The following is a 66063-nucleotide window of genomic DNA, read 5'->3' as shown; positions in this document are numbered from 1 at the left end:
GCCTCGCTGGAAGTCCTCGCGCTACTCTCCCAGCCCGTTGCCGCCCCCTATCGCTCCGTCCTCGCGGTCCCTGCGGCTGGGGCGCAGGGTCCAGGCTGGGCGTTACCTGGGGCCAAGGCGGGGCTCCACCCCCACCGGGTGGCCGGCGCGTCGCTCCAGCTGCAGCCCGGGGTCCCGGTCCAGCTGCGGCACGAGCGCCGCCTGCCGCGGCCCCCCCTTTGGCCCCGCGCAGTGGAACTGTCCGCGGGCTTCACCATTGAGCGCGCGCGCGCGCACGCGCGGGGCCCACGCCGGCTGCGCAGCTTTCACCCCCACTCCCGCGCGCCTATGGAACTACCTGGTTTACACCAAGCGCGCGGGAGCGGGAGGTGGAAGGGGGCGGGACGGGGACAGGCCACGCCCACCCAGAGCCGGGCGGCAAAGGGCCTGCAAGAGCGGAGAGACCGGAGCCTGGCGTTCCAGCTGCCGCTGCTGTCCGCGTAACCTTGGACTAGTGACTGACGCCGTCTCTTCGTCTGTAAAGTTAATACGACTCCGTGGCCGCTCAAAGAGCCTTTGCTTCTCGGAGAGTTTGTCCCTCTGCCCCAGCCTCGGACGGGAGGTAGTGATCCATATATACAAAGAGCACTCTGGAGTCAGCAGAACTTGGTTCTCCCGTTTGGCCCATTTTTTTAGCCTCAGTTTCCTCATATGCGAAATGGGAGCCATAATACCTCCTTGGGGAAGTTGGGAGGCTCCGGTGACAAAAGGAAGCGTATGCCCACACTAGACCAGCCTGGATCAGAGGATGGTTGGACGCCTGCTCAGGCCGGCCTTCCTGCGCCCCCGCGATGCCCCGCATCCTTGGGTGTATGAAGCCGAGCAAGAACTACAACTCCCAGCGTGCCCCACTCTGGCCCTGTCATGCCGTGAGTTGTAGTCCCTGAACACCTCCCCTCCCAGAGCGTGTCCCATGAACCCCCCTTTTCTCAGCCCAGGACTTGGCCCCTCTGCTGATTAGGCCTGCTCCTTTGAGGCTAGCTTATTTTTCACTTCTTAAACTTATTATTTAGAATATACTTTTATTTATTTCAGAGAAGAAAGGAGAGGGACAAAGAGATAGAAACACCAATGATGAAAGAGAATCATCAGTGGGCTGCCTCCTGCATGCCCTCCACTGGGGATTGAGTCTACAAACCCAGCATGTGCCCTGACTGGGAATCCAGTCGTGACCTCATGGTTCATAGATGGATGCTTAACCACTGAGCCACAATGGCAGGGCTTGTCTATATACATATTTAAAAGTCTAAGTGACCAAACGGCTGGTGGACCGGTTGCTATGACGTGCACTGACCACCAGGGGACACTCAACGCACAGGATCTGGCCGAAACTGGCTATCTGACATCCCCCCGAAGGGTCCCGGATTGTGAGAGGGCGCAGGCCAGGCAGAGGGACCCCACTGGTGCATGAATCCATGCACTGGGCCTCTCGTTTATTATAATTATTTTTATATGAGAAAGTTTATTTAGAAAGTCACAGAGTTAGAATAAGTGAGCCATAGAAGAAATGGGCCCAGGAAACAAGTTACAAAGGCAAAAGAAGGGCCCTTGGAGTTTAGGAGGAAGAGAGAGGTGAGGAAAATGCGCCTATGGGGAGAGGGAGGGGAAAGGGCCCCGAGTGCTTCACAGAGAGCTTGGCCAACTTATTTATTTTATTTATTTATTTTTTTTTGAAGAGGTTTTTTTTAAAACATATATTTTTATTGATTTTAGAGCGGAAGAGAGAGAACTAGAAACATCAATGATGAGAGAGAATCTTTGATCGGCTGCCTCCTGCATGCCCCTTATTGGGTATCCAGCCCTCAACCCAGGCATGTGCTCTTGACCCTTGACCGGAATTGAACTCAGGACCTTTCAGTCCACAGGCCGACACTCTATCCACTGAGCAAAACCAGCTACGGCCCAACTTATTTTTTTTTTTTAAAGCTTTCATTTGTTGAGCTTTTACCACAAGCCAGACAATAGTCTAAGTGTTTAACATGAATTAACATAGGTAGTCCTAAAATCTTAACAACCCAGTGTGGGAATATTATTATTACCCCTGTTTTATAGATTTGAAAACTGTCGCATCGTCAGGTGAGGGATCATGCTAGAAAGTGACAAGGCCCAGGATTTCTATTCAGTGGCTAGGAAGGAAGCCTGATGTATATCTGAATTGCTACGTCATGTGCATGCCATTCTATCACTTGCCCTGTGCTAAGTGCTTGGCTGTATTACTTGATTAATCTTTGTAACAGACCCTGGAATGGGTTCTGCTGTAATGCCCATTTGTAGATGCAGGAGAGCCTGCTTTCTACCTCACTCTGGCTCATCCTTCAACAAACATGCATTTTTCTTTTTTTAAAAAATAGAACTACATTAAGGCCTAATTTAGGGTATACTTTATACAGTAAAATGCACAAACCTTATGTATATAGCTTACTGAATTTTTCATAAATGTATATCTCCGTATAACTAAAACTCTGATCAAGAACCAGAACATTTTCTTCACTCTAGAAAGTTCCTTCTTGCCCTCTCCAAGTCCTCCAGACATGACTGTCGATCTGGTTCCTGTCACTGTACATTAGTTTTTATGTGTTTAGGACTTCGTGTCAGTGGAATGGCTGGCTGCGTAAATGCTGCCTTCTTCTGCATGGTATCATGGTTTTGAGATCCAACCTGTTGTATTAGCAGTCTGCCCCCGCCCCCAGACTTATTGCTATATAATTAACATATAACATTGTGCAAGTTTAAGCTGTACAATATAATGATTTGATGCATGTATATATGCAAAATGTATACTATAATAAGATCAGTGAACACATCCTTCACCTACATAATTCCCATTTGTTGTGGTAGTGAGAACATTGAAGCTCTACTCTCATAGCAACTTTCAAATACAATATTGTTAAATTAGTAACGTTGCTGTCCATTAGACTCCTGGAACTTATTCATCTTACAACTGAAAGTTTGTACCCTTTGACCAACATTTCCCCATTTCCCCCAAACTCCAGCCCCTGGCACCCACCATGCTACAATCTGTTTCTATGTATTCAACTTTTTAAAAGATTCCACATGTAAGTGAGGTCATGAAACATTTGTCTTTCTCTGGCTCATTTCACTTAGTATGATGCTCACCAGGTCCATCCATGTTGTCACAAATGACAGGACTTCCTTCTTTTTTATGGCTGAATAATACCCCACTCTATAGCACATTTTCTTTATCCATTCATCTGCCGATGGACACTTATTTCCATGTCTTGCTTACCGTGAATAATGCTGCAGTGAACATAGGGGTGTCTTTTTCTGCTGTTGTTAATCCTCACCCGAGAATATTTTTGCATTGATTTTTAGAGAGAGTGAAAGGGAGGGAGGGAGAGAGAGAGAAACATCAATGTGAGAGAGACACATCAATTAGTTGCCTACTGCATGCAGGATCGAACCTACAACCCAGGACATGCCCTTGACCAGGAATTGAACCCAAGACCCTTGAGTGCATGGGCCCCTTCTAACCACTGGGAAACATTGGCCAGGGCCATAGGGGTGTCTTTTAAAAAAATCACTGCATAGTATACTATTGTATGAAGGTATAGTAGTTTTTGAAACCTGATCCTCTGAACAAATGACTTCTGAGTTCCAGCCACCTTGGTCTTTCCCTTCTCCCAAGGGCCAGCTCTCTCCAGAATGGGGTTTTGGACACACTGTTCCCTCTGCCTGGTCTTCCTTTTCCCTCCTCTTGGCCTGGCTACTCTCCTCTCACACACAGTCTCCCTGTGTAGGGTCAGGGATGTGCACACCAGCCCCGTCCCACCAGTGCCCCGTGCCCAGCACAGTGCCTGGCACAAAGTGAGCATGCCGATTGTTAAATGGACACAGAAGTGGCAGAGGGCTCAAGAGGGCATGTTTCATCTGGGAGCTCACCTAACTGCGCTGAAGGAAAACAGCCCCGTGATTATGTTACTTCCCCATATCTTCCTCCTGGGAAACAGCTCAGAGATGGAGAGTGGCTTGCACACAGCCAGGCAGGGAAAGAGCTGGACTGTGAGCCCAGGCCTGCCTGGCTGCAGCGCCTGCCTGTAATGGTGGTGGGAGTGATGTAAGAGCCCGAGGGAAGGCTCTGGTGGGGGGGTTGGCTGTCCTAGAGCAGAGAGAGGGAGTGGGGTCTAGTGCTCCCAGAATCCAAGCCCAGTGGAAGCGGCCAAGGCAGCTCTCAACTCAATACAACACGTCCACTTGGGGCCATGGAGTGGTGGCCATGAGAGGAGGTGAGCTCCCCATCACTGGAAGTGTGCAAGCTGTGGCAGAACAGCCCCTTGGAAGGGGGTGCTTTAGAGAGAATGTGTGCACTGGGAAGGGGCTCAGGGGTCTGGGTGGTGGGAAGGGGTTGATCTCTCGGATCCCCAAGTTCTTTCTAGGGTGGGAGGCTATGAGCCTCTGACACAAGGGGCTGTTCTTGGGCTGGTCCCTTGACTAGAACAGAGCAGTGAAGGAATTTTGTACTCTGCAAAGCCATGTGCAACACGGAGGGATGACTAGGGAGTTGAGGAGGGGCTGGACACATTTGCAGCAAAGAGCCACCCTCAGCGTGGGCCCTCCAGGTGGCTCTGAAGCCGTGCACTCTGTGTGTGTGTGGGCGGGGGGGGGGGGGGGGGGGGGAGGGGGTGTCTCCATATTGCTGATGAGTGGGGCTCAGAGAGGAATGGCTTGGTCAATGTGATGCAGCTAGGGACAAGTGAGGACTTGATTTTAACTCCATCAATTTCTGAACACATAGCACGTGCACATAGCAAAGACAGGAAGTAAGATTTTTGTTCCAAATTTTAAAAACCACACACCTAAGACAGTGGTTACAAAGCAAGGCTGATATGCATCTGAATCACTTCCTCATACATGGCTCTCTATTTCTTGCCTGACTACATTACTTGATTAAAACCTCAACTAATTGAGCTGGGTTCTACTGTTATTCCCATTCTACAGATGAAAACATTGAGGCTCAGAGAGATGAGCTGCCTTGTCCATGTCCGCTAGTTGGTACGGAATGGGGAGGGGATTAGGACCCAGGTTATCTAAATCCACATCCTGGCCTCTTAGGCCCCCCCCCCCCCGCCTTTTGGCGGGCCACTTGTCGCTCCCTGCAGTGACCCTGGGCCTGGGGCTGAGCTTCTTAGATGCGATCTGGCAGGCAGACAGATGCCCCTTTCGATTGTGTGTGTGTGTGTAGGGGGGGGGGCGCGGGGGCACCATCTATCCACACCTGATGGCTCATCCAGATGCTGTCCAAAGGTCTGTGCAGGCCGGGACACACCCTCTGGGGGCCAGAGCAGTGACTCAGAGCTATTGGCCCCGTCAGTCAGCACGGGGGCGAGGAGAGGAGAGCAGGGAGTGGGCAGAGACACAGGCTGACTCCCTTGCTCTGGGACAGACCTGGAGCCTGGAGTGGAGTCACCTTCCTGTCCTGCTACCAGTTAGGCCACCAGCCATCCGCCTACTCCAAACACTAATAATTTCCTGGACTTTACTCTGGGTTGGGCACTGTGTCCGTGACTTCATTTCATCCTCACCACCAACTTCTGAGGTAGGTTTACCCACAATTTCCAGGGAGATTCTGTAACTTGTCCCACCACCACCGAGGGCAGGCCCTGATCCCTGAGCTGCTTTCTGAACAAGTGCCTTGTACCAGTCATATCTAGAGCCGCCCACCTCTGCAGCATCCTCTTGGAGACACATAGAAGACACCTCTCAGGCATCAGAGCTCCGAATTGCCCCACAGCTCCCAGATCCTGGTGTGTTTTTGCTCTTTCTCTCTCTCTCTTTTTTTAATGGATGGACTTAATGGATCCCGTTTCTCTTTCCTGCCTATTGGAAAGCTTGGAATTCGATTCATGGCCCACCTCTGACAATTACCCAAAACTTAAGGGCAAATATTTAAATATTTTGAGAATTCTATTCAGGCCTAGGTTCGCCTCATTTTTTTTACTCATTTTGCTTTCATCCAGGTTTCTTCACCTTTTGCGAAGCTTGTAGCATTTTATTTTTATTTTAAAATTTTTTATTGATTTCAGAGAGGAAGGGAGAGGGAGAGATAGAAACTTCCATGTTGAGAGAGAATCATTGATCGGCCACCTCCTGCACACCCCACACTGGGGACGGAGCCTGCAACCTGGGAATGTGCCCTGACCAGGTTCACAGGTTGATGCTCAACCACCGAGCCACGCCAGCTGGGCAAGCTTGTAGTATTTTATAAAATTTGTTTTTATTGTGTAAAATACACATAACATAACATTTACTCTCTTACCCATTTCAAGTGTACAGTCAGGGGACATTAAGTACTTTCACACTGTTGTGCAACCATCACCACCATCCATCTTCAGAACTCATCTCATCTTGCAAAACTGAAGCTGTGCCCGTGAAGTAATAACTCCCTATTGCCTCCCCTCCGCTCCTGGCAACCACCACTTCCGTCTGTAAATTTGACTACTCTAGCTACTCATAGAAGGAGACTCACACAGTCTTTTTTTGTGACTGGCTTATTTCACTCAGCGTCATGTCCTCAGGTGTAACCATGTTGAAGTATGTGTCAGAATTTCCTGCCTTTTTAAGGTTGAGTAATATTCTATTTTTTCTATATACCACATTTTGTGAATGCATTATCTGTTGGTGGACACTGGGTTGCTTCCACATGTCAGCTGTTGTGAATAATCCTGCTGTGAGCATGGATGCACATGCCTGTATGTTTTGATAATCTGTTTTAAGTTCGGGAGGTTGGGGAACAAAGATCCCTGTTGAATTTAGTGCCCGGCATATAGTAACTACCTGATATGTATCTACTGAGTGTGAGGCAGGCGTGGCTCCTCCCACAAGGAGAGGGTTGCTCAGGATTATGGCAAGAATCTGCGAAGGCTACAGATTCAGTGTCCTGGTGGGCTCCCTGCTACATGCCAGGCCCTACACCTGGAATGGTATCTCCATGATCTGGTTTTATCCTCATAAGAATCCTATGATGTACGTACTATTATTTCCTCCAAGTTACAGATATGAATGTCTGATATCATGCTACAGGGAGAGGTAGATGCAGGCTCCCAGGGATGGTCATACCCTTTGAGGGCCTCAGCAACAATACCCGACTGAGCTCATCCCTCTGTGGAAACCTTCTGTTTGATTATTATACTATTTTACTAGTTCCCTCTCCTGACCTCTCCTTCTCTGACCTTCTCCACAGGTCTGTCCCTGGGGCCTCTTTGTTGGGGAGCGGACCAAGTTCATCGATGTTGCCCTGGATGTCTTACTCCTGCCTGCCCCAGGGCTGGGCCTGGCTCCCAGGTGCTCTGAGCCCGGGCTCTGCCAGGCCCTCTCTCCTGTGGCCTGGATCTGATCCACGGAGCCCTGGGGCCTATCCTCCCAGGAGTCTTCCCCATCCTGGAGGTGTGGTCTCTGGCAGGGTTAATGATTGCTCAGGGGAGGCGGAGATGGTGCCAAAGTCTGTGAGCTGCACACTGAAAGCCCCAGAAAGTGCCCACCTGTGCCTGCTGGTGTCTGTCCGCCGCTTCCGCAGCCCCTTCTGGGGCACAGGTAGGGACCACGTAGCTTCGCTGAAGCAGGGCATGGGGTCTACTGCCTGGTGTAGGGACCCAGTAGGGTCTTCGGGACCAAGGCGAGCTTTGGGGGTACCACCACAGCTGGGTGGGAGCTCTGGGTGCAAGGAGAGAGCATGGGCGCTGGGCTGGGCAACTCTGGAGTGAGACCCAGCCTGGCCGCCAGGCCTGTTTCCTCTGCAGTGTGGGCTAACGATGCCTCTCCCCAGGGCTCCGAGGTCCCCCGTCCGTCCCTCCCTAACAAGGCCTTGGTCATTTGGACCCACTGAGGATTTTTACAGGATGGGAGGGAGGCAGGTCCCTCTGGAACATGAGTTAAGCTGCCTGGGCTCCTTACACAGGAAGCTCCAGGTGGCGAGGTCACGGCGGCTGAGCCTGGGGCCCCAGAGCTTGAGGAGAAAGAGCTGGGCTCTGATGGTCTTTTTGGGTTCAAATCCTAGCTCCATCCTGACTGTGGGTGGGCTCTGGAACTCTTCTGGGCCTCAGTTTCCTCATCTGTAGAATGGGGATGGTGATAATGTGGGAGGAAGGCGGAGAGCCCTGAAGCAGAATTGGGCCTGTGGTCGGTGACCGGCTCCAGTGCCTCCTCCGCCAGCAGGAGGAAGTGTCCGGCTAGGACTACGGGCTGGCTGGGCCCCAGCTCTGCCTCCTTCCCAGGCCCTGACCCATGTCTTCGCCCTGGTGTCCCAGGCTAAGAGCCGGGCCAGGCCTGGGCCTCTGCTCCGAGGCAGGGTCTGTTGGGTTGGTCCCCCGGCACGAAGCAGGGGCTCAAGGCACACTGGGATCTGACAGATGGAAACAGGTGTGACCAATGTGTGGACGCTGTGGTTCTTATCCTCACGTCACTTCTCAGCAGGGAAACAGGCCCAGGGAGATAGGGTAAGGGCTCGCCTGGGGTGGCGCAGTAAGCAAAACCTTGGAATCGGAACCCAGACCCTTTGACTCCATATCTGTCTGCCAGTGAAGCAGCCTGGGGGGTGGGCACTGGAGGGGGCCCCTGGTCTAGCCCTGTGCCCTTACTCTGGGCATCGCTCGCTGAGCTTTGCTGGGCCTCAGTTTCCACACTTGGGCCTTGGAATGGCCTTTCCCGGAGCCAGGGACCAACTGTGGGAAGGAAGTACATGAGGAAGTGGAAGTAAAGTGTGTTGTGAGCAAGAGGTGTCAGTGGCGGCGAAGGCTGGGCCTGCTGCGGCAGGCTGTGCGTGAGGAGGGCCGCCTCCCTCTCCGGCCCTTCTGAAGGCCCTGGGAAGGCCTGTGGTCCCCTTTCCCTGTGCCTCCACATTCTAGGAAGTCTTGGAGCCGTGGCTGTTGAGAGCTGTTCTGATGCCTCCTTCCACGGAGGCTGAGGAGCAGAAGTGGGTGTGTCCGGCCAAGCCAGGGCCTGCATGTCTCATGGGGTGGGATCCAGGAGCCGCCCTAATTCACCTCGGTGTCCTTCTGGTCCTTCTCCAAGCACTTGTTGTTGTTGTTGTTTTTTTTTATATATTTTATTGATTTTTTTTTTACAGAGAGGAAGGGAGAGGGATAGACAGTTAGGAACATCGATGAGAGACATCGAACAGCTGCCTCCTGCACACCCGCTACTGGGCATGTGCCCGCAACCAAGGTACATGCCCATGACTGGAATCGAACCCGGGACCCTTCAGTCTGCAGGCCGATGCTCTATCCACTGAGCCAAACCAGTTAGGGCTCCAAGCAGTTTTTGAGAGTCGGGAAAGGGGGTGGGGAGGAAGCTGTAATTTCTAGAATGTAGATAGTCCCATTTTCCAGAAGGCAAACTGAAAGGCAGAGGAGGAAACAAGAGCTGCTGGGTGTGGCTATGCCGTGACTGGGGGCTGGAGTAAGACCATGCCTCGCGCCAGTGCCGGGGGCTGCCCAGCACAGCGAGGCCTGGGAATGCACTGGCCTGGGCACTGTCAAGGGCAACTCCATTGTCAACGTAAGAAACGTCCAAACCTGTAGAGAATTTTCATGAGTTTATTTGAGCCAAACTGACTACAATTGCCAGGAAGCAAAATCTCAATTGATTGAGAAAATGCCTCAGAAAATGGCAGTTTTACCACCTATTTTATACATCAGGATAGCAGGGGAGGGCGTAAGGGGGTTACATGAAATCCCCTGTGATAGATTAGGGAGGTGGGGGAAAGCAATGCGGGAAACCGCTGAGACTGGATGAAGAGTAAAATGGAGAGACATATACTTATTTTACATCGGTGGGCACAGGATGGTTAACAATGGACATTTACGCACACAGAGACGGCATGAGGTGGTTAACTGGACATTTACGCACACAGAGACGGCATGAGGTGGTTAACTGGACATTTACACACACAGAGACGGCATGAGGTGGTTAACTGGACATTTACGCACATAGAGACGGCATGAGATGGTTAACTGAACATTTACGCACACAGAGACGGCATGAGGTGGTTAGCAGTGAACAGTTACGCACATAGAGACGGCATGAGGTGGTTAGCAGTGAACATTGACGCACACAGAGACGGCATGAGGTGGTTAGCAGTGAACATTGACGCACATAGAGACGGCATGAGGTGGTTAGCAGTGAACATTTACGCACACAGAGACGGCATGAGGTGGTTAGCAGTGAACATTTACGCACACAGAGACGGCATGAGGTGGTTAGCAGTGAACATTTACGCACACAGAGACGGCATGAGGTGGTTAGCAGTGAACAGTTACGCACACAGAGACGGCATGAGGTGGTTAGCAGTGAACATTGACGCACACAGAGACGGCATGAGGTGGTTAGCAGTGAACATTTACGCACACAGAGACGGCATGAGATGGTTAGCAGTGAACAGTTACGCACATAGAGACGGCATGAGATTGTCTGCGGAAGAGCAAGATGAGGGTTGTGTGGTCTTGTGCTCTGCTGGGTGGCTGTGCCTGGAGGGGTCGGAGAAAGGGGAGTTCTCTGACATTCCAAAGGTCATATTATTGTAGTTGCAAAAAGACAATGGACAGCCTCAGTTAAGGTAAAGATCGACCTTTGTCAAGGAAGATACCCACCTAGGACATGACTGCCCTCCATGACTCGCTTTAGGAGGTTTGAATTTCAGGCCGTCCGACGTGGTTACTTTAGGTCTCTGAGTGAATACGGCCCATGCAGGCCTTATTCTCCTGAGCTTGTCAGGTTTACTATGTGGTCCCTTTTTCGTCCACATCATTCACTTCTTGTCCATTTGCACCTGGTCTGTCCACTGCCCCTGCTGTTGTACCAGGGTCTTAGGGGCCAGAGGAGAGTCGCCAATGCCTGAACCTGGCACCATGCCTGCCCTGCCCTTGGAGGATAGAAAGACTCTGCAGGTACCAGAAGGCAGGGACGGTGTCCCGGGCAGAGGGACACATATGCCGATGCCTGGAGGAAGGACAACATGGGGTGTGGACCGAGACAGGAGCATGCAGTGCCACCGGCCAGATGGCTTGTGTGGGAAGAGAGGCCCCGGGCCTGTGAGGACCCAGCCTGCCAGGACGAAAGGCAGGAATCGGTCTGCAGCCGGTGGGAGCCGTGGTGGAGGTTTGAGCCTGGGGGTGGTCATGCCCAGTGGGGTGGGGACGCTCACTGGTGGGGCAGGTTCATTCTGTGCCTTCCCAGCTCACACAGACTCTGCAGTTTTCTCAGATGACTAAATCCAGAGGATGACGCTCTGAATCGTAGAACTTTGGCCTCATTATGATCAAATGAGTGTGTGTTTGTAAGTCTCTCTGAGAAAGGGGAAGTTGTGTGAAACCCAGGGCCGACCTGGGCAGTGCAGGAAGGAAGAGCAAGAAAGAACATTGGACTGGGAGTCAGAGGCTGGTGTCCCAGCCTGGGCCCCAGCTGGCTTGGGGGCTTTGCTGATGGAGGCTGCTCTCCCTGACCTCATCTCGAGGGTCTCTGCAGGCCTGGGGGGAGGTCTGGTCGATGAGGAAGAGAAAACCAGAAGCTTTGAAAGAGCAGCTCAGACTCCTGCTTTGGGTTCTGATCCCATTGCTGACTGGGCCATGTCCCTTCCCCTCCGGGGTCACAATATGCTGAGGACTAAATGGTATGGGACAAAGTGCCACCCGCAGCTTGTGGCCAGGCCAGCTCCCTGCCCCTCGGGGCTGGGTCCCAGGGCAGGAGCCTCCTGTCTTCCCGACAGCACTGCGGTGAACTTTGTCATGGCGAGGAGCACACCTTGCATACCTGCGGCTGCACTTTGTAACTAATTGTCCTGTGGCTACTGACTCACCTCTAAGTGAGGGGACCAAAGAGGACAAAAGAGGTGGGGGGTCAGGACCAAGACCACACCACAAGGGGATGCCAGGACAGGCTGCATCCAGCCAGGGTTCAAGTGCCCTGGATCTTGCTCGCACGGTGGACGCCAGCAACTACCACCATCACCAATGCCCAACTCCATCGCATCTCCACTGTCAGCCCACCAGCATCATCCTCTCCACCCCACGACCAACACCACCAGCTCCATCTGCCTCTCTACCCTTGTCATCACACACATTCCGAGGTGTCCTTACCTCGTCACCCCCACCAGCACCACTTCCATCCCCACCCAAACTGAACTGTTGTCCGTGTCCCCAGCCCTGCCTCCGGGAGAGCTCGAGGTCAGCCTCAGTCACTATACGTGACCCCGACTCCCTTACGCCAGCAGCGACCACAGCATGGTGTCTGTCTCACTGAGGGCTGTGGCTCAGCATACGTGATTCTGAGGACTGAGGGCTTATTGATTCCTCCTGAGAAGCTGGGCCCAGCATTTTCCAACCGGGCTGAGTGTAGCCTACTGTCTAGCATGTGGGCTTTCTGCAGCTATCATCTCTGGGGACCTTGGCAAGCCAGCAGTTTTTTGAAAAAACAAAAGACAAACAAAACATAAACAACAACAACAAGAACAAAAAAAAACCACACAAAACATATATGTATATATATATGTATATATATATGTGTGTGTGTGTATATATATTGATTTCAGAGAGGAAAGGAGAGAGAGATAGAAATATCAGTGATGAGGGAGAATCATTGATCGGCAGTCTCTTGCAAGCGCCCCAACCGAGGATCAAGCCTGAAACCCGGGCATGTGCCCTGACCTGGAATTGAACCCTGACTTCCTGGTTCATAGGTAAACCCTCAACCACTGAGCCACGCAGGTTGGGCAAGTCAGCAGTTTTTACAGCCACTCCCCAAGGGGCACTGGTTAGAGTCCCACTGCAGAAATACAGTCCTTGGCGTCACCCACGCACAGCCCACCCTGTTCCTGAGCTCTGGAGTCAGTCTCAGAGCACCAGTGTGGTGATAGGCACAGAAGAGAGGCCAGAGCAGTTTCCATGGGGACTGTACTGGCTGTCGTGGTGAGAAAGCAAAGATGACCCTGCAGGATGCAGAAGGAAGGGATTTGCACTTGCTGAGCACCTACTGTGTATCAGGCACTGAGCAGGCCCTCCTCCCTCAGGACGTGCTGCGCTCTGTTAGTGGGCGTGTAGCTGTGTCCCCCTCACTCCATTCTCCCTCCCCCATTACCTGTTAGAGTCATCCTTCCCATCTTACAGATGAAGAACAGGACAGAGAAGGGCAGGCGATGGCCAGCGGGCTCGAGCACTTCAGACAGGGGGAATGGTGCCGTGGTTGAGGGAATGAATTCTGTGTCCAAAGGACCTGTGTTCAGAGCACGGTCTTGTCATTGATTCTCTGTGGGGCCTCAGGCAAGCCCCTGTTCTCTCAGCCTTGGTTCCTTAGCAGCCACCTCATAGTTGTAGGATTAGTGAGATTATGCTTCTCACGTGCTTAGATCAGTGCCTGCTACCCAGTGGGCTCTGAACTCTGAGGTCAGGTTCAAGGTCAGTCTCAGGCTGGGGCTCTGGACCAGGCTCAGCTACCCTGCTCACCCCTTTGGTTCTCTCTGACTCCCCCTTACCCTGGAACACCTGGAAAGTGGGCGGAGAGTGATGTGACCTGGGGGAGAAGCGCTGAATGGTGATGCTGGGTGCACCTGGGTCAGAGCACACCGATGGGGGTCTGCTTAAGGAGGAAGGCCTGGGCACAGGCGCCCCTTCCATGATGCCTCTTCCTCCAGGTCCCTCCAGACGTGATGGCGTGGCCATGGCTGTCCTGCCTGCTGCTTCCTGCCCTGGTCGTGTCTGGTAGGTGCCTCCCCTCCCCTCCCAGAACAGCACTAACCTGGGGACCCTCGGCAGAGCCCTCCAGCAAGGAGGGGGTCCCTCAGCAGTACACACCCAGCTTCTATGACCAGCCCTCTGGTCAGCTGCCCGGGGGTGTCTGGGGAGGACTCCAGACTCAGGCGGGTGAGCTGGACTGAAGATTGGCCAGTGGGAATGGCGTGGGCTCCCGCGGGGCCAGATAGGGGTTCAGGCTTCGCAGGGGGGCTCAGAAATTCTAGTGCTCTGTGTCCCTACAGTGACAGCCAATGTGGCTCCTCAGTTCCTGTCCAACATGACCCTGCCAGTGACCCTGCCAGAGGACCTGCCTGTGGGTGAGTAACCGCCTCCTGTGTCCAATGGGCTGTGAGAATCAGCTGTGTCTGCAGTGGGAGAACTTCTGTGCTGAAGACACCCTTCTGGGGCAAGAGTTGCTTCAGTGGGGCTTTGGTGCTCACTGAGTCTGCCCCTTGAGTGTGTCCCTTATGGATATGAGGCATTGTAATCTGGATGGTTCCACTCTGACTACTGGGTACACTGGCTCTTGGATCTAAGGAGGTGCTAATTTAGCCTCGGCCTGAGGCTACCCAGCAGGAGCTATGGAGAGATCTGCAGATTCCTCTTCTTTGTTTGGGGTTTGGAGGTGCCCAGATGAGGCCCAGCTGTGAAGCAATGCAAGCTGCTGTGGGGCCTTGGGCTTTCTCTTGGAAGTTCTGGGTCTGTCTGGCCCAGCTGCAGTTTGTTAGTTAATTTTCAGATTGCAAAGGGCCAGGCCTTTCATATGCAAAAGCCTCTGCTGCAGCCTGGGTGGGGCGGGGTCTCAGGGAATCAAAGGGCAGAGCAAGCAGCTATGGCTGATCCTCAGCCCTGCCCTAAGGGGCCCCGAGTCTCAGTGTCCCGGTAATTGCTGCAAGCACCTCTGAGGGAAAGCCGCCCTCGAGTTCCGAGTTCTGTCTGCTGCCAGACAGTCCAGTTTCTCCCCGTATGAGTCTGGGTCCCCAGAGACTTCCCAGAACTGGAGTTCAGAGCAGTCGGGAGCTTGAGACTCCCTCCCGATTGAAAAAGACAACTGTGTCCTCAGCCCTTTCCATGTGCGCCTCCGTACCTCTGCACTTCCACACCTCCTCTGAGTCTCAGTGTGCTTTTCTCTTTCCTTCTAGTTGTAGAATTTCCACTCAGCCAGCCTTCCTGTGGTTCTGGATGATGTCTGTTTTGTCTTTTAGTTGTATTTTTGAAGTGGTTGTGTGAGGCAGCAATTTCTGGTGTTTACCTATGCCACCATCTTGGTTTCTCAAACATAGAATTCTTAATATACAAAGATGTACTCTGTGTTTTATTTTTGTAGCTCTTATTGATTTATTTCTTATACTTAATTTTTTTTTCCACGCAGACATTTTAAAAAGTATTTCCCCCCGATACATCTTTCTATGCCCATGAACAAATGTATACAGATAAGGAGTTACACCCACCCACCACCCTTCTTAGGTATAAGGGCCGCATCTGCTTGCATTTTGACATTTCTTTTAAAAAAAAATAAAAAAAAAAAAAAAATATATATATATATATATATATATATATATATATATATATTGATTTCAGAGAGGAAGGGAGGGAGGGAGAAAGAGAGAGAGACATCAATGATGAGAGAGAATCATTGATTGGTTGTCTCCTGCATGCCCCATGCTGGGGATGGAGCCCACAACCCAGGCAAGTGCCCTTGACCGGAATTGAACCCAGGACCCTTCAGTCTGCAGGCCAATGCTCTGTCCACTGAGCCAAACCGGCTAGGGCGGTATGAACATCTTTTTAGCAGAACATGGTCAGCTGCTCTTCCCGGAGAGGGGGCTTGATGGGGAGGGATTGTGACCAAGTTTTCCAAGGAGGTGTTGAAGGAGCTGAGACTGTTCATAAGAGAAAAGCAGACTTGGGCGCTGCCAGGCCTGTCCCTGAAGGGCTGCCGTGGGCTAGAGGAGGTGGGCTGGTTCTCTGAGACCCTCAGACAGGGCGCTGGGCCCCATGCCTGAATGCGACTGTTGTGGCATTTTTGCCTTTGTGGGTCCTTTTCTCCAGAAAACTATATTAAAATTACATTTTATGAATATATTGGCATAAAGACAAATACCATGCAGACTGGGCCCGTGGGTGGGGGCTCTAGGGAAAGACATTTTGAGAAAAAGGAGGAAGCCCTTGCTAATGAACAGCTGTCTAACAATGGCAGAGGGGCGGCTGAGGAGAGCGGGGTTTCTGGGGATAGGGGTGGGTTGAGCAAAGGTTAGATGTGATAGAGGAGGTGAGGCTGGGGGAGCCGCTGTGGGTTTGACGAATCTGTAAAATGTTTCTTTCAGGCTGGAGAGAAGATGACCTTGGGATTTTTAAGCCCCTCAATACTCCCAGCCCCCGTTCAGCCAGGGGTGTGCTCTCTGGGGAGCACACAGAGCGGAGTGTTCCGGCAGATTCTGGGCAAGCTCTCAGGGTGAAGGGAAAACTTAGAAGGGGCCCAGGCACCTCCAGAGGGTCCTCGGTAGCCCCCACCCCAGGGTGCATCCAGCTGCTGCAGCTCGATACCTTACCTCCAACCGTCTCTGGTCTTCTCTCAGGGAATCCCAGGAGGGCAGGTCCTAGGGCCGGGCCAGGGGAAGGAGATGCCTGGGTTTCAGCCCACTCTGCTGAGTCCAGTGCAGTTGTGGTCATTCCCCCACAGGAGAACAGGATGTTGTGATCAAAAGGCCTCTGAGCCCGGCTGGTGTGGTTCAGTGGGTTGGGCATCATCCCATCACAAGGAAGTCTCCTGGTTTGATTCCCCGGTCAGGGCACATGCCGAGCTTTCGGGCTTAGTAGGGGGCGTGCAGGAGGCAGCTGGTTCATGTTACTCTTTATTGATGTTTCTATCGCTCTCTCCCTCTCCCTTCCTCTCTCTGAAATCAATACAAACATATTTTAAAAAAGACCTCTGACTGGGTGCTGAGTAACAGCCACCAAACCTGGTGCCCCTGCCCACAGGGGCCGGAGCCTGGAGGGCTGGGGAGGTCCCAGGTTTCTGGGCACAGAGAAGTCAGACCCCCCAGCCCAGCCTCTTGGGCAGCATGGCCAGGCCAGTCATGAAAGAGATGGCTGTGTACCCTGGACATTCCCTGCCCCGTCGCCAGGTGCTGAGGCCTTCTGGATGGCAGCCGAGGACCGTGACGGGGACCCTCTGACCTATGGGATCAGTGGCAGCTACGCCTACTTCTTCAAGGTCACCCCAGCCACTGGGGAAGTGAAGCTGGACAGCCCTCTGGACTACGAGGTAAAGGGCAGTGGTCTGGAAGGCATGAGGGGGCAGGGAGACCAGGAGGGCCTGGGGATGGGTGTCCTGGCTGTGCTCTCTCCCCAGTCGGGGCTTACCTTGGTCCCCTTCTCTCCTCCCGCTGCAGACACTCTTCTGGTTCGAAGTTAACATCTCTGTGAGCGACGGTCACAACAACCCAGTGAGTCGGCATGGGGTGTGGAGGGGCGGGAGGTCCAGGGGTCAGAGGTCAGGGGCTGGGGCACACTCCTGACTGTGCCCCCTGCCTCAAATAAGCAGAGAGAGCCCCAGTTAACAAAAAAGAAGTGAATGTTTATTTTTATCAAAATTATACTTGTCCACTTTTTGTTATACAATTTTACAAAGATCTTAAGATATATTATTCATTTATTTTAATTCCATAAAACATTGCTTATATTACAAATAGACCTAATTATATTACTAATTAATGTGCATAGTAATAAAAAAACAAATGCCAAATATCTCCCTACCCAACGCCTCTGAGATGATCACTTCCATTTCTTTGGCTAAATGTGATGGTATCATTGCTCATACTTCTAAGTATCATAGTGTCTTGTGTCTGTGAAAGTTGAGGGTTTTGTTTTTAAAACATATTTCCCATTTAAAAAAAAACAATTTCAATGACTTGGGTATTTGTGAACATATTCTCTTTGTAAACATTTTAAAAACTGCAGACAAAGGTCAAGTCCCCTCAGGCAACTCTCCCAGCCCATCCCCACCTGAAGTGGCCACCGCCACTGTGTTCTTGCATATCCCCCCTAAGTGTTCCCGTACCCATGTTCATCCACAGAAGAAAGGTTGTGGTTTTTAAAAAATATATTTTTATTGATTTCAGAGAGGCAGGGAGAAGGAGAGAGAGATAGAAACACCAATGATGAGAGAGAATCATTGATCGGCTGCCTCCTGCACAGCCCCCAGTGGGGATTGAGCCCGCAACCCAGGCATGTGCCCTGACCCGGAATCGAACTGTGACCTCCGGGTTCATAGGTCGACACTCAACCACTGAGCCACTGCAGCTGGGCAGAAGGTTGTAGTTTCTTGTGCATTTTCTGAAACCCATGTGGGACCCGACGGTACATATTGTCTTGAACTGCCCTGTCCACTCAGCTATCAGCTTTGGAGTTCATTCCATGTCTGTGCTCGGGTCCTTGTCTCTTTACTGTCTCTGTTCCAGCCTGGGGACCGCACATGGTGCTTTAGCTGGTCTGTTCTGTGGACATTTAGGTTGCCCACAGCTTTACATGATGTCAAGCAAAGCTAAAATGAACATTCTTGTAATAGGACAGGCACATTTTAGATGTTTAAAAAGTGACCTAATGATGTCTGCAGTCGATATTCAAATGGCTCCATAAACGTGGAGAAAGAAACCAAACAGCAGGCAAGCCTGGATGAAGGGTACGGGGTGTTCTTTGTACTATACTTGCAACTATTCTGGCATTTGAAATTGTATCAAATAAAAGGTTACCCCCAACATTGCCTAATTGTCTACCTGAGAAACGATGTCACCTTGCTCTCTTGCCCAGATGCTCCTCACTGTGCTTTCTCAGGAGCCCACACGTTCCAGGCTTACCTGGGCTTTCTCCCCACAGGTGCTGAAGGGATTTCAGGTGATCGTGGAGGACAGAAATGACAACGCACCTGTTTTCCAGAACACCGATTTCTCCACAAACATCAGCGAGGTAACATCTGTCTTAATGGTGTGTGTGTGTGAGGGGAGGGGAGGTGCAGATCAGGTATTCTAGAAGCTCTTCTCAGAGTGGGAAGGACCAGAGACAGCTAACGGATCCAGGATTGGGAAAAGCACTTGCTAGAAGGGGTGGTTGTAGGAACCAAATCCAGGGGATGCAACCCCATGAACAATACGTACAGCAACATTTGGCAATCAATCAGACTGGATTGGAACTCTTTCAATTATAAAAAGAAATAAAGGAGTTGATTTTTTTGTGTATCTGAAAAATGTAGAGGTATACCTAGATTCAGGCATGCCTGGATCCAGGTTTTTCAAACCATGCCATCAAGAAGAGCTTTCTCTCCACCTCTCAGCTCTGCTGCTCTGTTGCCTCCGTCTTGGGGCGGGGGTGCAGTTCTCCTTTGTGGTGAGAAAAGCGTCCCCAGTCACTCCAGCTCGCATCACACCAGCTTTGCAACTTCAACACAGACTGTCTCTTTCTTGGTGATTCCAACCAAAACCCCAGGGCTGCCTCTCATTGGCCCACTTTGGGTCATGCGGTGATGAAATGCTGTGATTGACTAGATCTGCATCATAGGCTTTCCCCTCTAGTAAGGGGAGGCAGCCTCACTTGAACTGTATAGGTGGGGAGAGATGCCCCAGGTGTCCCTGAGCAGCAAACAATGCCATTACCACATGGCTTTGAAGATCCATGAGGTTAGGTCTCCACGCAACACCAAACATGAGGCTGGTGAGGTCCAGACAGGCTCTGATGGAGCACCTGCTAGTCCCAGGCACCGTCCTAGGTGCTGAGGATATCTGGTGAACAAGACAGCCCTGCTTGCCCACCCTTAGTAGCTCACATTCTAGTCAAGAGCACAGACACTAATCAAGGAGACATTAAATAAGCATGATTTCAGATGGTGTGAATCTTCATGGAGCTTATAAAACAGGACAAAACCAGAGAAGAGGATGAGGGGGCGGGGGGGCGGCGGCGTGTTTTACGTTAAGCAGTCACAAAGGCTTCTCTGAATAAGTGACATCTGAGCAGAGACCTAGAAGGCAAGAGGAAGCTGGCTATAGAATGCTCCAGAAAAAAAGATGTTCCAGGTAGGGGAACAGTAGATGCAAGGGCTCTGAGGTGGGGGTGAGCATGGAATGTTCTAGGTATATCCAGGAAGCCAGTGTGGATGGAGGGTGGAGAGTGAAGGGGAGGGGAGGTCAGAGAGGTGGGCAGTGGCCCGACTGTGGAGGGCTGTGGAGGCAGCCTGGACCTTATATTCTGAGTGGAATGGGGAACCGATGTAGTCTGATTTTCAAGAATCTGGCCACCATGTGGAAATAGTGAGGGTGTGGACAAGAATTGCAGGGCCAGGTTCCAGGCAGCAAAGGCCTCTGAGAAGACCCTTCCGGCTCTGCAGGCTGCTGCCTGGGACATACTACAGCTGTGGGCTACAGAGAGCCCACAGGGATGTCTGACAGGGGAGTGACACATCCTGGGTTCTGGAGTCATCACTGCAAATCAGAGGCCAGCTCAAGTGGTGGGAAGGCTGCGTGGGGAGAGGCGTCGAGGGGACTTGTTCCTGCTCCTCTGGCTGCCTCCAGGGACCCATGAGTTGGGAAGGAAAAGGGAGCATTTGTGGAACACTGGGTTTCAGGCCCTGGAAGGCATGTCATCATCTCAGTGGGACAGTTGGGGACACTGAAGGTCAGGGCGGGGGTGTGACGCACTCAGGCGTGAAGGGAGTGGATTGGAGCTCATAGGTGATGAGTCTCTTGTTACAGACCCTGCCAGTTGGCTCTCTGGTGTTCTCAGTGCTGGCCACGGACAAAGACACGGGGCCTGCGGGTGTTGTGCAATACTTCATAAAGGAGGTGAGTGTGGGCCCCACCACTCCTCATGACCACTAGGGGCAGCATCTCCCACACAGCCAGCAGGGACCTTGAGGGCTGGGTAAGGATGGTGGCTCTGCAGTGGTCTAGCTCCAGTCCTCAAGCCTCTGGTGGCCCCTCTGAACCTCACTTGGCCCAGAAGCATAAGTAGGGTACCTGCTGTAGACAGAACCCTTCTTCCCACCCTCTTGCCCTGGACACTGAGTCCGTGTCACACCATCTGGTAGAAGAAATCAAGGCTCAGAGAGGTACAGGTTCTTGTCCACAATCACACAGACATAGGAGTGTGACCCGGGTCTCATGAGGACAGACTTGCTAGCTGTAGCTCCTGTCTATGAGCGCCCACTACCTGCCTGGCACATACCTTAGCTTGCTTGACCCTCCTTTCAACCCACAGCGGCATATATCTGAGCCCACTTGCCAGAGGAAACCGAGGCTCAGAAACTGAGCTTCAGAGAGGTTACGTGACCTGGTGAGGGTTGCAGGGCTGGTCAGTGGCAGAGGTGGGATTCCACTGCAGTCTCTCAGAGCAGGTGTCGGGGCCGGGCCATCGGGGAGTGCGGCCTGACTGTGCTCTGCCTCAGGTCATCCCGAGCACCGAGGACAGCAAGTACCTCTTCAGAATCCTGTCCAACGGCTCCATCATTCTCAATGGCAGCCTCAGCTACAACAACAAGAGTGCCTTCTACCAGCTGAAGCTGGTGGCCTGTGTGAGTGGGGGTGCAGGCCCAGCTGGGGCCGGGGCACTGGGACTGCTGGCCCCACTCATGGAGGCCCGTCTCCCCGCAGGACTCAGGCGGCATGTACCACAACGAATCCATCATCCAGTGTTCCTCACCTGTCTTCCTGTCCATCTCTGTGATCGACCAGCCGGACCTGGACCCCCAGTTTGTCAGGGAGTTCTACTCGGCCTCCGTGGCTGAGGACGCACCCCAGGTGTGCCGGGGGCCTGGGCTGGGGTCTGGGTGGAGATGAGAGATGGAGAAAGGGTCTGGACCACTGACCATGCCTCCTTGCAGGGAACCTCAGTGCTGAAGGTAGAGGCTGTGGATAGAGACAAAGGCGTCAATGACCGGGTGGCCTACACCATCTCCAGTGAGAACAAGGGTGGCCCCAGGCTGGGGATGGGGTCAGAGAAGGGGTAGAGGCTCAGCAAAGCCACTGAAAGCAGCTGCTCCTGCTGCCTCTTGCCAGACTCCACAAGGCCTGGCTGGTTTGACATCGGGCCAGATGGGGTGATCAGAGTCAGCGGTTCCCTGGACCGTGAGCAGCTGTTGGAGGAGGATGAGGAGGTGCAAGTACAGATCACGGTGAGTGAGGGGTCCATCACACCCTTTCCATCCCCCTCTCTAACCTCTGACCTTTTATCTCAGCTCTTCCTGAGCACTGGTTCTCTGACCTTTGACCTCTGGCCTCTGCTCTGCTCTCAGGCCACAGAGATGAACCTCAACATCTACGGGCAGAAGGCCAAGGTGAGCATATGGGTCACGCTGAGGGTGACAGATGTCAATGACCACAAACCCGAGTTTTTCAACTGCAGTCTCCCGGCCTGCACCTTCACCCCCAAAGAAGCCCAAGTCAACTTCACTGGCTCTGTGGACGAGCACTCCGCCACCCGCATCCCCATCGATGACCTCACCATGGTGGTTTACGACCCAGACAAGGCATGTGCACCCAGATGAAGGATGGCATGGGCAGGGGGAATGATGGGAGGTGGCTGGGCGAGGGAGGTGCAGAGTAACCTGTAAAGTGAGGTTCCGCGAGGCATGGTGGGGGATGAGTGATGGGCGACGGTGGTGCCACTCATGAGTGGTGGTGAAAATCAGAGTTGTTGGCTGCTATTTGGAAATGTTGAGGGATATTGTGGGTAGTCTTGTCCTCAAGGTGATGCTAGGTATTGGTGAACAGAAAGGTAGTTGAATGGAGATTGGTACTGGATGCTGGGTAACACTGAGTGGAATACAGCTTTTGGTGGTGTTGAGGAGAGGGTGGTGATGAGGGTTGAAGCTGAGAGGTGTTGGGATAGTCCTGGATGTTGAGGGATGTGGGAGTGTGGAGCACAGGGTGGTCTGAGTGACTATTAAGATGCAGGGCATACTTAGATGGAGGATGATACGGAGTGGTGGGCGACTTGCTTGGTACCGAATGATGACTGCTATGGATAGTGTTTGGTTGCATTTGGTGACATTGAGTTGGCATAAGATGTGGAGTGGAGGGTGATATTGGGGGGTGGTAATTGGGTAGATGTGTTGAGTGGGTGGTTGGTGTTTAGTGGAGTGGAGGGGATGTAAGTAATGGGGTGATGCTTGGTATTGGTGTTGGTGTTGGTATGAGTAGTGGAGGGTGGGGATGGTGGCTGGTAGGGAAGGCTCGTTGCAATGCTTCATGGGAGTGGTGTGTGTGTGTGTGTGTGTGTGTGTGTGTGTGTGTCTGGGCTCCATCTCTGCAGCTCAGATCTGGGGCCCACAGAGCCTAGAGAAGTCTTCTGATGGGCCTACATTTCCAGGGACTAGCGATGAGCCCAGTCTTCCAGGGCCCTCATGCCTCAGTTTTTTGAGAGCCTCCCTCTCATGAGACCTCAGGGGGCAGGGTTTCCTAAGGCAGGAACCTAAGGCCCGAGACTTGTGGAAAGGGGTGTGTTTTGCAGCGGGTGGGGTGCTTACTGTACATCCCACCTCTACAGGGTAGCAATGGCACCTTCCTGCTGTCCCTGAGGGGCCCTGATGCCACAGCCTTCAGTGTCTCCCCTGAGAAGGCAGCAGGCTCAGCCGACGTGCAGGTGCTGGTGCGGGACCCGTCACTGGTGGACTACGAGAAGCAGACGGTGATGCTGGTGCAGGTGAGGGGCATTCGGGGGCACTGGGAAGCTCAGGCCATGGGACACTCTGGTCCCAAGGCTGCTGCCTCCTTCCCTCTCCTCAGGTTGTGGCCACTGACTCGGTCAGTAGGAACTCCTCCGTCGCCTTGGTGACCATCCACCTGAGAGACATTAATGACCATAGGCCCACCTTCCCTGAGAGCCACTACAACCTCAGTATCTTCGAGCACAGTCCAGTGGGCTCTGTGGTAACCAGCAGTATTCATGTGAGTGATGGGGGACAGGGCTGGGCCAGGCTGGGGGTCATGGAGGGCAGACCGGGGACTGTGGCCCTGCCCAAGTCTCCATATCATTTGATGCCTTTGGGTCTCAGCAAGTGTGTATGCATGTGTGAGTATGTATGGGGGTGTGTGGTGTGGGGGTGTCTAGTTTGAATCTGTGTCAGGGGTGCTCCCTTTGTGTCAGGAAGCGAGAAACCTGGTCTCCATCAAGTGTGGGGTTGGCAGTGAGAGCCATCACTCCTGAACAGTGCGCCATTATCTGTCCCTCTGCCTTACAGGCCTTTGACCCAGACACGGGTGAGGGGGGCCGCATCACCTACAGCCTGCTTTCGGGGAATGGGTAAGGTCTCTGGGTGGGCATGAGGTGTTTAGGGTAGCCAGGTAAAACGTAAGACACCCTCCCTAGCCGGTTTGGCTCAGTGGACAGAGCATCAGCCTACGGACTGCAGGGTCCCGGATGTGATTCCAGTCAGGGTCACGTAACCTCAGTTGCAGGCTCCATCCCTGTGCAGGAGGCAGCCAATCGATGTGTCTTTCTCATGTCGATGTCTCTCTCTGTCTCCCCCTCTCCACTTTCTCTGAAAAATCCATGGAAAAATATCCTCACGTGAGGATTAACCAAAAAACAAACAAACCTAAAATCCCCCCAAACCCAAAACAAGACATTCAGTTGCCCTGCAATTTCAGATAAGCAATGGATAATTTTTTTTTAGCATAAATAGGTTGCAGATGTTCCATCATGTTGCAACCGTGAGAAAATATTTTTCACTGCTTAGTTGAACTTCAAACTTAAGTGGGCCCCCTATCTTTTTATTTGCTCAATCCGGCCACCTGGCACAGGGCAGATATCTTTGAGGTGGATCCAGACTCAGGGACGGTGACAGTGAAAAACAGCAAGCTGCTGGACCGGGAGAAGCAGGCGGTGTACTACCTCACGCTGCAGGCCACCGATGGCGGGAACCTGTCGTCCTCCACCACGCTGGAGATCCACCTGCTGGACATCAATGACAACCAGCCAGTGGTCACCGGCTCCTACAACATCTTTGTCCAGGAGGAGAAGGGCAATGTCTCCATAACCATCCAGGTATAAGCCAGCCTGGACCTGGAGGGGGAGGGACAGGGGAAAGGGCACCAAGCCTGGCTCTGTAGTCCTGCTGGCCCCGGGCTGGCATCTGGGCTTTGCTGTGTGGCTAAGAGGAAGCCACTCAGTCTCTCTGGGCCTCTGCTTCCTCTTCAGAGTATGAGGGCGATCATCCTACTTATTCCCAAGGTCACTGGGGAATAATGGATGGAAAGTGCTCGGCACAAAGCCTAGCACAGAGCAAGCCCTCAAAAACATATTGCTCTTTTTAATTCAGGCCCCTGCCTTATTCCAAAAAGGATTTGAGGTGGCTTAGGTTAAAAAAATAAGATAAAAGTATGAAAGAAATAAAGTGAGAGAGAAAATAAGGATGGTATTATTAAAGGGCACAAAGGTAGATCTAGAACCCAGAGCCACACAATTGCTAGGAGTGGCCTGAACATTCAGCTCTGAGCTTCCTAATGGCCAAAGCAAAAAAAGGAAATGAATGTTGACTTAAGAGCCAGTAGGTCACAGTTCGATTTCTGGTCAAGGCTCATGCCCAGGTTGTGGGCTCAATCTCCAGTGTGGGATGTGCAGGAGGTAGCCAATCAATGATTCTCTTTCATTATTGATGTTTCTATCTCTCTCTCCATGTCCCTTCCTCTCTGAAATCAATTTTATATATATATATTAGAGGCCCTATGCACTTAATTCGTGCAAGAGTAGGCCTTCCTTCCCCTAGCTGCCGGCACTGGCTTCCCTCTGGCCCCCTGGGACCCGGGCTTCCCTAGCAGCCCGGCTTCTTCCGGTCTAATTAGCATATTGTCATATATATATTATATATATATGATCAATGACTGGGTTGACTGAATTTGTGAGATAAAACCCACTATTGTCTCTAGAGAAACACCTAAGGGAAGCTTCTCCTCTGAGTCATCTGAAAGGGTCTTGTGAGAAGCAGGTGGCCAGGTCATCAGAATAACACACACGTGGCCATGGAGCCTCCCATCTTTCTGGGGCTGTGTGGTTTCCAGAGCACGTTCCCATCCCTGATCTTTAGACTGACTTGTGAAGCAAATGCTCTAATGGTCTCCATTTCACAGAAGCAAACTGAGGCTCAAGGAGGTTAAGTGACTCTTTCTGTAGTTGCATAACCAGTAAAAGCAGTGCTGGGCTGGAGGTCGACATCCTGGGCCTTTCTCCGCTGCTCCTCGATGCCTCTCACCCTGGGCTTAGAGCATCTTGGCCAGGAGCATGTCAGATCGGCTGCTGTAACCTTGGTGCCCACCTGAGCCCTGGGAAGCACTTGGTAGAGAAGCTGGCCTGAGTTCAGAGTGCTGAGGGATGAACAGAGGGGGCCAGGCTTCTGGAAAAACCATCTCGGCTACCTACACAGGAGTCGTTGAATAAACAAGATTCCAACAGAACTAAAATGGAAGAGCTGAAGATGGAGGCTGGGAAGGGAGGAAGGGGAAAGAATTGGTTCCAAGTCAGAGTAGCCCAGCTCTGTATTCAAAACCACATGTGTTGAGCATCTATTACTATGCACCAGGCCCTTTGCTGGACCCCAGGTTTTCTGAGGTGAATGCATCATGACCATGCCCCCAGAGGACTCTCAGTTAGAGGAGAGCACTGGACAGTAGCCCCAGGGTGTCACATCTGCTATGTTGAAGGTAACACAAGGATCATGGATGCCCAGGGGAGGCGCCAACCTGGCCTGGAGTCAGGCAGAGAAGGTGTAAAGGGCATTCAGGGTGAGGGGACAGCATGGACAAAGGCCTGTTGTACTGTCTGTGCTCGATCAACCTAAAGGCAATCGAGCATGTATTCAGGACCCTGGCAGGACGGGTACACATACTCATCATGAGAAAATCAGAGTCTTGCTGACTTCACACTTATGCCGTGATTGTTTAAATTTTGAGTGTCTATAATATACTCCCCCCATGAGTCCCTCTCCACTAGAATACCAGCTCCATAAGGGAACTGTCGTGATCCTGGCTCTATTACTTGTGCCTAGAACAGAGCCGACATATTGTAGGTACACAGGAGACATTTGTGGAATGAATGACCGTCTCAGAAGCTCTTGCAAGCTCTTGATCTGACCCTCTTAGATGGGAAACCGAAGCTGGGAGATTGGCCAGCATCCCACAGGCTTCAGACCCAATTACTGCCCTCATGGCCAGTGCTGGAGGGGAGGCTGGGCTGCAGAGGTATGACTGAGGGGCATGGTAGCACCAAAGGCTGACACCAAACCCCGTTTATCTGTACAGGCTCACGATGAGGACCAGCCAGGCACCAACAACAGCCGCCTGTACTTCAGCCTGCTGCCCAGTCCCTACAGCCACAACTTCTCAGTGGATCCTGACACAGGACTTCTCAGAAACCTGGGGCCCCTGGACAGAGAGGCCATCGACCCCACCCTGGAGGGCCGAATTGTGCTGACTGTGCGTGTGGCTGACTGTGGCGTGCCTGTCCTCAGCACTGAGGTCAATGTCACCGTCACTGTGGAGGTAAGGCCTCTCAGCCAGGGTCAGGGGTCAGGATGGGACCTGTACTGGGGGGCTTCCACACAGATGGCCAGCCCCCCACCTCCGCCCAGCTCGAGTTACATTCTGCCCTTTGTGGCATGGTGGGTAAGAGAGTTCTGGAGCCAGGCTGATGGGTTAGAATCTTGGCTGCCTGGTTGTGTGGCTTTAGGCAATTACTCAACCTCTCTGTGCCCTAAAGTTCCTCATCTGTGAAACGGGGATGAAAATAACATAAAGTGAGTTAACGAATGGAAAGTGCCTGACCCATAGCAGGCACTCAGTGAATACTAGCTCTAACTTTCATTCACAAATCCACCTGATCCCTCCTGTCTCCCATCGCCATTCAAGGGCAAAGACAAGGGGCGAAAATCAGCATTTATAGTGTCTACTGCACACCTGGCCCTGCAAGGTAGTGATAGTTATTACCATTTTATTGATCAAGAAACAGGCACAGAGATTGAGTAGCTTGCTCAGGGCCTCAGAATGGGGTTTTGAAGCCAGTCTGTCTGGTACTAAGGCTGGTACCAGCCCACAAGTCACCTTCCTCTAGGAAGGCATTGTAACAAATGTGCACCCTGCTATGTCCATGGTGTGTGGATGGAGCCCCCCGGGTGTGAGTGCACAGCCTGCACCACCTTGCAGGGCAGCCCTGTGCTCCCTCAGGTTGGGAAGTGCCACTTTCCAACAAGGATCCGAGTAACACCTCAGGGAAAATGGAGAAACAGAAGCTGAATTAGGACTTGTCAGCTGTCTTTGGGATAGAAGTGGGCCACAAAGAAGGAAGAAAGCAGCACTGTATTCAGTGAGTGAGTGGGTCCTTTCACAGCCATGGGCTAGTCCTACTATGGCCCTGCGCGCAGGGGCTGTGACTGATCCCGTATTGCAGATGAAGACCTTGAGGCCCAGAGAGGTCAGAGTCACACGTGAGGCAGAGGTGGAGCCGGGTTTGACTCACAGCTGTGCGCTTCCCCACTCCTTTGCGTTAGAGTTAGGAAGGCCTGGCGAAGGCAGCTGGCCGTGTGCATTGAGCCAGTCATGCCATTTATGGGAAATCACCATCAGAAAAGACATCTAGCCCAGCAGGTGTGGTTCAGCTGTTGAGCATCAGCCCAGGAACCAGGAGGTCACTGGTTCGATTCCTGGTCGGGATGCATGCCCAGGTTGCGGGCTGGATCCCAGTTGGGTGGGTGTGGGTGTGGGTGTGGCGGTGCGGCCAATCGATGATGTTTCTCTCTCATCAATGTTTCTATCCCTCTCCCTTCCTCCTCTAAAATCAGGAAAAAGAAAATACATCGAGTTGGGGGGTGGGGGGGGCTTTGTTTCTAAAGATGTCCTTTCTACTGTTACTTAGAAAAAGCTGAAAGCAAAAGCGGTGTCTGTGGGCTGCCTGGGGGAGGGCTGGAAACTTCAAGGGCACCCCCAGCACCCCAGTGTCAGGGGCAAACGCGGCAGGCAGCGTTGGCTGCATGCTCTGACAGCAGTGGTAGCGCTGTGTGTGGGGTGGCCAGGGCCGGAGAGGGAAGGCAAGAACAGAAAACAGTAAGCAAATGAGGCAGGACCAGGCCTCAGCCCTGGCGGGTGCCTGAGCACAGAGGCGTGTCGAGTGTCGTGGGGCTGGCTGAGGCAGGAGAGACAGGAGGAAAGGGGCGAGGGGAAGCTCGGGCTGCAGGCCTTTGTGGAAACACAGTGGTATTGGTGCCAACACCATACATCTGAGAATGGCAGTCAAGCTGGGCCAGACAGGGACACACATGGGGACGGGAACCACCCTTGCAGAAGACAGGGTCTAAGGCAGCTCTGAGCTGTGGGCCGAGGAGCAGAGCGGAGGCGGGGCTCCCTGACAGTATATAACTGACTTCAGAGGTCCCGCCACAGGCCTCAGACCCCCAGGTGTGAGACCTGGGCTAGTTCTACCCTCTAAAGCATTGGTTCTCAACCTTCTGGCCCTTTAAATACAGTTCCTCATGTTGTGACCCAACCGTAAGACTATTTTCGTTGCTGCTTCATAACTGTAATGTTGCTACTGTTATGAATCGTGAAGTAAATATCTGACATGCAGGGTGGTCTTAGGCGACCCCTGTGAAAGGGTCGTTTGACCACCAAAGGGGTCGCGACCCACAGGTTGAGAACCGCTGCTCTAAAGGCTGTTTCCATCTGTGAAGTGGGCAGTGCTGTCTGGGGGACTGCAGAGTCTGGGATCTGGGGGAGGCTGAGCCCTGGGGGTTCCTGAGGTCTGGGACTCAGAACTGCCCTTGTCTGCAGGACATCAATGATAATTTGCCCATCTTCAACCAGTCCAACTACATCTTCCCGGTGAAGGAGAGGGACTCAGGTAAGTCCTCTCGGGGCCAGGCCGGGCCCGGGGGCTGGACCAGTGTGGCATATGACCCCTCCCAGGCTGGGCCTGAAGTACCCGAGGGAGGTGAGAGCAGGGGACACCTTCAGTGACCAGGCCAGGGGTCCCTGGGAATTCTGCTTCTCGTCCGCAGGAGTGCTGGTGGGCGTAGTGCTGGCCTGGGATGCAGACCAGACGGAAGCCAACAACCGCATCAGCTTCAGCCTCTCAGGGAGCGGTGCCAACAACTTCATACTCCGAGGCTTAATGCTGGGGTCTGGGCGGGCTGAGGGCCGCCTCCGGCTGCCCTCGGACGTGAGCCTGGACTACGAGACCCTGGCCTCCTACAATCTGACAGTGAGTGCCGAGAACCCAGACTCCCTGGGGGCGGAGGCCACAGCAGGAATCTTCGTGCCTGTGAAGGACGTGAACGATGAGCCACCTACCCTGAGCTCAGCCTCGCTCCGGGGCATCCGTGTGGCTGAGAACGGCTCGCAGCATGGCCAGGTGGCTGAGGTGGTCGCCAGGGATGTGGATACCGATGCCCAGCTGGAGGTGCAGCTTGTGAACGTCATCTGTACCAAGGCCGGCGTGGACGTGGGCAGCCTGTGCCACGGCTGGTTCTCTGTGCTGGCCAATGGCTCTGTGCTCATCAATCAGAGCGAGGCCATCGACTATGAGACCTGTGACCTGGTCACCCTGGTCGTGCGGGCCTATGACCTCGCAACGGATCCCCGCTTCCAGGCCTACAGTGACAATGGTGAGGTGGTGTGGCACATAGGGCTTGGCAGGTGCTGCATAGGGGCCGTGGGAAAGAGCCCTGGGCTGGAGCCTGCAAGGTCTGGGTTCAGATCCTGACTCTGGCTCTTACCAGCTGTGTCACCGGGAAAGCTGTGGCACCTTCCCCATCTGTCAGGTGCAGTCGGGTGGCAGGCTGGCTGTGCAGATCAAACGAGAACATGCATGTAAAGCATTTAGCACAGTGCTTGTCACACAGATAGCACTCAATGCTCTCATTTTGCGGGGCGGTGTAAGGTCAGAGCACACGGCAGAGTCAGACATGTATTTGTGTTCCACCTTTGACCTAAGTAACAAAATAACCATATTAATAGCAGGCATATGCCCCATCCTTACTTCAGCCAGGGCTATGCCGGTCGCCTGGTAAGCGCTTCTTCATTTCACTCCCACACAACCCATGAGCTCGGTGACCCCCATATAACTTTATAAATGAGGAAACTGAGGCACAGAGCGGGAGGTTCAATAACCTAACTTACACACTTACACAGCTGCTAGGTGACAGTATAATGAAGTGGTTGGGTGACCGATACCTGGGTTGGGCTCAATCCTGGTCCACTGCTCTCTGAGGTCTGGGAAGGATACTCCCTCCCACAAAGGCCAGAGGAGATCGACTGGGCATCCCAGGTCCGGAGCGGGAGAGGGGACTGGGTGATGCGTGGGAGAGAGGCTGCTGGGAGCATGGCTGAGGCCCAGGCTTTTTGGGCAAGGCCTTTGCCTAGAGACCAGAGCCAGCCAACCTTGTTTCCTAGGAAGCCTCCCCATCACCATCGAGGACATAAATGACAATGCGCCCTATTTTCTGCCCCAGAGTGAGACTTTCGGTAAGCAGCAACCCGCTCCCTCCCCACTGCCAGGACTGCCTTTGGGCAACTCCCATAGACCCTCCTTAGGCCCAGGTGGGCCCTTAGAAAGGGACGACGGCCTCCAATCCTGCCTCTCCCCCAAGGTTCCAACAGGAGGGGGGACCTGAGTGTTTACCCCAGCTCTGCCCCCACTCCTCTCTGACCCTGGACCAGGCCCTCCCTCTCTGGGTCTGAGTTTCCGCATCTGCTCAATGGGAGATGGATGACCTGCTCACTAATGGCTCCGGGGTGGTTGTAACGGGAGTCTCTGATGGTAGAGAGGTTGAGGGCAGGTTTCGCGGGGACGAGCTAAGCTAGTGGTCAGCACTTGGCCAGGCTGACCCCACTGACCCCTTCCTATCAACACTTGTAGTGATCGTCCCAGAAGTTGTGATACCCAGCCAGCAGGTGGCGTCTGTCCAGGTAGGTTCTTGGCTCTGCCTTTGGCAGTCACTTTAGCCCAGGAGACACAGGGCTAGGGCCTTCAGGCCTTTGAGCTGCGCCCCCGATGTTTTAACACCAGAAAGGAAATTTATTGACTTCAACATCTGAAAAGAAAACGCCAGAATGGAAATGAACACCTGCCTAATTGATATAATTAAACTTCATTCATTGTTAAATTTAGTATTCATAAAAACTTCATGACCATAAAAACCACTTGCAGGCTAGATTTGTTTCACTACACCAGGATTCTTGAGTATTAGAGAAAAATCAACCGTACATTAAACAAGTTCCTTGTGGTTAAGTCATTTCCAGAGCAACATCATAAAAGACTCAATTTTTTTTTATACTATATTTTATTGATTTTTTACAGAGAGGAAGAGAGAGGGATAGAGAGTTAGAAACATGGATCAGCTGCCTCCTGCACACCCCTACTGGGGATGTGCCCGCAACCAAGGCACATGCCCTTGACCCGAATCGAACCTGGGACCTTTCAGTCCGCAAGCCGACGCTCTATCCACTGAGCCAACCGGTTAGGGCAAAAGACTCAATTCTTTATGGCAGGGGTCCTCAAACTACGGCCCGCGGGCCACCTGCGGCCCGCCGAAAACATTTATCCGGCCCGCCGGGTGTTTTTGCCGCTGCTGCCTGTCCTGCTTAGCAGCCGACTCGTCCCGGGCCCGCAGTGCACATGTGTGGAATGTCTGAGGGACAGTGAACTGGCCCCCTGTTTAAAAAGTTTGAGGACCTCTGCTTTATGGTGTCGGACACGGGTGTATTTACCTATGCCAAGTGGCGAGGCCTCCCACACAGCCTGGGGCCTGGGCCAGGCTGGCCTCTTGCTGACCTGGGCAGTTGCCATGCCTTTCTGGAACTCAGCTGCCCTCTAGACAAGAAGCTGGCAGTTCCTGGCAGCGACCTCTAACCCAGAGGCGGTGGTGTATGGGTGCCACTCGCTGTGCTGTGGAAAGGGCCTGGCCTGCCTCATGAGAGCTGGGTTTTTGGTAGGACAGGGTCTCTCTTGGAGCCTCAGTTTCCTTCAAAGTCTTAAAGAGTCAGTTTTCCAGTCTTTAGCCAATTGTCTTCCAATGTCATGTGTCTGGCCATGGCTTTGAGCAATTTTCTTTAAATCAACTTTTTTTTAAAAACTTAAACACCAGCTTTGGCCTCATCCTGAACAGTGATATAGTAGACTCATGCTTCTGTGTGTTGGCTATATTTTTCTCTAAAAGGCACTAGAATGAATAAAAATATTCGTGCCCTCTCTCCCAGTCATTTTATGGTTCATTAGGGGAATTTGTACTCATGTCAGTAAGCACTGAAATGAGGGCTCCAAGGGAAGGAGCCTGGCGCACAGTAAGTGCTCAGGAAATCTGAATGTGTGTGTGGCAATGGGTAGGTGGGGCAGGGTAGGATTTCCGCATGAAAGGGACTTTTGGTTGGTAACCTGTTGGGTTGGGGGGCCAGAGGCAGGGACTTGCCAGAACTTGAATTGTAATGTTCAAAGCATTTGCTCAGTTGGGGTGGCCTGTGGAAGGCTGATAGAGATTATGCAGACCAGCCTTCCAGGCCACTCTAGCCTCTGATTCCTGCTGGGGGTGAGGGCTCCCTGGCCTGGCCCACAAATGTTGTCCACTCTTGCTCCCAGGCCAGAGACAATGACTCAGGGAGCAACGGGGCCATCGTCTTCTCCATCCTCCAAGCGGATTTCATCACTAAGGATGGGGCCGTGCTCCCCTTCCAGGACTTCTTCCGGGTCTCCACCTCTGCAGAGGCTGATGTGTTCATTGGCCACATTGAGTAACTACGGGCAGCCCCTGGATGGGGGTGGGGGAAGCCCAAAGGGGACCTCAAGGCAGTGAGTTCCTCATCCTTGGAAGGGCACAAGTGGGTTCCAGAGGACTCCAGCTTGAGTCCCAAGGCTGAGTTGGTCCCTCTTACCTCCCATAGGCTTAAGACCAGCCTTGATGCCACTCGCCAAGGCACCTACCAAGTGACTGTCCAGGCCCAGGACAGACCTTCAGTGGGTCCTGCCCTGGAAGCCAACATCACCCTGAACGTGAGCTTTGGGCCCTGCCTCCAGCCCTGGTGTCCTCTGCCAGCCCCTGGGTCCCTTGTGCCTCATCTTCTCCCATGCCCCCTCCATAGCTCTTCACTGTGGATCAGAGTTACCGTGTGAGGTTGCAGTTCTCCACGAGCAAGGAGGAGGTGGGCGCCAACACGGACAAGATTAAGGCGTAGGTCTGGGGAGCCTGGAAGCGGGTGTGGGGAAGAACATGGCCTGTGAGCCTGGTCCCTGATAAGGCCAGGATGGAATGTCTCTCAGCCCTGTCTCAGACTCATATCTTGTCCTGTCTTTGACCCTGTACCTGCACCTCCTTTCTGCACGTCCCCAGACGCCTATGGTTGGCTGGGCAGGGACCAACCTCAATAGGGCTGTCATGTACAGTTGCTAAGGCTGTGCACTCTGCTCGCTAAGCTGTTAACCCAACCCCAGAGGAAGAGCTTCCTCCTCTCTTTGCACAGAGGTGCTACCTTCTTAGCCAGTGGAGCTGTCCGGTGGAAGTGCCCCTTCCTAATTCACACAATTCCTAATTTCACTGGCAGGGCCCTGGCCACTGGCCTGGTTTAAGACCCTACCCCAGGCCTCTGTGACACCTGCCCCTTTGCAGGGCTCTGGCCCAGGCGACCAGGACTACTGTCTACATTGTGGACATTAAGGACATAGAGTCCACAGCTCGGTGAGTGCCCGCAGGCCCAGTGGTTGGTGAGGAAGAGGAGCAGCAGGAGGGGCTGCTGGGTGGTTCTAGGCTCCTGTTAACGCTTCACCCCTGCCCATTCCAGGGACCGAGGCCGTTCCTACCTCGATGCCTACTTTGTCTTCTCAAATGGGTCGGCCCTGACAATTGATGAGCTGAGCGTGTGAGTGGGACTGCCCGTGGGGGTGGGGCCGGAGGGTGGCCAGGAAGCCCGGGGGATGCCACGTCCCTCGGGCCTGAGCGGGGCTGTGTGGACAGGATGATCCGGGAAGACCGGGATGCAGAGGCACAGCTGGTGCAGCTGGGGCTGGTGGTGCTGGTGAGTGGCCGCAGGAAGAAAGCAGTGGGGGAGGGGGTGGGGTGTGTCTGTGGACCCCAGGGCCTCCCTCACACTCTTTCTCCAGGGCTCCCAGGCTAACCAGAACTCAGATTTGCCGAAGGTGCTCAGTAGCGTCATCATAGGATTGGGAGTGGCTTTGCTGCTGGTCATCGTGATCATGACCATGGCCCTCCTGTGTACCCGAAAGAGGTAACATTCCCATCATCCTGTGTCTCCAACCCCACCTCTGCCCGCCCGCCCCCCCCCCCCCCCCCCCGCCAGCCATAAAGGAGAGGGGGTAAATAGAGCTTGGGTTTAGGTGTCAGGTATACCTGTATTCAATTCCCATTGACCTGTTGTGACATCTTGAGTCATCTCCCCTCCTCAAGCCTCAGTTTCCTCATCTGCATCATGGGCATGAGACTAGATTCCTCAAAGTCCTCAAGGAAGCAATGTGCATCTCACACCCAGCAAGATGTCTGGCACCTAAAATGCACTTAATAAATGCTGTTTCTTTTTCCTTTTCCAATCATTTGCAGTCAGCAGTCACATCTGGGTTTGAGTCTAGGCCTTGACACTAGTCAACTGTGTGGCCTTTGGCAAATCTTTTTCCTTCTTTGACAGTTACTTGTACACTGCAAAATGGAGGAAATCCTCTTACTTGTCAGGGTTGTTCTGAAGTCACACTCCCAGGGCCTGCACTGGACACATAGTGGGTGTGCAGGGAAAGTAGTGATCCCTTTCCTGGTTCCCCACAGCTACCGCCGGAAGCTTCGGGCTATAAAGGCTGCCAAGGAGGCCCGGAAAACAGCAGCAGGGGTGATGCCCTCAACCTCTGCCATCCCTGGGACTAACATGTACACTGCTGAGCGGTGAGTGGGATCAAAGGGTGAGTAAGAGGCCCCATGGGGCGGCTGAGGCACACGCCGCTTGACTAGGCCTTTTCTCCAGGGCCAATCCCGTGCTGAACCTCCCCACCAAGGACCTGGGCTTTGAGTCCCAATCCTCCTCCAGCGACCTGGACCATCTCAGGTGAGCAGTGTCACTCATAACCATGCTGGTTGGTGGTGGTAGTGATGGTGCAGGTGGTGGTGGTGATGGTGGTGATGATGGGTGGTGGTGGAGTTGGTGATGGAGCTGGTGGTGATAATGGTGGAGATAGTAGCGATGATGTGGTGGTGGTAGATGGTGGGAGTGATGGTGGTGATGATGGTGCTGGTGCTGGTGTGATGGTGATGATGGCTGTGATGGTGGTGGTGGTAGTGATGGTGATGATGGTGCTGGTGATGGTGTGATGGTGATGGTGTGATGGTGGTGGTGATAGTGGTGGAGATGGTGGGAGTGATGGTGGTGATGATGGTGCTGGTGCTGGTGTGATGGTGATGATGGCTGTGATGGTGGTGGTGGTAGTGATGGTGATGATGGTGCTGGTGATGGTGTGATGGTGATGGTGTGATGGTGGTGGTGATAGTGGTGGAGATGGTGGGAGTGATGGTGGTGATGATGGTGCTGGTGATGGTGTGGTGATGGTGTGATGGTGTGATGGTGATGGTGGCTGTAATGGTGGTGGTGATGATGATGGTGTGGTAGAGAAGAAGGTAGAGGCAATGGTGGTTCTTGACCACAGACAGGGAGGACTGGGCCTGCCAACTGTCTGAATTCCATCATCTCCCCCATAGCCTCAACTCCCTGGATGACAACTCTGTGGACCTGGAAAAGACCAAACAGGAAATCAAGGCAAGATGGGGCATTAGTTGTTGCCTGGGGATTCTGACTTGGGGTCCTTCTCTGAAGAAGTGGGGTCAGGACAGAGCAGAAGGGTCTGCTTCTGACCTAGCCTTTCTGCTCCGGGCCCTGAGACACCTTATGGCTTTGGAATGGGGTCCAAGCCTTGCTCCTCTACTATTCACTGTGACCCGGGGTGGGTGACTTCTCCCTCTGGTTTGTTTTCTCACCTGCAAATGGGGATCAGAACACCAACCATGTAGGGCTGTTGTGAGGATGAAATAAGAGTGGGTATAAAGACCACCTGGCACAAAGTAAGTGCTAAATTATCTGCTTCCCTGCCTTTATATCCCGTATAGAAGAGCTGGCAGGGTGGGGGGAAGAGATGTGGAGGTGAATATATCCTAGCAAAGGAGAGAAGGTAGGCTCAAATAAGCACCAGTACCACCATTTGTTCAATAAGTCAGCTGGTTCTATTGGCTCAAGAGTTCGCACGGCCTGGCTGCTGCTTAGAATCACCTGGGGAGCTCTTTAGAAATACTGCCTCCCAGCCCAGGGACTCTGATCCGAGGGCTGAGGTGGGCCTGGCATGAATGTGCTGTGAAAGCCCTGGGGTCCTCAGTGCGGGCAGGATTGAGAAGCAGGAGAGGCGTGGATGATGCGTCCTCTCCCTGCAGGGGTGGGCGCCAGAACCGGAAGGAACTACCATCTCTCCTTCCCACTTAGAAAACCACCACTGGAGAAGAAGCGCTAGGGCCCACTGAATGTTAATAGTCTGAGGTTCTGTGTGTGTGGGGGAGCGGTTAGGTATCCACGGCCCTCTGGGTCCTACCCTCAGCTAGGTCCTGCTCTCTGGGGCTCCCCACCATTCCTTCAGTGCTTACTTTCCCTTGAGAATGCCTTACATGGAAGGACTTGGCCAACCAAAGCCTCTCATGGGCATTAAAATACCAGACTGTTGCACAGAGGTCTGGCTGTAACATGAAGGCCTCCAAACAGGATCCCAGGATGGGAGTCATAGATGGCAATCCGGGCTGCCAGGCAGTGGTGGAGGTCTCTGGGTAAACAGCTCATCTCTGGTTGAAGATAGGTTGGAAAACTCCCACGGACATGTTTAGGGGTAACTGAGGCAGAAGGAAATAGTCTTGCCTGCCAGAGCTGGTGGCCAGACAGGCGGAGGCCAAAGCTGCTCCCCAGAGGGCAATGCAGTCAGGGGCCCCAGCAGTGGGGCTGGACCTGTGAGCTGGGAAAGGCAGAGAGCTCTGAAGAGTCTGGAGAGGGAGGGGGCCAGGCCACCGAGAGCCTTCAAAGCCAGGAGAGAGCCACGACTGTCCTGGGATGGCAGGGGGTCATTATATTTAATGAGCAGGAGGCAGGCGTGGAGGCCCTGGGGCCTTCTCAGGAACTGGCTGCCCCTCTTCTCCCTTGGCTGAGTGGGGAACACAGTGGGGGGCCTTTTTCCTCAGATGCCTGGTGCCCTGACCCACTCAAGACCTCTGCGTTGGTGGGGGAGGTATAAGAAACCCAAGGGATCATCCAATCCTACCGTTTAAAACAACCAAGGCCAGGGAGGGGTGCTGACTTGCCCAAGGTTAGAATGCTTGCAAGTCAAGTACAGACTAGAACCCAGGCCGTCTCCAAGGCGAGTAGCATTTCCCTGGGCTGCACCGTGCCAACAGCTCCCGAGGGGGGTAGTGGCGAGGGCTCTAGGGAGCACAAGGAGAATGTTTAGCCTGACCTGGGGCAGCTCAGATGCTCCACTGTTTACCAGGAACAGCTCAGCCTGAAAAGCCCTGGTGGTCCCCCAGGGACGGTGCTGGGGCTCTGCCCTGCGGTGCTCTGCTGTGCAGTAGCGGAGCCCGGGGGCTGCCTGGGCTACAGAAGGGTTCAGTTCTGAAGTGTGTCTGTTTGGCTGTGTGTGTGCAGCATGTACAAGGGCGGGGTGGCGGTGTGTGTGTGTGTGTGGGGGGGAGGCAGGGAGATGTGTGAGTGTGCACCACAATGAACAGAGTGAGACCCTGGCTGCAGAAGGAGATGTCAGATTGCACCAGAGGCAGTGTTGTGCTGAGGATAAACTTTAGAGCCAGCAAGGCCAGTGGCCCAAACCCTGCGCTGCCCTTCCCTGGCCATGAGCACCCTCTCAGCTTCAGTTTCCACATCGGTAAAATGGGGCACACAATTCCTCCCTCACGGGATTCCTGTGGGTACTTCAGGTAATGGATAGACTGCGCCATTGACGCAGCCTGCCAGCACGGTGCCTGCCGTGGGGTGCAGGTGGCAGGAACTTTGCTGGACTGGCTCCTTGGCACAGGATCCAGGGCCTGGCATTATTCAGGACTGGGCCGAACACCAAAGTGCTGCTGTGTCTGTGGATGGGGCAAAGGCCAGAGTAGTTCTCCCATCAAGTGAGGTCCAGCCCTTCACTTGGGTCCACCCGTCCCTCCAGTGGCATGGCGACCTCTGGGACACAGCCAGAGAACTGAGGCCCCAAGAGGAGCAGGGTGGGACTCCGGCCAAGGAGCCATCTGTCTGTGTGGGCTAGAAGGCCTACCCACTTCCTCAGGGCCTGGAGACATCACCCCATCATGTCCCTGTCCTTCACACCTCTCCTCTCTCCCCCTACAGAAGGAGCCCCCACAGAGTCCGATGGAGCCGGACGCAGAGCCCCTGAGCGTGGTGCTGTCAGGAAGGACGGCGGGCACAGGTGGACAGCAGCAGGCGTTGTCCTTCACCAATGCTGGCCTGGATACCACCGACCTGTGACAGGGCCCTGCCACAGAGCCCTGCATGGGCCCCACTCTTCTGGTCTACCTCGGAAGAGATTCTGTTTCCCCCAAACTATACCTACCGTCCCTGCATATAATAATATACTTCTACTGTGTTGCTCTGCTCCCTTCTGCTTGCAGCCAATCACAACTGATGAGAGTTGGGGGAACATTTTATTACCAATGTATACTGTGACAGTTTGTAGCCAAAAACCAAGGCTGGGGGTGGGGGAGGACTAGGTGTTCTGAGTGGTCTTCAGAGACTTGTGGGGCTCACAGCACAGGGGGTACAAGAGGCTGGAGAGGGAGGCCTTTAAAGGACAACCGTGGTTGTAGAATGAGCTCTCCGTTCCGCCCCAATACCCAAGACCAGCTGCCACTCAGTCTGCCTGTGGCCCAAGACCTGTAACCCAGACCTGTCCGAGACCCTCTGACCCTTCTGTGACTCTCCTTTCAACTGCAGTGCCAGGGCACTCCTGCAGCTGCCTCCCCCATCTGGGGATTGTAAGGAGTGTTCTGCGAGGGTGGATGTAGGGCTGGGAGTTGGGTCAGGTGAGGGGGAGACAGGAATCGGGGGTGACTACCAGCATGCAAGAGATGCCTGGGCCATGGGGAAGGCCCGTGGGGAGGACACAATTTCACACACCAATCCTTGGGGCCCAGGGCCTCACATTCAGAGCCTTGCACACTCCGGGGCCTCACACACCAATCCTTGCACACTTGGAGCTTATGCACAGTCTCTCTCATTCTGGGACCTGGCTGACACTGGCAGCCCACCAGCTCTCCGCGCTCAGGGCTGGGGTACTGAGCAGGTCCCTGAGGTCGCCCAGTGTGACTGGGAGGGAGTGGAGCTGAGAGCTGTGAGGGGACAGTAGGGAGTCAGGGCTGGGCTCCTGGACTCATGGCCAGGAGGGAGCTGGGTAGAGAGGGCTCATTTGTGTGGGCGGGGAGGGAGCTGGGAAAAAGAGGATGGGAAGGCCCTAGAGGCTGCCCATACCTTGGAGGCCTGTGGCATGTCCAAGGGATCCCTTCCAGGGGTCTGGGGTCAAGAAGGGAGCCTGAGAAGGGTGGAAACCCGGGCGTACAAAAGGGGAGCTGATCACTCGGCCGTGGGTCCGGCTCGTGAGCAGCACCGGGGCCGGCGCACGCTCTGCAGCAGCGCGCGGAAGAGGCCTGGCGGGCGCTTGGCGGCACCCTCGGGGGGCGCAGCACGCACCGAACCTGCGCGGCCAGGGCCCAGGCGGGCGGCTGCGGGCAGTGCAGGTGCTCCTTGGCGGCCGTGCTCCTCGATCTGTCGCTCCAGATGTTTCTGGATGGCCATGCCCAGCACCTCCACCTCCATGGAGGCGCCGTACACCTCCCACGTCATGCCCTTTTCGTCCCAGCTCACGTCGCGCACCGGCTCGGCAGCCTCCGGGGGCGCCATGGCGGCAGCCAGCGCCGAGCCCGGCCGCACCCGCACCTCGGGGAAGGCGGGCGGCGCGGTGGACGGTACGGCGGCCTGCGGCGTCATGGGTCCAGTGGCGACAGAGCGCGTCTCGGCGGCCCCCAGCGACACCTGCAGGCCCGCGTCCCGACGCGAGGGCGGCCTGGGCGCAGGGCTGGGCGCGCGCGGCGCCGCCTGGAAGCTGAAGGCCGGGCCGCTCGCGCCATCCTGCGGAGACATGGGGCTCACCGCGACCGACACGCAGGCTTGCGCGCCCGCCTGCGTGCCCGCGTCCTCGCGCGGCGGCGGGGCACCTGCATCCCACGACGGCGCCTTAGTGAAGTTGTCACGAGTCCGCGGGCCCGGCGCGGGGGCATCGGCTTCCGGGCCAGGGCTGCCCCGGGCCCCGGCGGCCGCGGGGTCCTTCGGGCCCAGGCTGCAGGCCTCCGCGCTGACCGCCGGCGCTGGCTGCGCGAGGCCCCCGCCGCTCCCGGCGACCGCGACCGAGGGAGAAGCGGCTGAGCCGCAGGCTTTACCATCGGATTGCCTGCGCCCGGCGGGGGCCTCCGCCTGCTCCGGAGCCGGAGGGGGCACACTCCCCAAGGACGGGGGCTCTGCTCTTCCCGGGGGCGGCGCGGGGGCGGCCTTCCCCAGGGCCGCAGGCTCCGCCTTCCCGGAGGCAACGGGGCCTGCCTTTCCTGAGGCTCCAGGATCCTCCCTCTCCAGGGCCAGCGGCCGCTCCGTCCGCCGAGACGCAGCCTCTGCGTTTCCTGGCGCAGGGGGCCCCTCACGCGCAGGGCGCTTTGTGTCTGCGGGCCCCGAGGCCCCGGGGCCCACCGTTGTGGAGTTCACAGGATTCCCCTTCTCGGGAGGCCGAGCACCCACCTTTCCCTCCGGGCCGGCATCGGCTTTTCCCGCGGGGGCCAGGGCTGTTTTCCCTAGAGCTGGGGGCGCCCCCTTTCCTGGAGACACGGAGTCCGCTCCGCCCCTGCTCCCAGGGTCCACCCTGCCCAGGGCGGGCTCGGCCTTCCCTGAGGTGGTGGGACCCACCTTTCCGGAGGCCACGGGGCCTGCTCTCTCTGAGGACAGCGGCGCTGCTTCCCCCTCAGCCACTGCCCCAGTTTTTACAGAAGACGGGGGTCCCGCTGTTCCCAAGAACGTGGGGTCCCCTGGGACCGAGGGCACAGGGTCTGTCTTTCCTAAAGATTCAGGGTTCACTTTCCCAGCAGGCGATGTTTTTCTGTTTCCCACAGAAATGGGGGGGTCCACTTTTCGGGAAGACTCCGAGTCCTCCTTTTCTGGGGATACAGCTCCTGTCTTTCCCACGGATGCCAGTTCAGCCTGCCCGGGAGACAGGGGCTCTGGCTTTTCCGAGGACACAGGATCCACCTTCCCCAGAGGCACTGGACCCACCTTGGTCAAGGAGCCAGCGTCCGCCTGCCCAGCAGGCCCGGCTGTTGTCATGCTCACAGACGTGGGAGCTCCCTTTCCTGAGGAGGCGGGCGCCATCATTCCCAGGAACCGAGGGTCCTCTTCTGTAGAGGACACCGTGTCCGCATTTCCCATGGATACAGGATCTGTCATCTCCACGGGCCGGCCCCTTCCTGTCGCCCCCGGAGCCACTGTTCCATGGGACACGGGCTCCATGTTGACCGGCGACCTTGGAGTCAGCATTGCCAAGGAGCCAGGATCTGTCTTTCCAGGGTCTCTCCTTCCCAAGGACACAAGATCTGCCTCACCCGCCGGTGCAGAACCCACCTCTTCTGAGGACACAAGGAGCTTCTGTCCTGAACACCTGGGTTCCTCCTGTCTTGGGCACGCAGGGCCCACTTTGGCCGAGGATACAGGATCTTCCTTTTTTGAGGTTCCAGGATCCATCCTTCCAGAAGCCACCGGATCCCCCTTTCCCAAGACGGCAGGCTCTGTCTTTCCTATGAACATGGGACCTGCCTTTCTCAAGGACCCGGCATCTTCCTTTTCTCTGCCAGTGGAATCTGCCTGCTTTGAAGGCGTGGAGTCCAGCTTCTCCAAGGACATAGGCTTTCTGCTCTCCGAGGATGAGGGGTCAGTTTTCGCCAAGGACACATGCTCTGGCTTCCCAGAGGAGGTGACTTCTGGTGTCCCTGAGATCGAGGCTCCAAGTGCTCCCACTGTCTCTTTCGTGGCTGCCTCTTGGGGAGGGATGCAGGTCAGGGATGGGCAGGCCAAACTCCTGCCAGGATCCTCAGAGCAGGAGGCCCCTTCCCCAGTTCCACTGGGGTTGCTGTGTCTAGAGTCCATGCCTGGGCTTGGGGCAGGGGTGTGCCTGGGGGGTTCAGGGCTGGCCTTTCGTGGGGAGGAGCAGTAATCCCTCATGGCCGGGCTCCCAGCCCCCAGGCTCCCATCCTGTGGGCAGCAGAGGGCTGTGGGCTGGGGTCCTCGAGGGCTGGGGTCCTTTCGAAGCCACTGGAGCCAGGCCGGTTCTTCAGCACTGTCCACCTGCCCTCATGACCGTGCTTCAGCCCCAGGCTGCTGTCGGGCTCTGAAACACAGAGGGAGTAGACTCAGACTCAGGGGAGACCCAGCGGAGAAGAGCCTCCATCCGGGGCTCCTCTCTCTCACCCTCCTCCTCGCAGCCAGGCCTCCTCACCAGATTCTCTGCCCACGTCTGGTCCCCTCATGCCCAGAGGGCCGGGGCTAAAACCACTAACCCATCCACATCACTGCCCCCGGTGACCCTGACTTCCTAACATGGCATTCAGGGCCCTTCACCATTTGGCCACAGTCTAACTTCCGTTACCATCACCCTTCCTTGTCAGCCCACCCCATGCTGCTAGAAATTATGCTTTTGTCCTCTAGCCCAGGGGTCACAGACTCTGGGGCTAGGTAGTAATTTAAGTGAGGGAAGCAGGCTAAGTATAAAACAATAGGGAGTGGAGAAGACTGTAGCAAACCGGAGAGTGTATGACCCGTCTGAGGGGAGAACCACTACTTCACCAGCCAAGTATTGTTCTGAAGAAATGCATCCTGGTAGTACCAGTGAGAAGTGGGAAATCCAGCACTTTAGTGTAAAATGTCCTAATTAATTCAAGATTAAAAAAAAACAAAACCAACTACGACACTCTGGGGGCTAAACAAAATATGTCTGTAGGCTACCAGTTATGTCTGTGTAGGCCCTGGGGGGCTGTGAATAGTTTATAGTCTAAGAAGGGATATAGTCCAACATGTGTGTTTTCAAAGATTGCTCTGGAATGGCGTGGAGGCTGGGGCTGGAGGGGAGGGGCTGGCCAAGGCTTATGAGGAGGCTGGTCAGTCCTTCATTCAATCTCATTCATCCAGTCCTTCATTCATTCACCCAGCCCCTCTCTGCAGCGGACCTGAGCAGCCGCAATGTCTAGATGAGAGGTACAGGAAAGGTCCTGGGGAATGGGAGTCGGCAGGATTGAGAGCTCTGAGGGAAGAATGACAGGAACCAGCTGGCTGTAGGGGGTGCTGGTGGGGGTGGACCGCAGGATTCTGGCTGGGGGTGGGTGGGTTGCCAGGCAATGGTGCTGGGCAGGAGATGTGGGGAAAGGAGGAGCTGCGTTTTGGACAAGCCAAGTGTGTGGTACCTGGGGGACAGCCAGGGAGAGCTTCTGGCAGGCAGCTGGGTCTGCGAGCAGCTCGGTTCCATTGCACACTCAGCAGCCACAGCGAGCCTGAAGCCCGCTCTTCCTGCCCTCATCTCCAAAGCCACCTGCTGCTTCTCAGGCCCAAATCCCTAGAGTCACCCTTAACTTTCTCCACAGCCCACATCCCATCCATCAGCAAAACATAATGGATCTGCCTTCAAAGTATACCCAGCCTCTGCCTGCCACCCTGAGCGTAACCCGTACCATCTCCCCCTGGATCATCCCTGCTTTTTTCTTCATCCCAAGCAGCTCATTCTCAACACAGCAGCCAGAGGGATCGTAATAGGACTCAAGGCAGATCCTGTCCCTCTTGTGCTCAGAACCATGTAAGTGTCTCCTCAACCTTATAAGTTAAAGTAACTTTCTTATAATGGCCCGTGAGACTCTGCATTTTCTGGCCCCAGTACCTCTCCTTCGATTTGCTGCTTTGGCCATTCTGGCTGCCTGGCTGATCCTCGAACACCCCCTGCCCCAGGGCCTTTGCACTGGCTGTCCTCTCTGCCTGGAATGCTTTTCTGCCCGATATCTGCATGGTCTGCTCCCTGTATAAAACAGCCTCCTCCCCAACACTGGCTGGAGCTCTGCATCTCCCTTGCCTTGCTCCGATTTTCTTCTCAGTACCTGTCATCATCCGACATATTACATTGGTTTATTGCTTATGACTTGGCTTTACCATTAGAATGTCAGCTCCATGACGGCGGGGGAGGGGGGGTTTGTTGCATGTAGTGATGTATCTTCAGAGTCAAGAAAATGACTAGCAAGTAGTAAGCTAGTAGCTCCCAATAAATATTTATTGAATGAATGACTGAGTGATCTTTTAAGATGTTGGTCCAACCATGCGATTCCATGCAATTTACTTCCCCTGGCTCTTGCTGGGGAAGTAAATTGGCTGTAATCTTTTTGGAAGGACATTTATCAATTTCAGTGCACATAGCATCTGGGCCAGCACGCCCACCTCCAGGGATGGCCTTGAAGACAGACTGGTGGTGTACGGAGGTGCAGGAGGACATGGCTGGTGATAAGAAGTGTGTTCAGAAAATGCAGGACAACCACTGGGACCCCTCATAGCTGTCAGAATGTGTGGAGTGAAGAGGAAGGATGCCCAGAATAAAATAAGTGAAAAAGCCAGGGGACAGCATGACCAGTGGGACCCCATGCATGTAGCCAAGGTAAAGGACAGATTCACATTTATGGTTTAGTTATGAAGAGAATGTTTCTAGAAGGAACATTCATGTAATTTTTAGTAGTGATTGCCTCTGGAAAGTGAGACCAGGGATTTGGAAATGGAAGAGATTTTTTTGTCTGCCCCTCTATAAAGTTTGAATTTGAGTTATGACTTTTTTATTTTTATTTCAGCAATGAAGAGAGAGAGAGAGAGAGAGAGAGAGAGAGAGAGAGAGACATCAATGATGACAGAGAACCATCGATAGGCTGCCTCCTGCATGCCCCACATTGGGGATTGAGCTCGCAACCTAGGCACGTGCCCTGACCAGGAATCGAACCATGACCCCCTGGTTCATAGATTGACGCTCAACCACTGAGCTACACTGGCCGGGTGAGTTATGACTTAAAAAAACCAAATAAACAGGAAAGACAGAAACCTTTAATAACTCTCTACTACCTTTAGGGTCAAATCCAACTTCATAATGTGCTTTCAAGCCCCTGCAGACTTACTGACCTGCTGGGCTGTATCATTCATTATGTACTTCCTCCCCCAAAGCACATACATGCACGCACACGCATGCACACACCCATTGTCACTAGCACAGACATCCATTTCACTCAACCCCCCGTATTCACGCACACACACACACACACACACACCCATATCCACGTACACATATATATGCGTACCACCTCTCTGGGTTCCTCTATGGTTCACATCTCTCTCATCATGGCCTCTACCCTCCTGCCTGGCTCTCATCAACCTTCAGGTCTCAGTTTAAATGCCTCCTCCTCCCCCGTGAGCCTTCTCTGTCCGCCAGCTCGCTCAGGGTCCCACAGCCTCCAGTTTTCCCCTAACCAGACTCATGTCACTCTGCACTTACACCTCCAGGTCTCTGCCTAGACTTAGGTCCCTGGATGGGGACATAGCTCCTACTTTCACCAGTGGGTCCGCAGGCTTTGGACTTATGGGACTCGAAGTGGTGGTGGGGGTCATCACCAAAATTGGGACACGGGGGGAGGGGTAGTCTTACAGACAATGGCGGGCACTGGGTCTTGGGAAGGTGAACTGGGTTGCCTGTGGGACTTATGGGGGAACGTATAGGAGCAGCTGTGAGACAGGATTTTATTGTTGTTGTTGTTAATCCTCACCCCAGGATATTTTTCCCATTGATTTTATTTTTTGAGAGAGTGGAAGGGAAGGGGGGAGGGAGGGAAAGGTGGAGGGAGGGAGGGAGGGAGGGAGGGAGGGAGGGAGAGAGAGAGAGAGAGAGAGAGAGAGAGAGAGAGAGAGAGAGAAAGAGAAAGAAACATCAATGCAAGAGAGACACATTCATTGATTGCTTCTGGCATGTGCCCCAACCAGGGTTGGGGATAGAACCTGCAACCCAGGCATGTGCCCTTGATCAGGAACTGAATTTGCAACCCTTCAATGCACGGGTCGACACTCAACTACTGAGAAACACTGGCCAGGGCTCTGAGATAGGTTTGAAGCACCGAGAGGTCTGGCTGGAATTCTTTGGATCTGGTGTTTAGCAGCATAAAAAAGAGAATGAGGTGGAAGGTCACTGGCCCACAAGGGTCAGGCAGGCATCAGATTGGAGTGGTATGGACTGTGTCCATCTTCATTTTTTGGCTCTAGATGGTGAAATGGGCACAGGGAAGTATTTTCCTCCCATAAGAAAAACAGCAGAGTAAGTGAGATGATTCAAGACTCCTGATTCAAGTGGGAATGGTGGGGACTGTGGTAAACTAGAGAGCAATCGCCCCTTCTAGCACTAAGTTCTACTAGCTGATTAGGAATTCATTTATTCTTATTCTTATTCTGATTAGAAATTCATTTATTTTTGGGGGGGGGAAGAAGAAGAAGAAGGAGAAAAGAAAAGAGAGGAGAGGAGAGGAGAAGAGAAGAGAAGAGAAGAGAAGAGAAGAGAAGAGAAGAGAAGAGAAGAGAAGAGAGAAACATTGATGTGAGAGAGATACACCAATCAGTTGCCTCCCCTACACACTCTGACTGGGGATTGAAGCCACAACCCAGGTATGTCCCTGACTGAGAATCGAACCTGCGACCTTCTGGTGCACAGGATGATGCTCCAATCAACCTCACTGGCCAGGGCAGGAATTCATTTATTAATCCACATATGCGTTGTTCTTGGTACTAGGGATACAGCAGTGAATAAGAAACGCATGGTCCCTGCCTTCCAGGTGTGGAAAGATTGGGGGACAAGCAATCCACAAGTAAGCAAATAAATCATGTAATTTCCAATAATAATAGATGCTGTGAAGACAAAGGAGTGGGCGGCTGGTTTAACACATGCTTGAGGAAGGCCCCTCTGAGGAGGTAACAGCTGAGGCAGCCATGAAAGGCCTGAGGGGCTGGAGTGGAGCTGGAAGGGGGAGAGGGAGGAGGCATGTGGGAGCGCAGCATGCAGGCCATGGGGGGGCGGGGGGGCGAGGGCTTATCCTAAGGGTACTGGGAACCCCTGGAGTGTCTGAAGCAGGGAAGTAAAGGTAGCTCTTGCATGGCCAGCTCTCATTTTTTGAGCAAAGTTATCAACTTGGATTTTTCTATATTTTAAATGTTGCTTAATTTTAAAAATACTACACAGGCCAGAGAACTCACTTTTGCAGGCCAGTGTTGACCCCTAGGCCACTTGCTTGAGACCTCTGATCTATCCGGTCCTTTGGGCTATAGAAAAGGATGTAATAAGCCAGGTAGACTGGGTGGATGGCCACGAGAGAGAGGGCCCAAGTTCTGGTGAGGGCTGGGTCTGCCTGCCATGCCCCCTCTCAGAATCTCAGTTTCCTCTTCTGGAAAATGGGAATTCAATAGCTGCCTGGCAGGTGGAGGGGGAGCTGGGGATGGAGCTGGAGGGAGTTAACAAGGCTGTAGGGTCCTCACTACGCCTTATCTCACCCTGGGTAGCCCAGCCTGGGCCCCCTCACACTAGTCCCTCCAACAAGCTCCCTCCCCCTGGGTGTGGCCTAGCAGGAAGACAGGACAGCTCCCCAGTTACCAGCTCTGTGACCTTAGGTGAGTCCCTTCTTCTCACTGGGGACCCTGGCAAACCCACCCCCTGCTCCCACAGGGCTGTTGTGAGAATTAATGAAGATGAGAGGTGTGTGCAGCTCTGCACTTTGGGGCCCCGCTGTGTCTGTGGAAGGCCTGTTTTTATCTACTCAGCCTGTCAGCGCCCAGCTGTGCTCCCCGGAGGGGGCAGGGGAGGGAGGGCCTGCAGCAGAGGCACAGACTGGCAAACCCAGTCCTCGGCTACGCTTGCTTGACCCAGAGAGCTAAAACATTTTTTTTTTAACAAAGGAATTAGCTTCTAAAAGTTAGAGGATTTCATGTGAAAACCGTATTTCCAGGTCCTCTTGGAAAACTAAAAATTGGCAATCTGAGCGTGCTTTCTGCATGGCAACAGCCAGCAGGAGCCAAGCAGTGGCTGCCTGGTTAGACGGAGGTGTACTCTCTAATTAGCCACCATTGCCAGCCCTCCCATGGGGTCCTGCACACTAGGGCTGATGTTGGTTGCCACGGGTCACTATTTGTATCATCGTTTTCCTCACAGCCAGCCTCTCATGTATGTTATCCATCTAGCCCAGCCATGGGCAAACTACGGCCCGCGGGCCGGATCCGGCCCGTTTGAAATGAATAAAACTAAGAAAAAAAAGACCGTACTCTTTTATGTAATGATGTTTACTTTGAATTTATATCAGTTCACACAAACACTCCATCCATGCTTTTGTTCCGGCCCCTCCGGTCCAGTTTAAGAACCCATTGTGGCCCTCGAGTCAAAAAGTTTGCCCACCCCTGATCTAGCCTGTAGCCACCTCAGTTTTGACCCTTGACTAGATAGAAAGGTGGGGAGTGACCTCGCACACAAGGCCCCGTGTTTATGTGCAGACCCCGGACATCGCCATGCAGGTGTTGTGTTCTTACTTTCCAGGGAGGGAACTGAGGTCCTGAGAGGCAGGCCAGGCCCAGCTGGTAACATGCCCCTCCAAAAGGCCCCCCTGGAAGAGGCCGGGTCCCAGTTCCCAGCTCAAGGCTCTTCAACTTGGCATCCGTTTTGGGATAGGGACAGAGAGCCTGGCCAGGGTCAGAAAGATGTGGGGTCAAGCCCGAGCATGGACTTGCTCCGTGACTTTGGATGGGTCTTTCCCAATGGGGGAGGGGATCCAGGTTGTATTTAGAAGAGCTGGCCCAGCCCAAGGTTGAAGATCAGCCAAGATACCATTCCCAGAGGCTCTGCTGCTCACAGTTCTGCTGGGCCCTTCCTGGCTCCTGAAAAAGCTTTGATACCATCCAGCCACTTCTCCAAGAGGCAGTTCAAGCCTGGGGTGCCACCTTCTCACCACCCCCACCCTCTTTCTAGAACCCAGTTCCATCACTCTCCCACTGTGTGCTCAGCCCGGGGCCCTGCACTCTCAGGCTCCCTTTAGCATCTGGACTCTACAAAAATCTCATGAGGGGAGCATTATTTCCCCATTTCACAGATGAGGACACAGGTCAGAGGGAGAAAAGACTTGACACCAAGGGCACACAGATGGGGTGGGGGACTGTGGTTCAAAGCCTATTGTTTCTGAACCCAAAACCTGGGTTCTTCCTACTGGTATCAGCTAAGATCTTGGACACTGACCCTTGATTCTTAAAACCCCTTTCTGCTTTTGGCGGGTAGGCCAAGGGTCTTTCCCATGCCCTGGTCCTAACAGGCAGAGTACCAGGAACATTCAGGAGAGGAAGCAAGAGTGTCCCCCAGGCACACCCCACCTACAGGAACCACAAACCCCACGAGCAGATGACCCCTTAGGGTGTGGGCCAGCTCACCCGGTGTGCAGCAGGAGTGTAGAGTGCACCAGCCTAGGCCAGCCTGGGAGCCGGGATTTGGCTCTTGCATTCTGCTCAAGAAGAGCTTGGTGTACACATGAGCAGCCTGCATATGCATAAAATAGCCTGTTTGTTTGTGCCACATGGGGGCCACTTGGACCCTGGGGGTGTGCACATGTGTGGCTGCATGGCCTCAGAGTCCCGTGGGAGAGCTGGCCTGGAGGTGTGCCCTGCTCCTGGGCAGAGCAGCCCCTGTAAATGCCCGTTCTGGCTCAGAGACCTAGCCAGCCTGTTCCTCTCCCTCTAGGATTTCTTCCCAGGGCTGCCAGCCACCAGCGAACACTTCCTCTCATAGTAACAGGACCTATAAAGGCTTGTGGGCTTTGACAGGCGTGAGTGTGTGCCTGTGTCTGTCTGACAATCCTGTCTGCTGCCCCTCACCCTCTCATCCCCTCGTCTCCCAGTACCCTCATGGCAGCGAAGCTCCCTGCCTGGGGCTGGAGGTAAGAAAGAGCTTAACGAGGGTGATGGCCAAACCTCCTTCCAGAAATGGCCCCCAGATCATCCATGCACCCATCCATCCCCAAGAGGGCAAGAGTGTGCTCACTGGGGCTGAATGTGGGGGAAGGTGGATATTAAGCTAAGAGACAGAGCATGTGTGACAGGGAAAGTGTACACAGGTGTGACGGCCTACTCCAGGGTCTGGGGATACGTGAGGGACACCATGATGAGCAGGTGTGAACAGGCACACACAGGCCAGAGCAGGGTGGCTGCGAGTGTGTCAGGATCGGGGAGTATTGTTGAGTTGAGTATGCTGTGAGTGCGATGGCTGGTGTGAGTGCGTAGCTATGCCTGGGTGTGTACACAAGGCTCCCACTGGGTGTTCTGGGTGGGTGCACAGGTGGCCAAGTGTATGAGTCTGATGGAATGACCCAGGCCCACAGTGTACATGTGTGGACCTATGGCCTCATGCGTTGTGTGACAGTGTGTGATGGGACCCCAGAGTGTGTGCCACACTAAGTGTGCGACAGCGAGTGTGCTCAGTGTCTCACGAACAGCAGAGCCACTCGAGCACTGAGCTTGCTCTAGGAGAGAAATGAATCAACGCGGGCGGACCCCTCCCCGCGATAGCGGGAAGCGCCCCCCTTCCCCTTCCCCCATGGCCATGCGGAACAAAGGGGCTGCGGGCTGCGAGTCCAGGCGCGGGGCCAGGGTTCTACACACATGCGGACTGGCCGGCGGGGCCCCTCGGGGACTCGGCCCGGACAGCGGGACCCGCCCCCACCCCGCCCCGCCTCGGCCAGGAGCCTAGGAGTGGGCACCCCCCCCCCCCCCAGCCCCCGGCCCCGCGCGCACACGGACCCGGGCTCAGGCCGGACACACGCCGCGCACGGGGCCGAAGCCCAGCATCCAGGGGTTTCGAGGACCCTGGACAGCGGCTCCGGGTTTGGCGGGGAGAAGGGGTTCCATGCTGCCCGCCCGGAGGGGCAGCAGGTGCGGGCGCCGCGCTTACCCGGCTGTGCCGCCGCTCGGTCTCCTCGGCGCGCTGCGCTCCAGCTCCCGCGGCCGCCGCCCGAGCGGCCTCGGCTGCCTTAGGCCGGGCTGGCGGGCGGACCCTCGGACTCGGCACCGCTGTCCCCCGCGCCAGATCCGCGCTCCCGCCCCGCGCCCCGCCCCGCCCCGGGCATGCGCGCTGGCCGACTCCGGTCTCAGAACCGGGAGGGGCGGTGCCGGCAGGGAAGCCGGGTAGAGGGAGGGAGGGAGGGACGCCCCTCACCATGGCCCCTGGGCTTCTGGGTTCCCCGCCCTATCGATTGGGTTTCCATTTCACAGACTAGGAGACTCAGTGGTGGAGGGGCTGCCCTTTAGCCGCGCGCCTCTGGAGGGCGGGGCGCGCTGTCTCAGATCTCACTCAATCCAGCCCCAAGACACCCTCTCCACGTTTCACCGAGAGGGAAATTGGGGTTCAGACAGGGGGAGCCCCTCCCTGGATGGGGACCCAGTTCGGTGAGATCTCCAAGCTCGCAGAGCGGGGAAATTTCCCGCCTCCGCCTTGCCCGCACTTCCGGCCTGTCCCTCCCCGCCCCCTTCCTTTTGTCTCGCCGCTGCCCACGCCCGCGCGAGTGGAGCGGACACCAGTGTTGGGGGTTGAGGGGAAGCGCCTCGGATTCCCCCGCCACCCGCCTCCCTAACCAGCCCTCTATTCCGTGCGAGTCCACTTCTTCTCCCCCTAGGTACTCTCCAGCCAGTCACTTCACCTCTCTGAGCCTCAATTTCCCGATCTATAAAATGGGACTAATAGTAATCACTTCACAGTGGTCTTGGAAGGATGAAGGAGCCCGAGGTCGATGTTCAGGGGCTCCCAGTAAAATATGAATTGCCTAGGGCAGCAGGACTTGCAGCCCAGCCGGCCTCGACATTTCTCAGCAGAGAAATAGTTCCCTCCTGGGGACTTTCCAGAGGAGAAAAAATAATTCCGTAATTGCGGAGAGGGGATACAACCCTCTCCCCTGTACTGTGAAACCACCTACTAAAAATGGCAACAGCACACGTTAATGGAACGCTTTTTTAGGGGCCAGGCACCGTGTTAAGTTTTGTTTACAGGTTTCATCTAATTTCAATTTCCAATCACTTAGGAGAGTGTTCATATTAATGTGTTATGGCCCCATTTTTCAGATAAGAATGTTGAGATACTGATAAATCACACAGCTAATTAACCTCACACTTAACCCCTATTTTTTTTATTCCTGTCACTTACCTGGTGAACCATAAGTCACTGTGATCTTTAAAAAAATCTAGATGGCAAATGAAGACAATCTATCGGGCCAGCGTCTTCAGCCAGCGCCCCAGGGAAGCAGAAAACCGCAGAATGCCCGAACCAATTTTCAGCACCACGGACAACTCCCCTACCGGGCCAGCTTACTAACGTGCAGGCCCTGAAAACTGCTCATTCGCTGCCCACAAGGGCACTTTGCTTCACAGTTTACAAACCCTATTCTACATTTGTCACTTCATTTTATTCCCTCTACAGTCCTTCAAGGTAAACATTATTGGCCCAGTGACACAGATGAAGACATGGAGGCTGGGGCAGGTTCATAAGACGTGAAAAGAGGCAGGACCAACCTCTGACCCAAGCCCCCCTGGGGCGCCCGGGGCGGCTCTGAACCAGACCAGGGGGTGAGTGAGGAGGCCGTAGCGCTGTTTAGGTGAGAGACGATGCTCTCTGAAGCATAGCAGCGTTTGTTGGGATGGAGAGGAGCTTTGATCATGGGCTGGATGTGGGCGTGAGAAGATAGAGGATTCTGCTGCCTCTCTAAGGTTCTGCCTTGGGGAGCCAAGTGGATAGAGGACAGATGCCTGATGAGCCCTGGGGAAAGTTGGGGCTTGTATGTGACGGCGGTGCTTTCACATACTGTCCAAAACGGAGCCCCGGAGTGGCCAAGGCAGACAGACCAGGAAGCTGGTGATGGAAGTCATGAGGATGTGTTGGTATATGAGGGGAGCATGTACACCAAAGGGGGTGAGTGAAGACCCCAGATCCACTCTGAGGAGCTCCAACATTAAAGGACCAGCTGGGAAAAGAGGCTGGAGAGAGAGAGAGAGAGAGAGAGAGAGAGAGAGAGAGAGAGAAGAGAGAAAGTTGTCTGAGAAACCAGAAGAAACCCAGGAGAGTGTGATGTCTCTGAAGCCAAGGAGAGAGAATGTTCCAGAAAGGCAGGGCTAACTGCATCAGGAAGATAGGATATGGCCTGAGAGATGTCCTCTGGACTTGAAAAGAAGGTAATGGAAATTTGTTGAAAGCATAGTCTGTGGATAGTGGGGGTGGAAGCCAGACGGCGGGTGGTGGTGGTGGTTAATGAGTAAATAGGAGCAAGGCACCGGAGCGACAAGGATATGACTCTTTCAACAAGTTTGGGTTTGGAGGGAGAAAGGAGATACCACGGTTTCTACATGGGGCTAGGAGGAGATCAGCGGCATTTAAATCCTGATGGGAGGGGGGCAGTAGAGACAGAAAGGGGAGATGCCATGAAGGGAGAGCATGATGGCTGGCCCAGATGCTTAGGGTGGAAGGGAAAGACGGGATCCAGTGCTTTGGGCCAGCTCACAGACCTGAATTGAAGATAGAGAGAAAGGGGCTTATTTGGGAGGTGCAGGGACACCAGCAGGGGAGTGGGAAAGTGACCCAGGAGAGGAAGGTATCCAATTAGGGGCAGTTATTAAACCAGCTACCACAGCGGGAGAGTGACGCTTAATCCCACAGGAAGTGTTGGGAAATGGGATAAAGGCACATCTCAGAATTCCCCTGGCCAAGGGTGAGGGAGCTGGTACATTTATATCCAAGTGCCTCATAGACACTGGGGCTGAGTGTTAATTCCCAGGTGCTTTTGGCTCGCAGTGCATGGGGCAAAGTGGGTTCCACAGCCAGAGGGCAGCTCTTTGACAAAGATGCAGGCCCTGGCTGCGGGGAGTCTTGCTGGCGGGCACAGGAACGGTAAGGTTGTCAGAGGATGTGGTCAGAGCTCTGGCCTTGTCAGCTACATGGGCACAGTCAGGGCCGCTTTCCATCTGTGCCCTTTGCCACACTCCAAACACTCGTTCCATGGGGACTTGTTGATAAAAACGTTTAAAATGGCAAGTTTCCAGACAACAAAGCCAAACACGAAGGCCTTTCCCGTTAGTAGCTGTGTGGCCTTGACTAAGGTCTTTCTGAGTCTCAACTTCATCATATGCCAGAGCTCTCAGAGCTCTAAGGAGAATGTAGGGAGAAAATAAAACCCCACACAACAAATAAAAACCCCACACCCAGCACCAAGCATAGTGCAGCACTCATGGGGGACACCAGGGTAATGGCGAGCCCAACACTGTGCACCCTTTTCTGACCACAGCACCACTATTCTCCTTGGGGAACCACTCCAGTCCAAGTGGTGGGGTGGGACTTACCCCACTGCCAGCTTTGGGGGGGCAGTAACCCAGGCCTGGCCACTTGCTGTGCAGTGACTAGTTCTGGGGAATGGGGGTAGAGTACAGGAGCAAGGCCAGGACAACTGGCTCTCACACTTTCCTGGAGCTTTGGGGGTTGCTAAACCTGTGGTGTGTCCCCTGAGGCTGCTGAGGGGTCATCTTTGTCCCCATGTAGAGCGAGTTGGCCTGGGCTCAGGTTTTGGCTCATCCTGGGCTTCAGGCTCATTCTGCAACAACCAACATGGTCACCCACACCTGTGTGAGAGTGTATGTGTGCCTGTGTGTGTGTATCTCGATGGTCTGCTGCTGGGAAGCCATACACACTCGTACGCACCAAAAGATAAACAAGTGCTACAGCTCCTTGGCTGGCGCCCAGGCTGGGGGTGGAAAAAACAATCCCGGTGACTTTCTGAAAAGCAAGCATGTGTGGCAACAGGCTCCATGGAGACAAGCAGACTGTACCAGAGCAGAGACAGCAGCCACCCCCAGTGCCACCCCTGCGTGCGCGCATGCACACACACACACGCACACACACACACACACATCTCATGCTTATTGATGTCCATATCCACTTTATCAAACACAGTCCCTCTTTCATATCCAGGCACACCCACCTTTGGGGTCTAGCCAGTTACCCCCATTCCAGCTTTGCTTGAGGCTAAAGGCTTTTGAGAAAGTCTGAGAGTTCCAATGCAACAGCATTCACAGTTCCTGACCTGTTTGCTTGAACACTGGTCCAGGTCTAGGCCAATTTCAGCAAATCACAGCCACTATGGGAGGTACGGTGGTGGTAGAGTGTGTGTGTGTGTGTGTGTGTGTGTGTGTGTGAGGGTGGAGATGGGATCATATGGCAGACAGTGAATCCAACTTTTTGGAAAGTGCTTGTGTTTGCTTCAGAATTGTACACACAACACACATTCACTGGCTCCTTCAAGAAACATTCACCCAGACCTCCCATCCCCTGAGGCTTGTACAGACACACCCCTGAACACAGACACTCAGATATGTACCTGTCCTCATGCAGGCAATGTATAACCCAGATACCCTAGATCAGTGGCCGGCAAACTCATTAGTCAACAGAGCCAAATATCAACAGTACAATGATTGAAATTTCTTTTGAGAGCCACATTTTTTAAACTTAAACTATATAGGTAGGTACGTTGCCATTAACTTAATTAGGGTACTCCTAAGGCTTAGGAAGAGCCATACTCAAGGGGCCAAAGAGCCGCATGTGGCTCGCAAGCCGCAGTTTGCCGACCACTGCCCTAGATGATGATAATGATGGTGATGTACCACTTACTGCCTGCCTAATTGTTTTACAGTCATCATCTCATTACATTTACTTTGTAAGAAAAATTATCTGAGAGTGATAGTATTGTTATTTCCATTTCATAGGTGAGGAAACAGAAGTTTAGAGAGGTTAAGTAACTTACCACCAGGGTCACACAGCTGGAAAGTGATAAAGCTGGGAGCCAAACTTCAGTCCACAGTATTAGCTCTTCTTTATTTACTCAGATATATTTGCAACACCCCATGCATGTGCAGGCACACACACACACACACACACACACACACACACACAAACCCTACCTTCTCAGTCAGCCCAGATAACATGTCCATGGAGTCACTGTCCCGACTCTGACCTCTTCATATGCACCAGGCCCTCACAGCTGCTATGATATTCATGAAAGGCCCTGGCCTAAGCACATGTGAGCACAGCCTGCTGCCCACACAGGCCTCCTCCCTTCCTCTCCATATCCCAACCCCCAGCAGCTGCAGGCCCTGGCCCAGCTGGGGGTGGCCCCAGCATTTGGATGGGTGACTCAGACTGAATCATGGCCCAGCTGCTCCTTGGCAGCCCTCTCCCCCATTCTGCCCAGAGAGCCAATTTCAAAGGTACAAGTGGGCCTTTTGGGTGGGAGACAGGGAGTGGGGCAGGAGGGCATGGGATGTGTGAGAGCCGGAGGAGTCAGGCATGAGGCCTCTGTGCCCTCCCCGGCTCCTCAGTGGTCTGTAGGTGCTCTCAGGCCGTCCCCACCCAGGTCCCTCCTTCTTCCAGGGAAAGGAGTCCTCTGGCTGGACACAGGCCAGGGCTCCCTTGGTAAGCCCGGGCCCATTTTGGCTCCCCTGCCCTACCTCTTGGCCCTAATAGTAACAGTAGCAATAGTAACTATTTGAATTAGTCACTCACACGTTACAGCACTCTATGGTCTTCAAAGCGCTTTCTCATCTGTGTTTCTTACTAGTCCTCTGGGGTGGAAATCAGCATTCTTTCAGGCTGAGGAAATCAAGGCTCAGAGAGGTTATGTGAACTGTCAAGGTCACAAAGCTGGTGAAGTAACAGAGCCAGGAAGCAAGCTCAGGCTCCCTGGTCCAATCTGTGGAAGGTGAGCATCAGGACCAGGAGTCGAGCTGCAGTTGGGCATGGCGGGGGGCAGGTGGGGTGGCATGGCTGGGCATTGCAGGGACATGCTGGGACCATGGTGTGGGGCACAGCAGAGTGTGTGGTGGGTGTATGGCAGAGGCAGGGCTGGTGGCTTGGTGTGTGACAAGATCATGACATTTTTCTCTTTACCCATTTGAAAATAATGGATTATGGGATTATTTGTGCTCTTAGAGCTTCTTTTCAGCGTTTCAGGCCAATGTCCCAAGAAAGCCATGGAATTTCTACCGAGAAGACATGAGCTATGAGACCTTTGCTTCCTGAAGCCTCAGTTTCCTCATCTGAAAAAGTGGGTCCAGGCCTCCCACAGGGTAGGCTACTGAGAGGCATCAGGGAATGGCGTGTATAGATTGCCCTTTAGAAGTTGTGAAGGGCTTCACAAAGCACAAAGGCTGCTGTTTTCCACATGTTGTTTTATCTTTTAGGAAACACATGTGGGTGCTGGGCGGAGGCTGGTGTGGGCTTCTGGGAGCCTGAGACCAATGCTGAGACGGGGAGTGGGTGACAGTTCTTCCTCCCCCCTGCCTTGGCTGGCCTGGCCTTCCCCCACCCTCAGCCCAGAGCCAGTTTCTAGGCAACAGGATGGATGCTGGGATGGTTCTGGAGGGGAGAGAGCTATAAATAGGGAAGGGAGACAACAAAAATAAAGTTGGGGGGGGGTGTGTGTGGGAGTGGGAAGCTGGGAGGGAAACTGGGAACGGTGGGGACACAGGGACAGCCCCCAGCCCTTCATCAGGGGGAGGGGGCGGTTCTCAGGTTCGCCAGCCAGCAAAGGTCCACAGAGTGCTGACACGGGAGGGGAGGGGTCACTGTGCACGGCTGAGCAGGGTGGGGGTGACGAGGATTAGCCATTTCTTGGTGGAGGGCTAGGGGAAGCTCAGAGGAGGGAGGATTCCAACAAGCTGAGTTGAGGGCAGCTGTGGAGGAAAGAGCTCAGGCAAAGAAGGGAAGGTATGGATCAGGCGAGATGGGGCTGGACCCGCAGATATCAGCAGGCCCAGCCGGGCTCAGGCGAGCTGCCCACACACCCATGTCCTCGCAGACACCTGCAGGGCTGTTCCTGCAGCCCCTCACTTTTAAGAACAGAGTATGTGTGCAACACATGTTGTTGGATGACTAAACACACACAACACATGTGGGCAATATCCATGTACACACATCAACTGATACACTCCCATCATGTACGTAAGTGTGCACACACAGCTCAACACCTCACCCACACACACACACAACCTCATCTGCAGTCTGCGTGAAATTGCACAACATCTCTTATCTCCACTCTGCTGCCCCTGTGGTTTCCTTTATTAATGGTGTTGTGTGTTTATCTCCCCCAGGAGCAAGTCCCTTTGGGAAAATTGGGCTTTGGGATCAGGCTTGTGGCCTTTGTCACCTCCTACCAATGTTTCCCAGGGCAGGTAACTGCCTCTCTGGCCTCCATTCTCTCATCTGTAAACTGGGTCTAATAACAAGGAATCATTGAGCACAATTTCAAGTGAAAGTAATGGAGACAGATGTCAGATGCCCGAGACAAACTGGGCACTTGGTAAGTAGCTCCATCCCTGTCACCAGGGAGGGCCCTGGAGTTGTGTGTTCTTACATGTGCATCCACAGCCAGGGCTGCCCTCTGACACAGGGCTGGCATCTTCTGCTGATGTTTCCGTGCCTGTGCCTGGAATACAATTTAAAAGTGATCCTGGCGGAAGACAACTTTGGTCTCTGACTAGAAACCAGGCTCAGAAAACCAGGTGCGTGGCTTGGCAACGGAGAAGGAAGAATAACCCACCCCCACCCTAAGCCAGATGGCAAACCTTGTTCTGGCATCTAAAACTGGGGATCCGGTGCTGGTATCTGGAGAGGAGGTGGCAAACTCAAATTCTTTAGCAGGCAGCTCATGAAAATGAGTGAACAGGGAGAGAAAGGGGCTATTGCCAACTGCAATCACATAAAAAAAAAAAATTAAACCTTGTGCTAGCAAATTAAGCATCTCTATATGCCAAATTCAAACTGAAGGCCAGGAATTTGCAATCCCTGCGTACTGTGGGTTGTAAATAGTGTCCTAATTCAGTCAAAAGGGGCGTGGAGATCCTGGCACCCACACATGGAGTCAGAGAAGCCAAGCCCACCGGTTTGTTCTCACTACACACACATCTGCCAGCCGCCTCCGACTTCCGCAAGCAAAGGCTCGGTACACTACAGGCCAAGGTGACCCCAGTGGGCGGACCGCCCGCAATGCTCAAGGAGCTCCCGAGCCTGGCACCCTCCCAGCCCCCTCCCCCTCGGGGAAAGGGCAGCGCTAACACTTGGGGGGGTGACTGAATTGGTCAAGCTCCTTCCAGCCCAGGGCTGGAGTCCGAAAGGATGTCGGAACAGGCAGAGAAGGGGGTGAGCTCTTACGCAGGCGAGGTTGGGGGTCCAGCGGCAAGGAAAAGCGGGGGTTCCGCCTGGATCGGGCCCGGCTGCAGTGGGGATGAAATAAAGGGGATCCATGGCTGAGAGAGCGGCGCATTGATGGGGGCGGGGCCTCGGCGCGGGTGCGGTGGGAGCTTCTGAGCCAATGAGAGCGGCTCCTTCGCCTTGACGGAGGCGGGACCTCTGCGCAGCAACGAGGTGTCTCCGCCCCGTCTTTCCCTTACCGAGGTGGCGTGGGGTTCCCTCCAACGTCGATGCTGGTCTGTTCGAGTGGGCTGGCCGGCTTCCAGATTTCCGCAGACCCTCGCCCACCTCAGCCCAGATCGCAAACCTCTGGGCGCCCTTCCGGGAGGGGTGAAGCCCGAGCTGTTTCTCCGGAGACAGCTGCCCATCTCCCGTCCCCTTGGATGGGTGTGTCTGCTTTGGGCAGGTGCGCGCGCGCGCAGGTGTGTGTGCGTGTAAACGCTCCGGGGAGGAGAGAGGGCTGTCGGCGCACAACATCGTCTTTCAGTGCCCGCGCGGCAGGTTTCCGAGGACTCCGCGGCGCGTGCAACTGTGAGTGTGCACGTGTCCGCGCGGGAGCGCCTGCCCGGGAGCGGACACTCCGGCCGGCGCGCACGCAGGTCCGCGCGCCTGTGCTGCGTGTGGGGCGAGGTGTGAGCCCATCCACCCTGCGCTGCGGCGGCGCGGGGCTCCCGTTCTCCCTTAACCGGCAGCAGGCGCCTCACCGCCCAGCAGGTGGCTCCCGAGGCTGCCTCCCGCCTCCCAGCCAACTGCTGGTCCCCGCCCGCCCAGGAGAACCTTCTCCCCAGATCATTCCACCCGGAGGGTGGGAGGTTGAGAAGCGGAGGTCCGAGGTTGTCAGTCTCACACCTGGGCCGAGGTTGCCGGGCCCCAAAGAGGGGAGTGGGGCAGGTTGAGACTTGGAAGTCCGTCAGCCACCCCCATCTGGCGCCCAGCCCTGCCCGTGTGGCGCCGGCTACAGACAGGTTGACTTTATTCACGGACATGTCGGGGGCGGCTGGGCCGCTCGCCCAGAACACGCTCACACAGGGACTGGGGGACTCTCCATGCCACAATCACGACACACAACGCCCGCGCTTGGACCGGACCGGCTGGGGGAGGGGTATGGCACAGCCTGACTCCTGGTTTTGGTAAAAAAAAAAAAAAGGTTTTGGGGTCGATGTGGGAGTGGAGTGGGGGATTCTGGAGGGGTCGCTCAGAGAGCCTCTGTTGGGTGGGGTAGGGCGCCGTCGCTTTCGGATCTTGGTTTAAAAACACATAGAACATGCTACATCCGCGCAGACACTGGACAGGATGGGGCGGGCAGGGCAACACAGGTGGGGCGGCGAGGCTGCCCTTGTCGTCTGCAGGCCAGGCCCTGTCCACGCCCCAGGGTTGGATGCTGGCGGGTAGGACAGACAGATGGACAGATACTAACACAGGCTCCGAGGGGGCGCCTTGGAGTGTAGGAAGATCTCGTATTTGGGGAGCAGGGGTTGAAGGACAGCCCTGGCTCTGGGAGGTGAGGCAGGGACCAGGAAAGAATTGTGCTGCTGGTGGGGGGCCCTCCTGGCCCCTTAGGCCTCTGGCTCATACTCCTGATACTCCTCCTGCATCAGAGGGATTGGGGTGAAGTGGAAAAGAGCAAAAGAGGAAGGGGTTGGGAACCAAGTGGCCAGGCTCTGGGCCTGAGACCTCTCCCTGTTAAGGAGGAACAGTGCACTGCCCCTCCCCCCCCCCCCCCCCCCCCAGGCAAGGAACTTGCGAGTTGGAAACAGCCTGGCCAGTCCTAGCAGGGTTCCCTGGGGCCCAGTGCTACACCCCATGCTAACACCTATGGGGACCTGGGTTCCAGGTAATGGGGATCTGAAGCTCTCTGGCCCAACCCTACCCTGCCAGGGACCTCCCACCCCAGCTGGGGATGGCAGCTAGCCTCGGGGGTGCCCAAAGCCCCACCCAGCCCTGCTACCCCTCACCTGGGGCGATTCCTCATAGCTCACTCCTTCTGGCTCCATCAGGGGCTCTATCAGTGACTCCTCCGCAGCTTCCTGGGCCACTTCCTCAGGCTGCAGGCAGAGAAGGGACAGGGCCTGTGAGGGCAGCCAGGGATGCCCCCCAAATTCCTACCCTGGGGAGCCCTTAGCTGATTAGGGGAAGGTGAGGCTTTGTTGGCAGTGCAACCAGAATTTCTAATTAAATTGCTTATTTGGAAGTGGGATGAATGCACGAGAAGTGAAATCCCTCCAAATCCTGCTTGAAGCTGGGGGTGGGGAGTGGAGCAGGGCTCGCCATACCCTTCTCCCCAGCACCTGGCAGACGCCTGCACTTCCATCATTTTCACTGATTGGGATGGGAAGAGAGCACACACAGTCACCTATTTATCCCTCCCCGCTTGCGTCAGGCTCTGTGTGGGGCATTGGGACCCCAGAGATAACCCTGGAGGCTCCTCTGGCTGGAGATGGAGGCTCACAGATGGGCTGGGCAGGGGCTCTGAGCCATTCCCCTGCCACCTTCCATCCATCCCTCCCCCGCGGCCCTGTGTGGCCTGGTTTCTTCAGCTGTTGCTATTTTAAGATAAGCTGGAAGCAACAGCTCAGTGGTGTTGCTTGGATGTGTGAGCTAAGACTCTAGTCCCTTCCCCCTGCACCTGCTCCCCAGCCTGGTGCAGACCAGTAGGCATGCAAACGAGGGGCTGCCAGACACATGGCCAGCCACTTGCAGGTGAGCACAGTACGTGCACAAACATGGGATGGAGCTGGCTGCACACACAATAACCTGGGGTCCAATGTACGGCTGCACAAGGCCACATGGGCCGGCACACACCTGGACCCCTGGGGAACCTGTAGGGAGGAGGGCATACCACCTCCCCCAATCCCACAAGTACCACTGACCCTCCCTCCTGGGTGGAGATAAGACTCTTGGGATCCTGAAGGGCTGACATTGAGACAGATCACGGTGCATGGTAGTTGCACCGACTCCATCCAAGCAGCTTCAGCTCCTTCGAATTACCTGTCTAGGTGGGCCCCCTGGGCAAAGGAGTTCACAGCTCTTGACCTGACTCATTCCCCTCAGTGTCCAGATGGATATACCAAGGCCCAGGAGGTGGGGAAATGTTAGTTTAGTCACCCAGCTACAATCAGAATCCAGGAAAGAAACATGGTGTTAAAAATCCCAACCTGAGCCCTGGCCGGTGTAGCTCAGTTGGGTGGAGTGTTGTCCCGTACACCAAATGGTGGAGGGTTCGATTCCCAGTCAGGGTACATACCCAAGTTTTGGGTTTGATCCCCGGGCAGCACATTCAGGAGGCAACCGATTGTTATTTCTCTCTCACATCAATGTTTCTCTCTCTCTCTTCCTGTCTCTGAAATCAATTTTAAAAAATTCCAGCTCAAGCACATTGCTTGGAAACAATTCAGAAGTCCAGTACGAGTAGAAGGATGTGTGCCTTATGGTTTCATCACACATGGATTCCGCACAATAAATATGGAGACCAATAGTACATAGCGCAGCTTCCTGCTGAGTGGAAGAAGCTGGGAACAGAAGAGCACCTACTTAAGGATAACATTTATAGGATGTTAAAAACACCCAGCTAATTTGTGATGCCAGAAGGCAGGAAGCATGGACAGGGAGGCAGGGCCAGGCTGCAGGTGGGAGAGTGAGGCGCTGAGGGTGCAAGTGTTGAGATGGCACCCATTCTCAGCACCATGGAAATGAGTGCACCCCTTAAATTATGTGCCCCAGACACCTCCCTCATCTCACCCTAGTCTTGGCCCTGGTGGTAAGGACTGGAAAGGGGTAGAAGGTGGGCCTCCTGAAGGGCTGGTGTTCTGAATCTTGATCTGGGTGCTGCTAACGTGAGGGTGTTTCCTCGTCTGGCCACTCACTAGCTGTCTGGCATCAGGGATGTCACTTCACCGCTGATCTCAGCAGCCTCGGGGTGAAGTGGGATGGTGTCTGCTCTGTAGGAGTATAGGAGGCTTCCATGATGCCGTACGTGAGCAGGCTGGGATGGGACACACTCAGGAGCACGCACGCTGGGCTCGCCCAGGTTCCCCCATGCTGGGTGGCCCCAGAGGGCTGTGGTTTGGATTGTAAATCTATGATCTTGCTCTTTCTTGGGAGAGGAGGCTTGAGGTGCTGGTAGGAGGTAGGCAGACAGAGAAAGATGGTTCTGTGCAAATGCCCCTCACAAACAGCCCAGACCTGCCTCTCTCTTGCACCCCAGCCCCCAGCAGAGGTCCTAGCACCAGTTGGCATCAAGTGACTCCAGTGATATGGACCTGAGCTTATCTTCCCAACCACTTTCTCAGGGAGGCAGGCACGCATGGGGTCTTGGGCAAGTCACTTCACTTCTTTCGAGCCTCAGTTCCTGCATCTGTAGAATGGGCTAATTGTGGTGCCTTCCACAGAGGGACATTGTGAAGCGTCAATGAACTCCTCTATGTAACACGTCTAGAGCAGTGCCTGCACATAGAATAGGTCAATGAATGGGAGCAATCACTGGAAATGAAATAATAAGAAATGAGAGGCCTTACAGTTGGTAAAATGCATGGGCAGGACTTGAAGTGGAAGGAACCAACTGTGCAAGTGTCTGCAGTGGAGAATGGGGTGGGTCTCCCTCAGCCTGACGGATACACTCACGTGGAATGCACACTGACTTCCCAAACCAGGTGTGGAAGAAGGAGCCCCCCCTCGCCCTCCAGAAGCAGAGTCTGCCCCTGTAGGTGGACAGGCATGCATCATCCCACAGGGGGATGAACGTCTGTGCAAACATATGGGCCCAGAGTGCAATACAGAGTGCATGGTACACTTCCATGCACACCTGTGCTCACAGAGCCCCTGGGGCAGACACAGACCGCTCACAGGGTCAAGGGGCCACTGTGTCTTACTGAGCACTCACTGTACGCAAGCCTGTCTCTTCACCAGTGCTTCTCACGGTGGGGTCTCTGAACCTGCAGCATCAGTCTCACCTGGGTTCTTGTTAGAAATATAAATGATCAGATCCCACCTCAGACCTACTGGGGCAGAAATTCTAGGGTTGGGGCCAACAGTCTGTATTTTAACCTGGCCTTCTGGTGATTCTCGTGCATGCTTCCATGTTGAGGACCTCTGATCTATGTTAACTCTAATCTATATAAGAGCCCTATTGTGTTCCTCTCCCATCTTACAGTCAAAGATTCAGGCTCAGAGACATGACGAGGCCTGCCCATGGTCACACAGTCAGGAAGTAGTGGAGCTGGGATTCAGATCCAGCTCTGTGAGGTTCCAGAGCTCACAACGCTTATTCTGCAGGTGTCCTCCTGCAGGCACCTGTCTTATGCACACACGGATAGCCACCGCCACTACCTGGGGGGACATGCCTGCACAAACGTGTGACACACAACTCCCCCTTCCCGCTCTCACCTGGACCTCACCTGCTCCTGCCTGTCTCAGGGCCTATGCATGAACTGCTGCTACTGCCTGAAATACATTCCCTACTTGGCTTGCCTCATCCCTTGGGTGTCAGCTCAAATGTCACCTCCTCAGAGAAGCCCTCTTAGCTACAGCAGCCCCGCATCCCTTGACTATCCATCCTATCACCCTGTTGTCTTTCCTTCATAGCATTTATCCCTGTCGGAAATAATCTTATTGATTGGCTTTTTACTGTCTTCTATCACTAAAATGTCAGGTCCATGAGTGCAGGTAACTATTCATTGCAGTAATCCCCAGAACAGTTCCTCTCTGGTATAAATACTTGTTGAATGAAAAGAAATGAATGAACAATCAATGACACTTGCAGACGTGGCCAGGAGTGGTCCAGGTCACACTTGCAAGCAGGATACATGTGCACAGCCAGATCTGGGTCATGGTCACAGGGAGCCCCACACCTATACCC

General features: G+C 54.3%; 3 protein-coding genes across 3 annotated transcripts in view; 1 reads left to right on the top strand and 2 right to left on the bottom strand.

Moving 5' to 3' along the window:
- Window positions 1-7237: 7237 nt before the first annotated feature.
- Window positions 7238-39423, top strand: CDHR2 (cadherin related family member 2). Its single transcript, XM_081093246.1, has 32 exons — window positions 7238-7587; window positions 13676-13742; window positions 14018-14092; window positions 16904-17043; window positions 17171-17224; window positions 18654-18743; window positions 20519-20608; window positions 21211-21336; window positions 21416-21562; window positions 21646-21721; window positions 21821-21936; window positions 22057-22290; window positions 23310-23465; window positions 23549-23710; window positions 24004-24065; window positions 24566-24809; window positions 27059-27298; window positions 29579-29648; window positions 29806-30411; window positions 31199-31270; window positions 31665-31714; window positions 33381-33532; window positions 33683-33791; window positions 33881-33969; window positions 34405-34473; window positions 34577-34654; window positions 34750-34810; window positions 34896-35020; window positions 35569-35682; window positions 35762-35842; window positions 36490-36547; window positions 39161-39423. The coding sequence occupies exons 2-32, from the start codon at window positions 13691-13693 to the stop codon at window positions 39296-39298; spliced, it is 3936 nt and encodes a 1311-aa protein (XP_080949372.1). The 5' UTR covers window positions 7238-7587; window positions 13676-13690; the 3' UTR covers window positions 39299-39423.
- Window positions 39424-39455: 32 nt separating this feature from the next.
- GPRIN1 (G protein regulated inducer of neurite outgrowth 1) lies at window positions 39456-43154 on the bottom strand. Its single transcript, XM_081090705.1, has one exon. It carries the CDS (start codon window positions 43079-43081, stop codon window positions 40400-40402), a length of 2682 nt encoding a protein of 893 aa, XP_080946831.1. The 5' UTR covers window positions 43082-43154; the 3' UTR covers window positions 39456-40399.
- An 18011-nt stretch (window positions 43155-61165) lies between these two features.
- The window catches only part of SNCB (synuclein beta), a 9371-nt gene continuing 4473 nt past the window's right edge, over window positions 61166-66063 (bottom strand). Inside the window, exons 5-6 of the mRNA XM_081092032.1 lie at window positions 62165-62254; window positions 61166-61798 (exon numbers count right to left, since the gene is read on the bottom strand). Coding sequence (XP_080948158.1) covers window positions 61766-61798; window positions 62165-62254 — 123 coding nt within the window. The 3' untranslated portion in view covers window positions 61166-61765. The remainder of the gene's footprint in view (window positions 61799-62164; window positions 62255-66063) is intronic.

This window comes from Myotis nattereri, assembly GCF_964212035.1.
Source record: "Myotis nattereri genome assembly, chromosome: 5".
In the NCBI taxonomy this organism is placed as follows: domain Eukaryota; kingdom Metazoa; phylum Chordata; class Mammalia; order Chiroptera; family Vespertilionidae; genus Myotis; species Myotis nattereri.
The sequence above is the reverse complement of the archived record's forward strand: the minus strand, read 5'-3'. Positions and strand labels throughout refer to the sequence as shown.

Bases quoted from the DNA above. Each gene is read 5' to 3' on its own strand.
- CDHR2 (XM_081093246.1), top strand. From the start codon at position 13,691: ATGGCGTGGCCATGGCTGTCCTGCCTGCTGCTTCCTGCCCTGGTCGTG. The intron at 14,093-16,903 runs GTGAGTAACCGC...CCCCGTCGCCAG, and splicing joins GCCAGAGGACCTGCCTGTGG to GTGCTGAGGCCTTCTGGATG. The intron at 30,412-31,198 runs GTGAGGTGGTGT...CTTGTTTCCTAG, and splicing joins CCAGGCCTACAGTGACAATG to GAAGCCTCCCCATCACCATC.
- GPRIN1 (XM_081090705.1), bottom strand. From the start codon at position 43,081: ATGAGGGATTACTGCTCCTCCCCACGAAAGGCCAGCCCTGAACCCCCC.